Source organism: Cupressus sempervirens, chromosome 2 (assembly GCF_028749045.1).
Source record: "Cupressus sempervirens isolate cs-2001-9-10 chromosome 2, ASM2874904v1, whole genome shotgun sequence".
Classification (NCBI taxonomy): domain Eukaryota; kingdom Viridiplantae; phylum Streptophyta; class Pinopsida; order Cupressales; family Cupressaceae; genus Cupressus; species Cupressus sempervirens.
In genome coordinates this window covers 533,073,969-533,146,057 of record NC_143119.1, presented here as the reverse complement: position 1 = coordinate 533,146,057, position 72,089 = coordinate 533,073,969, and the positions used below count along the sequence as shown (strand labels likewise).

The 72,089-nt window shown below is 33.6% G+C and overlaps 2 pseudogenes; both read right to left on the bottom strand.

Moving 5' to 3' along the window:
- Positions 1-28,924: 28,924 nt before the first annotated feature.
- LOC149573304 (chaperone protein dnaJ 15 pseudogene) lies at positions 28,925-29,594 on the bottom strand (annotated as a pseudogene).
- An 8,334-nt stretch (positions 29,595-37,928) lies between these two features.
- Positions 37,929-42,347, bottom strand: LOC149573303 (chaperone protein dnaJ 15 pseudogene; annotated as a pseudogene).
- Positions 42,348-72,089: the final 29,742 nt, after the last annotated feature.

Genomic DNA, 72,089 nt, shown 5'->3' with positions numbered 1-72,089 from the left:
GTTAGAAAAATTACAAGTATTTTTACATATATGTTAGTAGAAGAATAAGATGTGAAATTCTATGAAGTCTTAAAAATAATATAGTTTTCCTAATTGCATTAGGAATAATAAGGGTTAGTTCCATTTGATGATCCCATTCAAGAAGGATGGTGAACATTCTATACATCTTCATTTTCATTAGCATCAGACACTCTATGTTGTATGGGTAAACCATTGAAAAGGACAGTCAACATGATATCTTCAAACTATTCATCATGTAAACTATAAAGCAATAACCATCACAAGATTATCCATGATCAAATGCCGAAGGATCCTCAACATGATAGCTAGTATTGATCAATCATTCCTAGATGAAGGAAAGTACTCATATTAGAGAATCACAACTATGGATAAATTGTCATTTAGAACTATTTTCACTAGTATCTAAGCTATCAATATGCATCATACATGGAAGAAGTTGAAGAACAGTCAATTAGGAAACTCCAATATAAAAGTAGGTATATTTGCACCAATTAGGAACTAGAAAAATGGTAGATAATTTTGTTCATGGTCTTAGGGAAAAAAAAGACTACTTGACAATAGCAAGAAACAACACAGATGACTTAGAAATAGTCTATCACAATGAAAAACATATTTTGCCCATCATAACACTAGCAATGCTCTACTATCTCATTTTTGGTAATAGAGACCATTATAGACATCAATATGAACTTGAAGTTTATACTGAACAAATGGAAGGTATGTAGTGAACTCTAGTAGTCCATAGATGAAGAGGCAAGGAAAGAGCTCACACCCTTGAAACTAAGAAACAAAGTTGCTCAGTTTGCCAAGAAAACTATTGATGCTCAAAGGAAATCATTTACGAGATACGAAATATGGGGAAAATGGGACAATACCTATTTGACACTTGCTCCAGAGTATGAAGCTATACAGATTGAAGTATTTGGGAAAATGTTTTTTTAGGGAAAATTTTGACCAACACAATAAATTTTGATGGCACTCAAAGCACCAAGGAGGTATATCAAGCCCATGTGCATTTCTCCAACTTATCATATCAATAAGTGCATGCTTTTAAGGTTCAACTTGCCTCACATTTTAGATAGTGCCCAACAGAACCCTCATTTATAACAATAAAAGGGGAGATAATAAACTTTCACATTCAAATCAAGAGCAATTTCTTGAAACAATTGGTATATTCATCTATTATGCGTTCTTTATTCTAATTCAAAAAATAGTATTTTCAAATTTTTGAACCCCCTACTCAAAATGTTAAATAGGTAGATGTGATAAACTAGCTTCCTAGTAGATTAAAGGTACATTTTCTAAGGTCTTGTAGGTGAAGGTGAAGCTTTCCTAAGTTTTTTCAACATTTCCCAGAATTGCCAATTATTAAGCTAGAATTTTGAAAAAATCATAGTTTTGAATGCAATCCCCATTCCATACCCATTTTCTATACCCAATATCTCCCATATCAGGTAACTATGATAATTACCAAGTAGAAGGCTCAAAATAAATTGATAGACATCTCTAAAGGCATATATGTAGATACAAGATGTTGACATTTAAAAGGTGCCTATCCACATTGTAGAGCTGATCTCTCAGCATAGCTCCTCTCTATAAGGATACTCTAAAAATTGATAGAAACTGGTAGCAATTGAATAAGAAAATATCCAATTAGAATAAAAAATAAAAAAGAGAAGTATAGACTAAATGAGTAGTGCTTTAAGATTTAAGTGGTACTATGTAAAAATTATACCTAACCCACCAGTCACCAAGACAAAATAAGCTTCACATTTAGAGAGATATTCCTATTCTAAGGTACACAATCCTAGTGAGTTAACATCATTATTTCTTGTTAGAGATTTCAAAAAGGTAACCAAAGTATCAGTTTTATCAAAATTATAAAAAGATTAATAATGTCATCAATTCTCAGTCATTTCATCTAATGTTCTCCACAACTTACAAAGGCCTCAATAACTAACAACATAAAATTAGAGATAGTGTCAAGAGACATTTCTCAGTAAATAGTATGTCTGTCTTTAAAATGACACAATTGGAAGTCAAACTATAATGCACAAGACAATCAACAAACCTTTAATAGGATACCATCTCAAAAAAATTTATAGCATTACAAAACATCCTAGCTACATATTTCATTAACTACTTGCCTTAAATGTCAAGCATCCCCTGATCCTTTAGTCACATTCCCAGTCTAACATAGCAACTTGATGAAGGCATTGAACACATCCATATGTAGCAATATTAACAAGAGGTTGAAATTGTAAAGTGCAAAATAATGGTATCATTCACCTAAACAAAAATGAAATAAAAATGTTAATACTTTAACATTTTTTTCTCGCTCTTTGAACCTCCCTATCAGCCTTGGGCAAGCCTATAAAATAGATTCCATGCAACCTTAGAACTCATTCGTATGCCAAATGAGACTATTAATCTCTCTGAGAAATAAATGAATGAAAAAGATTCATCTCAATACTATTAACATATTCACAGGGATATCATAGAATTGTTGTGTTCAATAATTGAAGCAAAGTAAAATTTGGTATATTGTGCAAGTCTAAATAATGCTATCATTTTATATTTATAAAAAACACTTACTGGGAAAAATAACAAAGTGTTCTCCGCTTAGATTACTTCCCATTTAAAAAACCAAGGAAAATGCAATAGATATATTTATAAACAAAGAAATAACATCAACAAGAGTAACCATGCCATCTCTTAGCATTCTTAGTATTGCCATTGGCACATAAAGAACTGGCTTACACTTCACAATGCCAAAACCTTGAGTAGAACTCACTGTGGAAAGAAGCAAGTTATGTTTCCTTGGTAGGTGTTAGCTAGAAATCATTTCATATAACATCTTATAAAATAATTCCTAAAGCTAACCACATTTTGAAATGAGGTAACAACTGATATATATCATTTCAAACTCAATTTATTCCTATTTGTGCATAACATTAGTAGGTTAGTGTTATGCCAAGAGAATGGAATTTATGTATCCTCTTGACTCTAACAAGGACAAAGAGCCATTCTTGTCACTCTTTGGAGGTAAACCATAAACTCTGAAGAGTGACAAGAATGGCAAATGTATAGGACAAATAGAGTTGACTTTTATGAAAATGATAAATATCTCCTAACAACAATTGAGAAAGGTTCAAAGCACATGTCTCCTCATACAACTTTAATAGCATTTTTGGATGAGATGTTATCACAACACACAAACACTTAGTTGCTGCCTTCCAAACCTTCCAACTCATATTATCATCATTGCTATATTCATTAGCACTCCCTCTACATCAACTAAATAGTATTCACATGTTGGTAATAAAATTCATAATTACATGAAAATAAAGACACCATTGTGCAAAAATTAAATTTTCTCAAGAAAATAATTCTCTTAAGAAATTTTAACATACTCATCCTCCTCCTCTCCTAAGAAATCATTTAACATAAGGAAAAATGGTGTAGACCTAAAGAGATTTCCATAAAAATCCATATAGACAATATTTCATATAAAATATTCAATCTATATTAAAGTTCAATTAGTGTATTCCCAATGAATCACATACCTGAAGTCCACACATATATAAACCAGCTTTCTCAAACAACTATGCTATACAAGGATGATCATAGTGACTAAAAATTCCATTTGCTAAGATAACATCAGCAACATTAGGGAAAGTGACCAAATTAATCTCAAGAACTTGCAAATAAAAATAAAATTAGAAAAAAAAAAACCACAGTAATTTCTACAATAAAAAATGTATAAATAGTTACATTTTCACTCTTTCCAAACTTTGCACATTAGTGTACTTTCAAACTAGGTTTAAAAGCTAGTTGATTCATGATCATATTAAAAAATTGCCTTAGTTTGAAGGTAAGCACATTTTGGCAAATAATGAAAGAGGATATACATGTAACAAAGATTATTTATTAATGATTGCAACCCATCAGCTATAAATTTGTTCTCATCTGTGAGGCCTTGCCCTGACCCATCGTAGCATAGTTGATACTTTATTATTTTGATACTTATGACTCGATATGTCTAGAAACTATTGGATACATGAACATATTATGTTATGTTATTTCATGTTGTGTGATGTTTTTCTTTTAGATATTTGATTTTTTCATTTAATTCTTTATGAACATGTATATTGATGAAGTAAGTGAATGCAGAATTAACACTTTGATTATGTAATTTTAATAACTGAGAATATGAGTAGAATGAGATAACCAACTAATTATTTGAAAGATGGATGTTTTAATTTATGTGATTTCCCTAATACATTATATACATATATGCATGTGATTTTCTTGAGCTATTGATGTATGCAACGAGTGTGCAGGATATTTTAGCCGAGAAATCTAATAGAGAAATGAAACTAAACCCTATGTAGCATTTGTGGAAGCCTTGTTATTCATATTTTATTTGTATCATGAGATGTATGAATGTAATCCTGTAATCAATAAATGTTAATATTTTGTAACAGTGTTTTTCTAGTGTCGCTTGACACTCGTGAATTGCATATGCATTCCAACATGATAGTTAGGGTTAACCAAGTAACCTTAAGATCTAAGTCAAAAAAAGTTAGTGACCTTTTTTCTAATCAGCTTATAATCGAGATTAATTACCCCTAATTTGAATTAGTGTTTAATCTGCATTTTGAAGGTTGTTAGATAGTCCTAAATTTTCCTAGCATTTGTTGGGTCCCTACTTAATCCCTAAGGCCTAAAATCATGAAATATAAGTACCCAAGGGGTATGGGTATAGGTTGGTGGCATTTTTGACCCCCCTAACACCTTTTGTTGACTTTTATGGTCACTCAAAAACCTAATTTTTTCTTTGTTACGAAAATTGATTGATTCTATCATGAGTTGGATGACCTTAACTCCACCTTAAGGTTAGCCTTAGGTCTAGTTGTGTTAGAAGCCTCTAGAACTTTTGGGCCAGTGGGGAAGTTATTTCTTTTAGAGGTGGTTGAGTTTAGGATCTTATTTAGGGGCAATTTTGAGAGGGTTTTGGGTGTTCATCCAACCTCTAGTTTTAGAGTGGATTTCAAAATTGAAGGAGGAGGGGAAAAAAAGCTCATCTCAAACTTGTTCAATTATCATAACCTGATTTTTGAAGGTAGGAATACTTCACCTCATTTTGTTCATGTTGTGCTTCATGTTTCAGTTTTATTGCTTATGTATGTTTGTGTGTGTGTGTGTTGAGTATGTTGGGAGGGACTGAAACAAGTTTTCTTAAAATTTTTTCCTTTGTGTTTTGCTTTGAATTTTGAAGGGTTCTTATGGGTTTATTGGCATTACTCACCCTCAGATAGGGTAGAAGTGGCCATGTACGGGGGAAGGTCTTTAATTGGACTCCAACAGTGTAGAGTCTATTCTCAGGATGAGAAGAGAGAGATAGGGTAGGGTGTTATGGGCCCCTACTCATCAACACAAACCACATATGAGTTTTGGAATGTAAGAATGCAAGAATGAAATTTTTTGAGTTTATAGCCCCAAAAGGGCACCTATTTTGGTGTTGTGTCTGACATCTCTTGTTGGAAAAATCCACCTTCTCCCTAGTGTCAAACCTGTTGTGTAAACCCAGGATGGGAGTGAATGCCTAATTTTGTCTTCATGTTATGATTGGTTCTCTCCTGGTTAGTTTTCATTCTCTCCACAATCACCATGATGTTTTGCAAAAATTTGAAATGGATCCCTTGTTAAGGGCCAAGAAGGAAATTCAACTTGTTATTGAAATTTAGTTATGTTGAGGAGATTTCTCCTCGAGATTGAAATTTTTTGTGAAATGTATTTAAACTTATTGATGAAGTGGCAATGATGTCAAGTTTTCTTCCTAGTTCTTTCCTAGTAGAGCCTTTGAATTAGGCAGTCAATAAAATAATGCTTGAGTAATATCCTTTCTTATCAGATTTTCGTATTTTCAGTTTTATGTATGTGTATTGAAAATGAGATAAAATGATGATGTTCAATTATATAAATTTCAAGTTCAAATATGTTAAGGAAAAAATTATGTTATGTTTGGAACATTGATTCATTTTTGTGATTATTGGGAAATAAAACCAATCTTGTATTGTTGTTGAAACGAATTATTCAACCCCCTAGTTAACTATGCATTATGGTAGATCCAATTAGATAAGTAAAATATACATATCTAGTTATGAATTTGTTTGCATTAAAAAAAAAGATACTTAGCAAATAAAAATGACCTAAAAATAAAATACCCCTTGTGTAATAAATAAACTTGAAAATTCACACTTAAAAAAGGATTTCAAAAAAAAAAAGTTCCAAGAGTAAAAAAAACTCTTTGGAAAATGTATTAGAGTAAAAAGAAATTGATTTGGTTGCAAAAGAGAATATTCTCTGATTCTTTATTTTAAAATTAAATTAAATTAAAAGTTAATTAAGAAAGTAAATATATAAAAATGTTTTTTTTAAAAAATATCCTAAAATATCCTAATAACAATCCTAACTACTTATCTTTCTACCATAACTCTACCACCCCACTTTCTTAATTGCATTCACCCTAGGCATAACAATGAGGAAGAAAGCCACCAATGATGTGGGTGACATTACCCACCTATCCCTTCATCCGGAATGCAGTATGCAAGTGGACGGGGGAAAAGTTTAAAAGATTTTCAAACATTTTGACTTCACATGGCATGCTATCCTATCCTACCACTTTACTTTTTGGATAACTCCTCCAAACCTAGCGAAATCAATTTGGTTCCTTGGCCAATGCACCTTATGTCATGCCTGACATAACTTCCTAGTAAGTCAACTTTGGAGTGGGCAAACTATTTTAACTTTCAACCTTTTTAATTAACTTGCATTTTTCCTAGGCCTACATACATTATCCTTGGAAATTTTTTGGGCAGCGAACCCCAAATCTTGGGCAATGTGAGTAGGGCTAGTTGGGGCTTTTACCCATGCAGGGGAAAGCCTTGGTGTGGAATAAGGGGAGTACCTAGGCGTAGGGAATCGGGTAGGTTAGGAATTATATTAGTTTAGTTTGTTTTATGTTTTAAAAGTTTTAAATTAAGTTAGTTCTAATTTAGGTTAGTGTTAATTTAAGTTAGTTTAGATTTAATTTAGTTTAAGTTTTAATTAATATTAGTATCATTAAAAAATATTAGTATTTATTTTGTTGTTAGTTAAGTTTTACGTATAATAAAATAAAATTATATGTTTTATTATAATTTAAATTCGTTAAATTAGTATTCTTTTTAAAATGTTAAACAATTGTAATCTTTTAAAAATTGTAGTTAGTGTAAATGTAGATTAATAAGTGTTAAGTGTAGTGATTATTACTTTTAATGTCAAATTAGTAGAAAATGATATTTTATTTTATTTTATTATCTAGTCGTATTTAATTATATATATAGTTATTATCTTTAGAAATGCTTTATTTCTAATAGATTTATAGATTTAAATAAAATTTAGATTTGAATAAATTTTAATTAAAGTTTAATGGTGGCTGTAAGGTTACATTAATTAGTAAGTTCTTTTGAATTCAAATGATTTGAAGGAGTTCAAATTATCTTTATTTCTTTCATTTGTTATCTGAATAATTTTTAACATATTATTTTTAAAATTAATTAATCGATTAAACAATGAAAGTTTTAATTTGGTGATCTATTTATACTCATTGATTATAAACTTAAATGGAAATTTTAGGACACTATTAGGGGAGACATGTTGTTATCTTAACTAATTTAAGCTTATCAAACTTAGTGAACTTAATTATTATCATCCAAAAAAAAATTTACATATGTTTTTGCCCCCATATATTGGGGATGATATTTTGGTATCAAAGCCTGTGTTTCAACACTAGGAACCTAAAACCATTATGCTTTTGAAACTTAATTTAAACTTTAAAACTTGTGTAGGATGCCTCCTGTTATGTGAAGCAACTGATGAGGCAGAGGTCATAGGGTGAGGGGTGGTAAAGTGAAACCGCTACCACCTCCACCACCACTGAACTCAAATTAGGATATTTTGGATGCCCTTTAGACATTGATTGGCCTAGTCTAGTAGAGGATAGCACCTATATTAAAACCAAGGCAATAGATTCCCAAAGGGGAAGTAGAGGGACCTAGAGGAGGCAGGGCTAATGGCAGAGAGAGGAGTAGGAGTCCCCCACCAAGGCAAGTAGAGGGATAGGGCAAGCATGAGGTTGAGTCCATACATCAGAGAGGACCACCACTAGATAGACCTCCTAGACATATAGGAGATGATATCAGGGAGTTGATATGACTCGGGCCACCATTCTTTATTGATTCCATAGAGGGAACAGTAGCAGAGGCCTAGTTATAGAGCCTACATCGGTGTTTTGGATTACATCCTTATGGGAGTAATCTGAAGGCATGTCTAGTAGTCCATCAGCTAAGAGGAGATGCCTCAAATTGGTGGCATTAGGAGGAGACTATAGGAGGAGTGAGGATGGATACCCTTACATGGGAGTCATTCTTGGAGAGATTCTAGGAGTGGTGCCTATTCGAGCACTTTAGATAGAAATAGATAGAGAAATTTCATTCTCTATATTAGAGGGGTCTTATAGTAGCTCAATATGAGAGTAGGTTTCTTAATCTCCTTCCTTATGTTGAATACATGAAGGATGAGAAATTGCGAGTACATTACTTCATTATGGGGACTAAATTTTTCACTCTAGGGTCTAGTCTGTTTGGCCTTCCCTACCACCTTTAGATAGGTACTTGAGATAGCACTAGTTGCTGAGGATACTCAGGGTAGATAGGAGTCACAAGATCGGTCTCAAAACTGAAACTCTACCCAGCAAAACCCCCTTGGAAAGGGAATCAAAACTATACAGCGAGGTCCTCTAAGGGCCAATAGACTCAACAATAGAAACCATAAGAGAAATAGTAGCAGAAACCCTCACAGGGTTATTAGGGCTCCAAGCCCAAGTAATGGCAATCTCAAGGTCACAATCAGGATCAAAAGGTATAGGCCCAACAGTCATAGTCAGTGAAGACTCAACAGTCTTCTAGGGGTGGATACAGTGGATCTAACAAGTCAAGAGGCCCATAACAATCTGGATCATAGGGTGCATGATCTTATACCCAAGGACCATGCTACACTTATGGTGGCATGGGTCATATAGCTAGAGAGTTTTTGCAAGGATAGTCATCCAGTGGTCAGAGAAGAGTTTTTTTAGAGCCAATAGTTAGAGACATGGGCAGATCCCACAGAGTTTTTGCAACAGTTGACAACCACTAGGTCGAGCATCAAGCCACAATTAACAAGGCTATAGGTATTATACAGGGCCATATGGTTGTAGTTTTATTTGATTCTAGAGCTACTGAATCTTTTATATCTCCATATGTAGTGGAGCGTTGTGGGCTAGTGACAGTTGGGAAGTAGAGTTAGTCTCAAGAGCTAGAGTGTTAGCTAGTTCCATGGTGCATAATTTCTAGATGTAGATAGGAGACATGTCCATGATGTTTGATCTATGCATCACCCTTCTAGGTTCTTATGATGTTGCTCTTTGCTTGGATTGTCTTTATGCCCATAGTGCCAAGATGGATTATCGACATAAGAGGGTGGAATGAGTGGATGGAGATGGTATCTCTAGAGAGATCTTCAAATTGAAGAGACCAATATCCCTTCATATGATTTTTACTATGCAGCTTAGATGGTGCATGCGAAAGGGGTGTTAGTTGTTCACTAATTCAAAGGGGGAGTCATCCCTCGGTGATTTTCCAATCCTATAGGAGTTTGCAAATGTGTTTTCTTTACAGCTCCCTAGCATGCCTCCACCTAGAGTAGTGGATTTTCATATTGATCTTGTGCCAAGAGCTGAGCCAGTATCAAGAGCACCATATAGGATGACTACTTGTGAGCTTAGTGAACTAAAGGCTCAATTCGAGGAACTCTTGTAGAAGGGGCATATTCAACCTAGTGTGTCACCTTGGGGTGCACCAGTGATCTTCATAAAGAAGAAGGATAGATCACTTAGGTTGTGTATTAATTATCGATAGTTGAACAAAGTAACCATCAAGAACCAATATCCTCCTCCCAGAATTGATGATCTTTTTGATCAGTTGTAGGGTGCTCGAGTATTTTCAAAGATTGATCTAAAGTCAGGTTACCATCAATTGAGGATTGTAGATAGTGATATCCCCAAGACTACATTCTATATAAGGTATGGTCACTACGATTTCAGTATGGTACCATTTGGCTTCACAAATGCTCTAGCTATATTCATGAGCCTCATGAATGGAGTATTTCATACCTTTTTGGATAAGTTTGTGGTTGCTTTCCTTGATAACATTCTGATTTATTGTATGATGAGAAAGAGCATGAGGAGCAACTAAGACAAGTATTATAGAATTTGAGAGAGAATCATTTGTATGGAAGCTTATCGAAGTGTGCATTCTATAGACCTGAGATACATTATTTGGGTCATGTCATATTAGGAAATGGTATCTCTGTAGACCCATCAAAGATTAAGGCCATCATGGAGTGGCCATTACCCACCAATGTCACTGAAGTGAGGAGCTTTATGGGACTAGGAAGATATTACCAACGCTTCATTCCGGGATTCTCTAGATTAGCACACCCAATCACATATCTTTAGAAGAAGGGAAAGAAGTATGAGTGGATAGAGAAGTGTGATAGAGCTTTTCAAGAGCTCAAGAGAGCCCTCATGAGTGCATGGATTCTTGCAGTGCCAGATACTTTTGTGGATTTTGTGGTGTGCATTGATGCATCTTTGGATGGTATAGGGATAGTCCTTATGTAGGAAGGATGAACTATGTCCTTTGAGTCTAGGAAGTTGAAGACTCATGAACTCAATTACCCTACTCATAACCTAGAGCTTGCAGTAGTGGTTCATGCTTTAGTGAGATAGTGACACTTCCTTCTAGATCATAGATTCGAACTTCATTCTGACCACAAAAGCTTGCAGTACATATTTATGTAGCCAAACCTTAATGCTAGGAAAAGAAGGTGGATGGAGTTCCTTTGTGAGTATGATTTTGATGTTCATTACATCAAGGGAAAGGAGAATTTGGTTGCAGATGCCTTAAGTAGAAGTTTCCATGAGCTTTCATCTGTGACTACTTGCACTGACTTGAGAGAGAAGATCCTACAACACTTGCCTATAGATGAGCTTTATGTGGAAGTTAGTTAGATAGTGTATCCTCAAAGACCCTTAGAAGGGAAGTTTTCAAAGTATTCTTTGGATTTTGATGGACTTTTTTGTCATAGAGGATGTATGTATGTACCTTCCAGTAGGGGTTTGCACAAGCTCATTGTAGTTGAGGGTCATAGAGCACCTTATGAAATGCACCCCAGTGTTTAGAAGTTACATGCAGATCTGAAATAGTTATATCATTGGCTAAGAATGAGAGTGTAGATTGCTAGCATTTTTGTGAGATGCCTTGAGTGTTAAAGTGTGAAGGCAGAGCACATCATCCCAGTGGGCTTCTTTAGCCTCATGATATTGCAAAGTGGAAGTGGGATGCTATATCTATGGATTTTATTATTGGTCTTCCCATGTCATCTCACTGCCATGATGCCATTTTGGTGATAGTTGACATGTTGACCACGGTCGCCCATTTCTCACCCATGCATACTACATACATAGCACAAGACATAGCTTAGGTGTTCCTGTAGGACATTGTCAGACTTCATGGCATTCTCCATAAGATCATCTCTGATAGAGATTCATTATTCACTTCATCCTTTTGGAGAGAGTTGCAAGTAGCTTTGGACACTAGGCTTAATTTCAGTACAATGTACCATCCTTAGACTTTTCGTCAGACCGAGTGAGTGAATTAGGTTTTGGAGGACATGTTACATATGTACATGATTGACCATCAAGGAAAATGGGAGGAATACTTACATCTTGTCGAGTTTTTCTATAACAATGGGCACCATTCCTCCATAGGTATGTCACCTTATGAGGCCTTGTATGGAAGACCATGTAGAATTTCCTTGAGTTGGGATAGGAAAAAGGATTGAGTATCTATTGGTTCTTAGTTAGTAAAGGAGATGGATCAGCAGGTGACCCTAATTAGACAATGCCTAAGAGAGGCACAGGATGGGTAGAAGAAGTATGCTGATGCAAAGAGGATAGATTGAGAGTATCAAGTTAGAGATAGATTTTTCTTGAAGGTACAAGTGCACGAGTCTGATTCAATTTGAAAAGGTCTCTAAGTTGGCACCTCAATTCATTGGACCATTCAAGATCCTAGAGAGGATATGACCTATTGCATACCATTTAGCTTTGCCACCTAGCCTGTTATGCATCCACGATGTGTTTCACATTTTAGTACTTAGAGGATAAATTTATGATGAGTTTAATATTATAGATTGGGATGCCTTGCAGGTGGTGTGGGACAGGTAGCTAGCACTGGAGCCTATCCCTATTATTGCCTAACAAACCCTAGCTCTTTGAGGTCAAGAGCTGGAGCAGGTTAGGGTCTAGTGGGATTGTTATAATGAGGTCATAGCTTCATGGGAGGATGCAACATAGATGCAATCTCAGTACGCTTATCTTTCTTATGAACTCCAAAAGGAAGTTCATGGCTATTGGGGGAGGATGTGAGGCCTCACCCTGACCCATCGTGGCATAGTTGATACTTTATTATTTTGATACTTATGACTCGATATGTCAAGACACTATTGGATACACTGAACATATTATGTTATGTTTTTTCATGTTGTGTGATGCTTTACTTTTAGATATTTTATTTTTTCATTTAATGCTTTATGAGCATGTATATTGATGAAGTAAGTGAATGCCAAATTAACACTTTGATTATAGAATTTTAATAATTGAGAATATGAGTTGAACAAGATAACCAATTGATTATTTGAAAGATGGATGTTTTAATTTATGTGATTTCCCTAATATGTTATATACATATATGCATGTGATTTTCTTGAGCTATTGATGTATGCAATGAGTGTGAAGGATATTTTAGCCGAGAAATCTAACAGAGAAACAAAACTAAACCCTATGTACCATTTGTGGAAGCCTCGTTGTTCATATTTTATTTGTATCATGAGATGTATGAATGTATCATCCTATAATTAGTAAATGTTAAAATTTTGTAATAGTGTTTTTATAGTGTTGCTTGACACTCGTGAATTGTTTATGCATTCCAACATGATAGTTAGGGTTAATCAAGTAACCTTAAGATCTAAGTCAGACTAAGTTAGTGACCTTTTTGATAATCAGCTTATAATCGAGATTAATTACCCTTAATTTGGATTAGTGTTTAATCTGCATTTTGAAGGTTGTTAGATAGTCCTAAATTTTACTAACCTTTGTTAGGTCCCTAATTAATCCCTAAGTCCTAAGATCATAAAATCTAAGTACCCAAGGGGTATGGGTATAGGATGGGGGCATTTTCCACCCCCTAGGCCCTTTTGTTGACTTTTATGGTCACCCAAAAACCTAATTTTTGCTTTGTTGCGAAAATTGATTAATTCCATCATGAGTTGGATGACCTTAAATCCACATTGACATTAGCCTTAGGTCTAATTGTGTTAGAAGCCTCTAGAACTTTTGGGCAAGTGGGGAAGTTATTGCTTTTAGAGGTGGTTGAGTTTAGGATCCTATTTCGGTGAAATTTTGAGAGGGTTTTGGTTGTTCACCCACCCTCTAGCTTTAGAGTGGATTTCAAAATTGAAGGAGAAGGAGAGGAAAGCAAGCTCATCTCAAACTTATTCAATTTCCATAACCTAATTTTTGAAGGTAGGAATACTTCACCTCATTTTGTTCATGTTGTGCTTCATGTTTCAGTTTTGTTGCTTATGTATGTTTGTGTGTGTTGAGTATGCTAGGAGGGATTGAAACAGGTTTTCTTAAAAAAAAATTCTTTGTGTTTTACTTTGAATTTTGAAGGGTTTTTATGGGTGTATTGGCATTACTCACCCTTAGATAGGGAAAAAGTGGCCATGTACGAGGGAAGGTCTTTAGTTGGACTCCAACAATGTAGAGTCTCTTCTCAGGACAAGAAGAGGGAGAGAGGGTAGGGTGTTATGGGCCCCTACTCATTAGCACAAAGCACATATGAGTTTTGGAATATAAGAATGGAAGAATGAAAGTTCTTGAGTTTATAGCTCCAAAAGGGCACTTGTTTTGGTGTTGTGTCTAACATCTCTTGTTGGAAAAATCCACCTTCTCCCTAGTGTTGAACCTATTGTGTAAATCTAGGATGGGAGTGAATGCCTAATTTTGTCTTCATGTTATGATTGGTTGTCTCCTAGTCAATTTTTGTTCTCTCCATGATCATCATGATGTTTTTCTGAAATTCAAAATGGATCCCTTGTTAAGGGCCAAGAAGGAAATTCAACTTGTTATTGAAATTTAGTTATGTTGAAGAGATTTCTCCTCAGGATTGAAATCCTATGTGAAATGTATTTAAACTTATTGATGAAGTGGCAATGATGTTAGGTTTTCTTCCTGGTTCTTTCCTAGTGAAGCCTTTGAATCAAGTGGCCAACAAAATAATGTTTGAGTAATATCCTTGCTTATGAGATTTTTCGTATTTTCAGTTTTATGTATGTGTATCGAAAATGAGATAAAATGATGATGTTCAATTATGCAAATTTCAAGTTCAAATATGTTAAAGAAAAAATTATATTATGTTTGAAACGTTGATTCAATTTTGTGATTATTGGGAAATAAAATCAATCTTGCATTGTTTTTGAAACAAATTATTCAATCCCCTAGTTAACTATGCATTATGGTAGATCCAATTAGATAAGCAAAATATACATCTCTAGTTATGAATTTGTTTGCATTAAAAAAAAAGACACTTAGAAAAGAAAAATGAACTAAAAAAAATACCCTTTGTCTAATAAATAAATTTGAAAATTCACACTTAGAAGAAAAAAGGATTTTAAAAAAAAAAGTTTCAAGACTAAAAAAACTCACTAGAAAATGTATGAGAGTAAAAAGAAATTGATTTGGTTGCAACAGAAAATATTCTCTAATTCTTTATTTTAAAATTAAATAAAAAAACAAGTTAATTAAGAAAGTAAATATATAAAAATGTTTTTAAAAAAAAATATATCCTAAAATATCCTAATAACAATCCTAACTACTTATCTTTCTACCTTAACTCTACCACCACACTTGCTTAATTGCATTCACCCTAGGCATAGTAGTGAGGAAGAAAGCCACTAATGATGTGGCTAACATCACCCACATGTCCCTTCATCCATAATGTAGTATGCAAGTGGACGAGGGAAAAGTTTACCTTTTTGCATAACTCCTCCAAACCTAGCAAAATCCATTTAGCTCCTTGGCCAACACACCCTATGTCATGCTTGACATAACTTCCTAGTAAGTTGACTTTGGAGTGGGCAGACTATTTTAACTTTCAACCTTTCTAATTATGTTGCCTTTTTCCTAGACCTACGTACATTATCCTTGGAAACTTTTTGGGCAGCGAACCCCAAATCTTGGGCAGCGTGAGCAGGGCTAGTTGGGGCTTGTGCCCACATAGGGGAAAGCCTTGGCATGGAATAAGAGGAGTAGTTAGGCATAGGGAATGGGGTAGGTTAGGAATTATATGAGTTTAGTTTGTTTTATTTTTTAAATTTTTTTAAATTAAGTTAGTTTTAATTTAAGTTAGTGTTAATTTAAGTTAGTTTAGATTTAATTTAGTTTAAGTTTTAATTAATATGAATATCATTAAAAAATGTTAGTATTTATTTTGTTGTTAGTTAATTTTTACGTATAATTAAATTAAATTATACATTTTATTATCATTATTATCACTTAACACTTAATAAGTGTTAAGTGTAGTGATTATTACTTTTAATGTCAAATTAGTAGAAAATGATATTTTGTTTAATGTTATTATCTAGTCATATTTAATTTAATCAATAACCAATCCCTTCAACAATTGAGGCCTGCTTGCTGAAGGTATTAGTTTTGGATCTCATTGTTAAGGCCTTATTGATCAACTCTCCAATGCAAATGTGGAAATCATGAGCCTAAGACTTTAAAATGAAAGAATAAGGAATGATCTAAATTTTGAAAGACAAATCAATGAAAGAACAGAAAATGAGCTGAGATCTATTAAAAAAATCAGTGAAAGATTGAGAAATGACCTAAACACTAAGAACAAAATCAATGAAAGAATAATGAAATTTCAAGTAGACATGGATCAACTAAATGAGCAAAACCTCTATATGAAAAAATAAAAAGTAGGAATTGGATACAAAGAAGAAGGTGAATCCTCCAAAGAAGGTGCTCAAAAGAATCAAAGACCTACTTGTAATCACTATGGTAAGATAGGTCATACATCAAACAAATGTTGGAGCAATGAAAAAACAAAATTCAATGGAAAATGTTACAATCATAATCAGCATGGTCAAAAGGCTAATGAATGCAAAAGGAATCCAAAATTTGAAGGAAACTATCATAAATGTAAGAAAAATGTACACAAGGCATCAAAATGAAAAACAAAGACATTGAATCATGTAAAGAAAATTGTGAAAGCAATATTTGGTTGGGATTACAATACTTGGTGTAGATGTCTTTACTATGGAGAATTTGAACATATTGGTATGAATTGTGTTAAACATCATATAAGGAAAAGAGATACCACTAAAAGATGTTTGATTTGTACAAAACTTGGTCATCTTGCTAAGAATTGTATGAATACTAGTAAAATTGAAGATGAGAAGAAGGCAAAGACTAAAAACATTTGAAAGCAGATGAGATAGCAATGGATTCCTAAGTCTACCAAGGATACTAGTCTGAGTAATGATGGTCAAGCACTTGAGAATTGGGTGACTCTACTATTTGTAATTAAGTTTTCAAGGAAGAACTGGAACTAGGCTATTAAAGAAGACATCTAAATCAATTCTAGTTGAAAGGTAACAAAGATCCAAATCTATATGTAAGATGCAAAGGGATCATTGAGCAAGATTTGTAAAAGTTATTATTGAGTTACCTTCTCTACCGAGTAAGGTTAGGTCATAGACACTACTGAGCAAGGTTAGGAGTAACTAAGGCACTTATAGTTACCAAATCATGGAGACGTCACTGAGTGATCAATACAAAATAGTGGATGATAGTCTGTCAAACATAATCTCAACTCATCTACCACCGTACTGAGCATTAATGGAAAACTTTTAACAAAAGGCATGGAATCAAATTCATTTCTTACTGTGAATTTTTGAGTGCTATTACAAAGAGCTATTTTATGTGCAATCAAGAAAATTGAGAAAATTTCCTACAAAAATTTTCAAAGTTCTCTCAAGCTATTGAGTGAAAATGGTATCTAGCAGCAGCAAGGTCAAGAAAGGTTCTGACATGTTGGTTCAAGGTGTTGAATGGAAAACACTAGATTTCAAGCTTGTGCCCACAGCTTCCAAAGCCCTAGACTAAGTAGAGCTTCATCTCAAATCCCTCCCAAGGTACTTCTTGTTAATGACATTCAAACTCATTTTAAATGTGCAATTCAAGAAATTGGTACTCTAGAGATGGATGATGCCCTAGGTTAGTTATGTGTTAATAGAACCTTGAAACCTGAGAATCAACATTTGGAAGCAAAAGGATTAACACACATTCCCCATATGACCCAAGAGTTTCAAATTAAATGGATTAGGTATTATCCTTCAATAGGTGCATAATGAACAACTGTGGTTAGAGAAGCCAATATTGATAACCAAGAAGATGATTCATTGCATCACTAGCCTTCCCATGCTCGCCAAAGCCAAAACAACTAAAATCCTAGGTCAAGCAGAGGTGGAAAAGAAAACCCTAGTTGAGTGGGATGGCAAAGGTATGAAAGTAAGTGGTGTTACTGATGCAAAGTTGAAGTTTGGAATTCATGTTATAGCTCATAAGATATATAGTTCAAGCCATCTTAATAATGTATCATGTGAAGTGATAGATTTGGCATATAAAGTGGTGAAGAAAAACTTATTTTATGACCTTTCAAAGTTATTATTGATGCAATTCAACAAGAATATGGAAAGTATTAGAATTTCAAAAATAACCCATGAAAGTTTGGTTCTCCATTAACCTATTTATTCTTTTATGTCCAAAAGTTGTTCCCCTCCAAAGGCATTGTAGTCTGGAGAAAAGATGTGCTTGTACTATTCCAAATAAATGAATATATTGCAAAAATGTGTGAGAACTATAGAAACTTCATGGACAACTACTTTGATGTGTTCAAAGATAAAATGAACAATATGTTCAGAATTCCAAAGAAGTTAGTTGAAGACTTCAAGGATGATGTGTGCTTCATGGTGGACTATGATAAGGTATATATCTAGGAAATTAAGCCTAGAGTTCTATGGGTCAAACCTCTTAGCTATGAGGTGAACATTAATGAGACTAAGGATGTTATTGAAGCCCTTGTCAATAAAATTGTTGATCCCAAGGCCCCTTACTTTGGTACTTATGATGAAGCTAGGGCAAGAAATGAGCTAGAAATAAAGCTCCCACAAGTGGTTAACAAAGGGAAGAGGAGGATAGCCAAACTAAAATCTAGTGCACCTCTCATGTTAATCGAAGGTAAAGGTGAAGAAGAGGAATAGGTAGACGATGAAGAAGAATCAAAGAAAGAAGAAGAAAATTTGAAGAAAAAGGGAAAGTTGATCATCACCAACCCTGCAAAATCATCCACTATATTGTTCATAAGGAAGTCAAAGAAGAAAGGAAGTGACATTGTTTTTAGCAAACATTCACCCACCTTTCTAGAAAAATTGAAGAAAATGGAAGAAGGAGCTGGAATAACAAATTTTAAATCTTTGAAATAGGAGACTAGGATAGAGGTAGAGTAGAAACAAGTTGAAGAATTGGTGCTAAGAAAAATGGGTAAATGGAAGTACTCACTAGACCAGATTGCCTCTCAAGTCTCTAGTGAATTGTTGGAGAAGTTAAAGACAAGATGGGATTTTTCCATGCAAACAATAAAAGACATTTATGCACAAACACTAAGGTAGTTACTATCAGGCATATTAGATGTTGAGGTTAAAGAGTCTTTAAAGAAAAATGAAGAAAAATTGACTCTAAGGTTTAATACTTGTTTAGTTTTGATCAAGGATATAGAGTATGTTGTTAAGAATGCTACAAAAACTTGGAAGAACATTTACCAAGTGAATTTCCAATTGAAGTAAAGGATATTGATGAAGAATAAGATAAGGAGAATGATGAGGAGGAAAATGTTGAAGAAGTGACTCATTTTGATAATGAGGAAGATGAAGAGAATCAAGGTGAAGAAGCTCCCAAGGTGTACACTCGAAAGTGTCCCACTCTAAACCCTTCTATTCAAAAGATTCCATGGGTTTGAAATGTTTGAATGCCAGCTTAGAGCTCCCTATACATAGAGTGCAAGAAGGTATGTTTCAAGTTTGAAGGCTCTCAACCAAGCCTTAGAGATACGTTGCTTGCTAGTAAACCATGCAATGGGAGGTTCCAAAGACAAGATGTAAGAATGCAAATGTCCCAAGGAGTTCCTCAAGAATGCAATGCAAATGAAGATTAAGCTAGAATGAGATGCAAAGTGTAGCTATGCTAAAATATGTATGAGAGTGTTACAATCCAACTATTAGACTATATGATTTAAGCTACATGTAAAAATGAAAGCTAAGCTAAGCTAGAATGCCATGGATGAGAGAATGTAGACAAGAAAGAGAAGTTCTCCACAAAGCTCCAAAGAAACCTATTAGAAAATCTATAGCATAACAATACTCAAAATATGGATGCTTTGAGGGGGAAAGCTCTCTCCCTTTTAAAGTCATACGGATGGTAGAGATCAAGATGAAGATGGTGGATGATCAATGGTGTAATTTGAAAAGAGGAGTGATCCATGTGCACACACAAGTCAACCAATAGAATAAAAGTCACAAAGCTTTTTCTTTTAATTGCAAAATAGAAAAAAGACTTTATGTCTGCACTTTAAGTGGGTTAGAAGAATGGGGTCTTTTATTTAATTAAAAGGGGACATGTTATTTTAATCAAATAATGAACTAAGGATATCATAGTCAAACTATAGGTTATAATCAAATAAATTGATTATTAGCAATTTGGTCTAGGTAAATGATTAAATTAATTTAGCCAAAATGTTGAAAAGGGGGATAATAGTTTAGATGACCATTTTTAGATGATTACACAAGGAAGATAAGCAACATGATGAGGAGACTAACCTAGTCAAGATAGTAGCTGCAATCATTGCCTCACTTCCTCACTCCCTGAGCAAACCTTTGATTACATCATGTATGGAGATAGTTTCAACAAATTTGGTTGTGATTACTATTGATACATCAAATGTCCAATCACTCTTTACCCCAACTTAGCTCAACATATTATTGAAAAAACTAACTTCCACTTCATCCACTCAGCTATAGACTCTTCTTCATATACAAAGTTGAGTTCTTCAGTCTTCACTCTTCCAATTTTGACTTCTTCAATTTTGAGTGCATCCATGGTAAGCTCTCCATTTTTTTCTACTATAGCTTTGGATACTAAAATTTTGACTTCATAAATTTTGGATTCTTCTAGCATCTCTGTAAGTATTCCATCAATCTGTACTATAATAGTTTTTACTACAAGTTTGAGTCTGTCTACTATTGTTTCCATTTTAGGTACAAAATTAATTAGTGCAAGGATAGTTGAGCCTAAGACTCAACTAAGTATATAATTTTTGAAAGGAAAGGAGATAGAAGAAGATATAGATTTGGATGAGGAAATAAAAATTCCCAAATGGGATATCTACAATCATTTTGCAGACCAAATGCATATATTTGGTGAACTCTAGAAAAGGCAAAACAAAAAAGATTGAGAGAGGAAAGAGATAGAGAGTACAAGATAATAGATGATGCCAATAGTATCTTGACTGAGGCTATTAGAATTGAGGTTGATTCTTCTCAACCTTTTTTGTTTTAGCTTGGAGAGGCAATCCAAAAGTTCAAAGAGGACACTAAAGGTGAAAAAAAACTAGTTGAAAAGGCTGAAAAGAAATTCAATAATAAAGTGTTGGAACACATTGCTCAGAAAATAACCATTCATCAAGTTGAGATTTTAACAAATTTGGCCAATCTCAAAGCATCTTGTTCAAATGTGTCATCACTTTTTGCAAAACTATGTGATGTTACTGAGTATACAAAGGAAGTTAAGGATAAATTTTTCAAAATTGATATAGATCATAAAGAAAGTGCTTAGTAGCTACAACTTGATCCTAGTTCAAGCTTTGCACATTTTAAGAAGATCAAAATTTTTGATAGACATGCAAGCTGAATTGTTAAGAGAAGAAGCAAGGATCTATTCAACATTGGTTGATATACAAAATATGATTCTTCCAGTCATGGATGCTATGCAAAAACACATTGTATATTCAAAGACTCTGATTAATTATAACAACTTCTCTGTTGCTGACCACGTGATTGAATTATTAGCAGAAGTGCAAATTACCATTCATACATGCAAGGTATTGCAAGAAAACTGGAATAAAACTTTGGCAATTACCCTCAAGGCACACTCTAAATTCTTATCTGATTTTTGTGTCTCCATATAAATATGTTAAAATAATCTTTGGAATTACTTTCAAAAAGGGGGAGATGAGATATGGGAGAAAAGTTACAGGGGGGGATATTTTATTATATGAGAGAAAAGTTATATGTACATAGTGGAACACATAGTATGGGAGAGAAATACACTATGGTGTAGAACTACTCTGTATATACCTTACAAAGATCAATTTTGAAAAATCTCCAAAATAGACTAAGCTAGTATCACATGGTGATGAATAAAAAGTATTTAGCTTTGGGTTGATAAGTGTTTTTATCCCTAATGCCAAAGAGGAAGATTATTGACATATCAATCAAGTTTCTTATTACTGACACACACTTATTCAAATTTTGTATAGCTACCAAGCTCATTGAAAAAATTACAATTTTTCCCATGTAATTCAGTAGCCAATGAGTTCTATAGTTGCTACCGAGTCTTTTGGACTAATCTCAGTGGTTACCAAGTAGATTTAGTTAGTGTGAAGTCTAGTAGTTCAAACTAAGCATTTTATTATACACCACGTTTATCAGTGGTTATCGAGTTCACAATTTATGTGATGCAAAGCCTATGTTTATCAAGCATTGCAATATCTACTGAGCTAGCAATTCAGGTGATGCAAAGCTAGTGTTAACTAAGCTACTTTATGGTAACCAAGTGATTCATTGTTTATCGAGTTGCACAATATCTACCAAGTCACTAGTGCAAAATAAGTTCAAGACTACTTGATAGTGATTAGTATGGACTGAGCTTCTACATCTACAAAGGGCATGATGATTCCAAGTACTGATAGTGGATGTCGAGTATCAGAACCTCATCGAGTCAATCTTTAGAACCTAAGTGTCTTCATGTGGGCTGACTTTGTAATATTTGTGTTAACTTGTGCCATGGCCAACTTTGTAATTTTGTACATTTGATTGGTATATATATGTAATGTATTGTATTATATCCAATGTGTGTGTAGGCAAGAATGAAAATGTGAATGTAAGCATATGTATTGTGAATGTGAAAAGTTCAAGTTACGATAGCAACAAATAATGAATTATAAAGGTCATATCAATACAAGGAGTAATAGTGACAAATCTATCATAGAAAGGTGATCAGTACACTAAGGAATCTCTATCAAAAAAATTAGTTGCAAATTAGAGATCTATTGCTTCATCCTAATAGGTAAACTAGTCAATATCCTCTAACAAGGTAGATCTAATAGTCTTTTCAAAATCTCTTTACCGAGCACATATTTCATTTTATGTTTGGAAATCTTCTTACAAGGTAGATCATCAGAAGTGATCAATGTAGACCTTAACAGGCCAACTTTATGCTGCAATATTAAAGTTTGTGGGTATCATCCCCACCCTAGTTTTACTTTCTATTTGGAAGGTTTTTGGGTCACCAAATTTTTGTGTTCAAGTGTTATGGATGCTTTCATGTTTTTAGTTTCTCATTTATGCAATTAGATCAGATGTGATGAATTAAGTGCTAATTAATTTATTGGATTAAGAATTGAAAATTATTTAAGTTTTAGAAGTTATCAATGCACCCCTCCCCTTTCAGTAACTTAGCATAGTCTTGATTATTTCCAACAAAACTATGAAACATAATCCATTTAATTTGCCGAATGTTTCAACCTATGGTAAGTGTCATTTTTCCAAAAGTAGAGAGCTTAACCTATGTCTTCACATCCAAAAATTTATAAATTTATATTTCAATTTCTCTCTTTTGAATAGCATTTGTGACCTTGCTGTTAACTATTTGGGGGATTTTAGTTAATTAAAATTGTTAGTATTGGCAACCAAACACTCGCTAAAAAATGTCTAGCCCTTTTAGAAATAAGAAGAAGTTCTTAGATAGAGAAAATGAAGATGTTTAGCTTGTGAAAGATGAGATTTCATTGAGGATCAAGAAGCTGACTTGGTTTCCTCCCTCTTTGTTTAGACTTGTATGATTGAATGCTAGATACTTTTGTTGAGGTCTTTTTATTTAATATATCATCTAATTATTTATAATTGAGAATTTTTGTTTCATATATTTAGGTGTATAAGAAGCAACTCGACATTTTTGAATGAGCCTAGACTACCAAAAATGGAAGGAGCTAGATAGAAATATACTACTCAACATCATGTTGCTATGATTTGGGGTCAAAAGCAAAGCTTAACACCCATAGATGTAATAATTGTCACATAGACAAGATGAAAACTTTGTATTACAAACTACATAAAGGATGTATAAATGTAATTATCAGATTTGTTTCTACATGACAATCAATGATAGATATTGTGAAGTAGGGAGAGCATTATAAGAGAATTAATGTTTGAACTGTATTAGGCTACAATTTTGTGTGCTTGCATGGCTAAAGATGAAGAAAATGGTATTTGAGGTGACAACATGGATATAGATGATGAAAAGGATGTTTATGGGTGTTGGTGAGAAGGGATTTAAGTTCAACTTTATTCAGAATAAAATTGTATGGTATAAATTAGAATAGAATTGTAGATAATAGAATAGAATAATAGAATTCGGCTCACCAAAGGTTCACTTTGATCCTAGAAACAATATGCTCATCCTCTTTTGTATTCTAATAAAATTATTAATTGTATTTTGTGACTTGAAATCTCTTAATTAACACTAACCAACATATTATTTTTAAGTTCACACCCATCCACAAAACTAATATGTAAATCAAACATTGACTCACAATTTGAAAGTCTAAAAGATAGTGTATGTATTACTGCATCTCCTTTGACTTGTGTTCTTCACATCCAACAAGTGTTTCTTTTTCCTCTTTGACTTTATTATTAACATCTAATATGGAAATGTGATGAATCTATCAAAAATCCACCTATAGTAGTGAAAAAGTGGATGAGGACACAACTTCACAAATGCTGATGACAATACTATTTATCAAGATAGTGATATGTGTTATTAAAAGAGAGTGGTATATGTCAAATTTGAAAACAAATGATCAAGGAATATATGGAAGGCACTGTCATTAGATGTCAATAGCCAAACAACATAAGGTATTCTTTAATACAAAATTGTATAGATAATGAATATAATTTTTGAGTGCCTTGGGGTATCCTCCCTACAAATAACGAGTTTGAATTATAAATGCAACAAGATATCCTTATTTTTCACAAAGTTCAACAATACTTGGTGATGTCTCAAATGGCTTTTATTATAATAGTTCATTTTTAGAAATTTTTTAATACAATGAAAGTTATGCATTTTTGTGGAATTGTGCAGATGAATTTGTTGCATGAGTATTTACCATGTTATTATACGCATGAGTGACACGATGGTACAATGGAAAAGTTCCTTGATTTTGAGATATGGATTTTGATTTTAAACCTAAAGATGATATATGTTTAGTACAAACATTAAATAGATGGACTCATGGGGTCTGATTCAAACATGACATCAGTCAAAGGGTCAAAACTAGATAGAAAGCTCATGTCGAGCTTCCATAAATTAGACATCAAATTGGAACATTGGCTATAGCAAAATATGTGACAATCACCATCCTTGCCTTTGTGTCATCATCAAAGGCAAGAACATACTTATCAACAAAAATACATGATTTTTTGATTCAAAATTATTTATGTGGTTAATGTAGATATGTGGGCACTATAGCTAGCATTTGTACAGACTTAGATCTTATTCACTGACCACGTAAAGTGGCATTCTATAAGGGAGGATAACTAGTGGAGTGCAATAAGGAATATATATAGTAATAATTACCTTATCGAATTAAATAGTTTATCAATTTAATTATAGATAAATAATTTAAACAAATAATAGATTCAAAATATGCTATTATTTTTTTAGGTGATTCATCTAAAATCACATTAAATTCTTCAATAGAATAGTGCAGAAGTGTTCTTTCAAATGAACAACCTAAAAACACCAAAACTAGAAGTATACAATTTGTATGAAATCACATTACCTTCATCAAACAATTATGTATTGGTATGATTTCATGTGTACCACCTAAAAAAATCAAAACTTAAAACCTACTCTTTTCAAATAAAAAATTATGAGAGAAATTCATAGTTTCTAAAGGATTGAGTGGAGATGGACTTCATGATAAAACCCATCATTTTCCCATGATCACCATCATGATAGATGAAATAAGCATAGCCATGCATCACCAAATCCATTCTAGACACTTCATTCATGGGTTGCACTTACTACAAAATTTACATAATGTATTTGATGAAAAAGCTTTAGAATCATTCAAGAAATTGTAATTAATAGGTGTAAAATTAGCCTCATGCCTGTGCTAGTAGGGAACATTTGGAATAGGGTATTGGCATTGATCAAAGCATCCTAGATAAAGTAAATTTTTCATATATTAGTTATAACTTCCATTCTAGACACGAATGCAAAATGTGGAAACATAGACAATGCACATAAACTATTTTAAAAAGTTTCTCAAATAAATATGGTCTCATGGACAACAATGACAAAAGGGAATTGTTAAAAAAGCTTCACAAATATGGTCTCATGGACAACAATGACAAAAGGGAATTTTTAAAAAAGCTTTATAATTTAAAGGTGTAAAATTAAACTACTCAACATATTCTACATCATCCTTGTTAGTACAAAATTGGGAGCTTTGGAAAATGGTATGGACATCCTTCGAAGCATAAAATATATATGAATTTTGTTGGATGTTGTGGTTACAATGACCTTGGTAAACATGTAATATAAATATATAAGATCTGAGTTAAAAAAGAACAAATGTGCAACTAAATATCACCTTAACCAATTAAGATCTGAGTTAAAAAAGAACAAATGTGCAACTAAATATCACCTTAACCAATGCCTTAACTTGTGGAGGCCCATAGATAATCAGTCAGTAGGTCGAGGTAGGGCTCCTTGTATTCTTTTTCAATCTATCTCCCAGGTAGGGCTCCCTGCATTCATTGTCAATCTATCTCCTAGCATTCTCTATCAACTAAATAAATAATCAATTCCCAACAAAATTGATTGAAATTGATCATTGTTGCCTCGACCCCTTTTTTTGTGAATATGTAACTTTATTATATTTTTTTAATATAAGGAAGGGACTATTCATCAAAAAATAGTGAAATAGTGGGACAAATGCAATGGGTTTTCACATGATGTGGCGGGGGTTTTTGGGTTTGTGCTTTTTTTTAATCTAATTTGTATATTAATTTTATATACATTTGTCCATTTTGAATTACAATGATAGTAAAAAATTATTGGGTTTTGAATTTTTATTAAAATTATTTTCATATGAATTCTATTTATATATATTATTTTAAACAATTGTCCATTTTGAATTATTATCATAAAGTTGAAAATTACATCATAGATCTTGCAATATCATGTAGTTGCTTCAATGTGAAAAAAATTTCATATCAACATCAAATTTATGAGTAAGTAATCAAGTACAACATAAATGAACGAAAAAAGAAAATAATTATTGTAAATTTATATAGTTAGTGTTTTTTTTTTTTCAGTTTGCTTATTTTAATTTATAAAGTATTCTAAGTACAAAAATCATAGATGTTTTATTACATCAAAAATCATATAATTAATTTATTCATTAGAGAGAGACTATAAGGTTGAATTTACATCACCTTATTGTCTTTAAAAAAATCAAAGAAGTATTTCTTTATTATAATACAAATTTTTTATAAAAGCAACCAATGATGTCAAGATTTTGCAAGCTCTCTCATATTCTAGTATAAGGAGAGTTTTTTATATCAAGTTCCAACCATAAATTAACAAATGCTTAATGGATTTTGGCAATTTTTTCAAACCAAATAGACTAGAACTTATTGAAAATTTATTGGTGGTAGAATATGGTCAACATATCATGTTGCAATTTTTCATAGACTAAAGATTTATATATGGATTTAAGTGTTGTCTCATTCTCATAATGAAGATATTGATGAGGACAAACCCATCATTTCTTAGGTTTTTCAATAATATTAAACAAATGAGCTAAATGTAAAATACAACCATAGAGAACTCACAATTTGCAATCAAATTCTTCCACCTCAAATTAACACTTCTAGGTATAGGTTGACATGTGGTGACCTATACTAGTTATATATAGGTCACACAGGGTTGATCTATATAGGGGGTGGTTAAGCAACAACATGGCAGACAAGGAAAGAAGAAAAGAAAAAGATGGATACATGGGTTGATATGTTTATCTCCAACTAATTGTTGAAAGAGGAAATAAAGGGATGGCTCATGTGATCAATGTGGTATTCTTTCAATTTTTTTGATGGTCTTATTCTCTTCAAATTTAGTCTAATCTAGCCCAATTTTGTCTTTTTGGCTAGTATCCTATGTAGCTAGATGGTATAAGTGTAGGGAGAGGAATTAAGGGTGGTAATTATTTGTGTTTTCTTCAAACTTGCTTTTAAATTTCAATAGGTTGTAGGTTGGTATGGGTTACTTGTAATTTGATTGATGATGAAACATTGTACAATAAAATACATATATTATAGATTAAAAAATAAATTTGGTTTTCAATTTTTTCTTTGTATTAACAAATTCTTTTTATTAATAATATTATCATCATCATCATCACACAGACATATACATTCACACATACATACATACATAGATACATACATACACACACACACACACACATACATATGATGTTTGTTAATATGTGATTTTAAAATCACTTGAAATCTAGATTTTTGGTACAAGTCAAGTGCTGATGAATTTCTCATGCAATAATCATATTAGCAAACAAGCATTTCTAGTGAAATGGAACTTCTAATTTATATATAAGGCTATGACTATTTTATCAAATCTAAATAAATGAGCAATAATATTTAATTCATTCATTTTTGCTTGAGGGACTCATTTTTATTAACTAACTATTAGTATTTTATTTAGTAGTTTATTTAATAGCTTATTCAATACTTTATTTAATCATTCTTGTTTTAGTGACTAATTTTATATTTGGTTGATCCTATGATTTTACCCAATGACTAAATTGGTCACTTATTTAGTCACCTATAGTTGTAGATTATAAAAAATAGAATGTGATAAGTTTTTGTCACATGACTAACATTTTTAGTGGTGTGACTAAAAAATTTAGACATGTAGTCACATATTTTCCAAAATGTACTAGTGTGTCATAGACAATGGGGAATATTCCTCAAAGTGCACCATGGACTCAATTTCAAGGTGAGGGAAGATTATGGGTATCAATTGCCATCAAAGGGTTGTCAATCTTTCCTCAACACCATTCATGACTACTCCTATATTCATTTTTATCTCCATTTCAAAGCTTGTGGCTTCCACTACATCACGTCTTCTTCTTACCATTCCTTCAATGTGTGGGGAATGAACTACATAACTCTGTATTTTATTCCATCCCCCTACTTTGAAATTTCATTGAAACCACTTCTTTTTATTTGATTTACCCTTTTTGTCAGATAGGCTATCTCCTCTTGGACTTCCAATTTTATAATCTTTAAAAGACTTTGCACAAATAGCCTCAATGGTATAGCTTTCACTCTAAAAAAAATGTAGCCATATGCTGCAAATATGTGTGTGCGTACTTTGAACCCAGAGACTTCATAGGGCTAAAGGCCTTCTAATTTCTTGAAAAAATTGCAGCATCAAGATCCTCAGTCATAATCGATGCATGGATTGATGAATCAAGATGATATATTTGAAAATGTAAGAAATATGTTCCATTTGAAATAACTTTACCCTTCTTTTCTCTATCTTCCTATATATCTAGCCCATAACCACTATTTTCCTCCTACTCAAAATAAAGAAGCTTAAGTTTTCTTTGTGCAGGTGAAGTGACTCTAACAACTATCCCAGCTTCAACTTGTTCTTATGTGATAATTATCCCAAAGAAATGAGATCCTTACTTTTCCACCTTGCCACTGGTAGGCCTTCCAATTGGCAAAGGCCTAATGGTCACTATTCCATTGAAAGCATCCTTAAGAACATTATCAAAATTTATTTTTTCAATAGGCACACCAAGCTTGCTAAAAAATGGTGCAAAAATGGTATTTTCAATGCCCAAATTTCCATTATTGATTGCCAAAATTGTTCACTACTAGATATACTCCAACAAAGAAAATTATTTCTTGTACCTTTACATCAAGAAACCAATGATCCAAGGCAGTTAATGCATAGGGAATAATGAGCCTACTTGATGATCCAAGATATGGCACCAAGAATAATTTATAATCATTATTAGACCATGACATTTTAATAAAAAAAATTCATTCTAATCCCCTTCCAATCATCTTGAAAATCCCACAATGCCCTATCATTCTGACAAAATTAATTAGGCCCCTAAGTGGGTTTGGCTAAAACAAAAAAAATTGTTTCCAAACAATTAAACTGCCGAAGTGATCCATTGAGCCCATCATACTAATTATAATCAAATTCAACCACCAAATCATCAATTAAAACTCATTTTACCATTGATTTGCAAACTGTCAATTTCATGCCAGGATGTCCTTTGACTGGCCTTAAAAACTGACACAAACATCTAACCAAGTTCTAAAACCATACAAATTGATTCTTTGTTCCACAATCTCTTACCTTGTCAAATCTCATCTCATGACGAGTTCTCAATCAAAAGATATTGATTTTCAAAGTTGCCCTTTTAGAACTGCCTATAAGAAAATAAGTCAAAAAACAATAAATCATGTTTGGATTTGGCTTTGAAAACTAGGCAAACTGACACTTGGGAAAATGAAAATTGGAGTGTTGGTTCATTGTCACAAGAAAAATATAAATCTATGATTAGAGCTAATGATGAATAATATGACACATTTGGTGAGTGGTCAAAGTAGGCTACTCAAATTTGCAAACTAGATACACTAATAGAAAAGTATTTTTTGCAAATAGAATGGACCTAGGAAAATGTGTAGACGGATTTGTTAGAACTTTAAAATTGACACACTTGAAGTATTTTTAGAGGAAAACATAGTGGTGCAATCTATTTGATCTCACCTATCATGGGTTTTGAGTTATAACATCCCAAATAGGTGTACTAACAACTCAAATTGAAAATTGTATTTGGAATCACATTCAAAAATTGATCAAATGGATTTGTTATAAGCTCAAAATTCAAACATAGCAAGTCTCTAACTCTAAAATGTAATGAAAAGGAATTTTAGCATTTTAGTCGATTGTGTCAAAATTATAGCAAGTCAAATAGGGCTTCCCAGAATTCAAAATATTTTGCATTAGCATGACAACAATAAATGTCCAAATTTGAGGGGTTCAAAACCTAGTCAAATGGATTCAAAAAAACTCAAATTCTAAAACATAGGTTCTCTAGTAGAGACACTAAACACTCACAAAATGGCTAGTCATGACACATTACTGAGTGCGAGATATTAAATTGCAAACAAGGCCTCTTGTCACTGTTTGACACAAGTGAAAATGTAGATTTGACAATTGCTCAAAACAATACTTCACAAAATAACTCATAATGGTAGTTTATCTTCATGAAACACATAGGCACATTGAATGCTAGGTGTTAGAAATATTAAACACCTCATAGGCTTCAAATGGATAGTCAGGTAGATACACATCAAAAAGTGTTTATAAGGCTCAATTTCTCAATGGTACTCAAAATTAGGGCTTCAATTTTGAGTCCCAATAGTGGATCTATCTAGGGATGCATGTCCCTTATGGTCATGCTAAGGATTCAAATCTCTAGAAGAAGCAGTCCATTCCCAAAACAACAAAAACTTCTCTCAAACAACTTTATTGAAAGAATGAAAGAACTACTCCTACTATGTACAAGTGATAAACCTGAGCCATCGAACTTCAACAAAAATTCTTACCTCTATCATAGATCTGATTTTCATTTGAACTTAAATGAGGTAAAATTCATTTTAGTCTCACTAATTAGATTAGCAACTCACTTGGTAGAATTGAATCTACATCCTCACTTTCATAATGCATATAAAAACTAGCTTCAATTTCTACAACTTGCTCATTATGAAAGTTCTAATCAACATGCTCAAAAGTATCAGACTAAAATTAGAATCTCCTTCATTAAATGAATCATGCATGCTATCAATCTTGAATATGAAGGCTTCATACTCAACTTAAGGAAAAGGATCACACATACCTTCAAATTGTATATCCTTGTGCATAACCAACTGATATTTGAATGAGCAATCAGATTTGTACTCACACATGTCATCAAGGTCATAATCTAAAACTAATCTAAAATCTTCAAATGGTCCTTTGAAATTAGAAAATAAATTAGTCATCATGTTAGAGTATTCATTATAAAACTTAGTACAAGGTGCATGCTGATTTTCAATAACACCTTCATCAAACACCTTGTTATGCACATCATGAGATGCAACATCATCATCATAATCTCTATCACATCCAAAAGAAAAAAAATCTAATCTCTTACAACAGTAACACAATGTATCATCATTAACCTTATTTTTAACTACATCTAAATATTCTGTCTTCTTCAAACAATGGATTGATAACTCCATGCAAAGATCCTTTATCGACATTATGACAAGTGATGTGTTGAACAACATCAAACTCTTCACCATATAACAGGTTCATAAAAACATTGAAACCACTTATAACATCACTATCATGGACACTTTTAGCATATGAAGAAGAAAAATTAGAATCATCACAAGAAGACACATCTTTCACTCCACCAATGAAGCATGTAGAATATGAGTCAATATTACTTGCATTGTTTTCGTTAAGATGCTTCAAATGTCTTGCAAAAAAATCATCATTAGGTGTTGATGCATTAACCTCAAAATCATTTGCATATTGCCGATTACCACTACTTGCATCTTCAAGACATTCATCTACACAATTAGGTAATCCATCCTTATAGATAATCTCTTTGTCTTCATATTGTGTAGACAACTCCTTTTCACCACTTTCAACCTCAAGCTAACTTACATAACTCTAAACTAGAAATTCACTTTTAGATTTAAGAAAAGAACTCATATATATACTACCATAAGAATGTTCACTTCCATCATTGCTTTCTTCTTCCCAATTTACATCAGATTCATGTGAAGGCAAACATGTAGTATTATTGTCCTCTTCTTGACTCAAGAAACAACTCTCATCATTGTATTCACATGATGCTTCTTCACAATATGTCAAATCAAAAACTTCACCTTCATCACTTGACACATTACTTCTAGCTTCTTCTTCCTCACACTATGATGAACACCTTTCAACTTCTTGATCAGTTATGTTTTCAACATAAAGAAAATCATCAACAGGAGAAGAAACCACTGAATTTATATCATGCATATCTAACTGATCAAGTGAACTAACTCTGTCATTTGTTGTTATGATACCAAAAACATGTGTCCTATATTCAACAAGAATAGACTTAGCTCCTTTTTGCAATAAAGAGACTTCACATTTACATATTTTTACCTCTGAATTTTCAACAAGATTACTTACAACAGCAAGGGCACCTATTTGCTAATATGAAATTAAACACTCCTTTTGACATTGATTTTTCCTTTGCACTTCATCTTGCTAGCAAAAACTCCTAGAGAAGTGATTCCTATTTATCCCATACTTTATATTGTTTTTAATCTCTATTGCCATCATTGATGCTTGATGCAAAGTTTTAGGTTCTTTATCTCTTAATAGATAACTCATCTTCTTATCAAATGTGTCAAAATAAACCACTAAACACACTTGATCATTTGTCTTATAACTTTCAAGAATCTCATTCAAAATCTTTGCAAATCTGATATTAAACTCAGGAATTAATTTATCATTCCTAATTTGAATCTTCAAGAACTTATCAAAATAGTTAGAGATGTCTATTCTTTCCCTGAATTGCATCATGGAGGCTGAAAGTAATTCATCCCAAGATGAAATTGAACATGCTACTAGAAAGGAAATCCAATCCCTAACATCACCTTCTAAATTCTGAACAAACAACTTCATATGAACATCTCCATGAGCAATCTCAAAATCACCAATCAAGTCACTGAACATCTAAACATGGTGACTGGTTGAATTTTCATGATTCACACTAAAATTAGGCAAATATTTTCTAATATTATATAGCATAGGGTTTGGACAACCATGATTACCATTGAAATTTAATGGCATATATCTCTTGGTAGAGATAGATCTATAACTATCATTAACTAGTTGCATACTAGATGAAAGAAAACTTGCCATTCTTCAAAGATTTGAAACTCATTCACCAATAATAAATCTCAGATTCACAACTTACAACAAACCTAGAGTTCTTTCAACCAATTCAAAACTTTGAACATAATTCCAAATGTAAAAATATTTTGCTGAATCTACTTTCCACAAAGTATGTTGAGATGTACTAAACCATGCTCCTATTTAATGCTAAAAACCATTTGATAGAGAATATTTTGTAAAGTTTTCTTTCATGTAAATAAAGTCATATGAAAGTGGAAAATACCTTTCAATACTGATGCCTACAACTACTTCAATGTTGCAAATAATAGCAAATTCAGATTTTATCTAGATTTAGTAACATTTGCACAGCATCTCACGTAATTCTTTCACCTATTGTCAAGAACTTGAAATGAATTCTTCAAATATGCTTTTTGACTATTGCATCCTTCATAATACCTTCACATTCACAAAGCACTAGTGCAAAGATATAACTTTGAGTCACTACTCACTTAGTGAGAAATGGTTTACCAAACTTACAAAACATAACAAGCTGGTCCAGAATTTAAAACAGGTATTTGAAAACTTTATAGAACACTTGGGAATTTCATACTCTTGACAAAGTGAAAGAACTTGACATTGATTTTGAATTATGATAGCAACTTATCAAAAAGCCAAGTGACTTTCATACTATAATTTATTCAATTTAGTCAAACTACTATTGTCAATGAATAAGGATACTAGGGGACATGAAACTTCAACAAGGAAATAAGAAACACAACTTGCTATATATATTCTATATCCAATCCTTTTCATGCCAAGGATTTTGACTTCTTCTATACACAACTCCCTAACAGAGTCGCTATTTTGTTGGTGTTTTGAAATGCTACAGGTTTCAAATTACCCCAATGAGAACAAGACACATCTAGGGGTAGTTAATTCCCATCCTTAAAATGCCCTTTCAAATACCAAGCCAACCATAAGGTAAGACCCTTCTTCTACTTCAAGCTCTGCAAAACCTTGCTGGGTGGACCTTTGATTCATTTATATGGTACCAATGCAAAAGCATATTCCTAAATCTAATAAGTAGTTTTAACCCTTATATCTCCTAATACTTATTCAATAACATATATTTTCATTAGGTAAGTGCAAGATAATGCAATTCATAAGCTGAGTGAGGGCATCCTTTTTAGCTCTTTAACATGAAAGGGAAAAACATTTGATTATTTATGTTGAATTCAAAAAAAACCCAAATATGCAATAGTAAGAACAAATGATCCTATAGCTGATCAGTGCCTTATCTATTGGGAAATTCCATGAATTAAACACATGCATATGGATACCTAAGACATATTCATATATTCAGATATCTAATCTATCCATTCACCTTGTAAATAGACATCTATGTTCATAAAGGTCTCACTACTTAATGAATATCCTCCTAATGAAACATAAAACTTTGTCAAGTTAAATAAGCATTTACTTGGCTATTTTTTCCAATAAAAAACTTATCTAGACATACAACCTTAAGGGATTGCAAATGAATTTAAACTCTTTGTTCTTAAACAAAAAACATTGCAAATAACAAAGGAAGGAGACAAGAATAAAAAAGAAACTAAAGAGATTTCTGCTCAACTGTATTCATTTCCTTAAAATTATACATTCATATACATGAAATCAAACATAAAAAATACCTAATAGATCTAAACTAGTTGTATTATCTTCACTAATATTGTTCATACAAAAGAAATTGCTAAAGAAAATGTGGTGTCACAGTAATGAAAACACATCAAAATTGGAACCATTGGTCTCACAAATCTAAGAAAACTCAAGATTAGAACCTCTAAGGTATCATAGTAGTGAGGCCTTTTTTCTTCCAAATTGGAACCTCTACAATGAGAAAGAAAGAGAATGATATAGAGGAAAGAATTCCCAGATCTATTCTGCATTTGACATGTGTCCACTTGATAAACCTCCTCAAGAAGTCAAAAGAATCTCTCTAATCTCTCTCTACAACTGGTGAATCAAATTCTCCATTATCACTAAAAATTGGAGCCAAATTATACCAAAAAGGAATAATGTTCTCAAAAATAACCCAACAAACCTTTTACCATGTGTTTTTACCATGTCTATAACTTCATCTTCAATTTCCACCCATTTCACTAAGAAGGCCCAAAATTTACATTTCTACTTATTACTTGAACTAGTGAGCACCTATGCAAAAAAAAACTCCATAATCAAAAAGTTCATCTTCTCCTAGTTTTGATGATATATAATAAGCCTATATCTGCTTATCGAGAATTCCCTGAATCTTGATTTGAAAATCAAGCTCCTGCTATGCTTCAAGATTCCATTTGCACAAATATTTGATTTTTTCAAAGGTTTGAACTATATTATAAATTAAAATCTGATTTAAAATTTTGACCTACACGTAGATTTGAGGAAGTTTTAATAAAATATTAAAATTTTAAAACTTTTCAAAATTTCCCACCATTCTCCTCTGGGTCAAACCTGTTGACCAACCCTTGCCATGTGCCAAGATGTGATTAGCTGACTACTACTTTTTCATCTGATCCCTACCACTTGGATGCCATGTGGCATCATTTCATTCATCCTCTATTTTTCCATGTCAACATGCCATGTTGTCAGTCACTATGTCGCTATCCTAGTCAGCATTCTGCCATGTCATCAATGACATAGCAACCTTGAGACACATGTCATTCTCTACCACATCAGCACCTTGGGAAGCATGCCACATCAAAAACCTCTACCACATGTCACTGTCAAACTCATCCACCTCACCTAGCTACTACATCACCAGTACATCTCAACTGCCATACTAGCCAAATGGGACCCATGACTGTCTTGCCAGATTTTTGATTTTCTGGGCATCATTTTTTATTTTTTGGCAAGTTGCCATGTCACTTGCCAAAAAACCTCATTGTTTTCTTGTGGTGACATGGCACCTACCTAGATTTTGCAACTTTTTTGATGCCTTTCTTTTGATCACATTTTCTAGAAACACTTTCTGCTAGCTCTCCTTCATCAATGCAACTATTCAAAATTTTGGTTTTGGCGCCCCAATTGGCTGTCCATGGTGGGCCCCTCTACATACTTGTGGCTTACAAAAGGTAGATGTCTTAAAGACATCTTATTTACTAAGTGCTCTAGTATTTAAAAACAAAAAAATTCCTCCCCTTTGGTAATGTGGGATAATTTATTACGGTTTTGCCACACATGTTCCCAGTCTTTCTTCCATCATTGTAAATGGTGCTTCCCTCAGCCAATTTCCTTCCATTTGAAGGTTGTGAGTTTGACCTTGAGCATAGTATCTTTTCTAGCACAAACCACACTTGGTAGCACCGAACTTCAAATGGGCATGGAAGATAAGAAGGAGCTCCTATTCTACCTTATGCATTTGAGACTTGTAGATTCCTTCACTCATGAAGCTCCTTCTTTCATTTGCATGGTAGTAACCCATAACATAGATCCCATTTCCTTTAGAAATAAAGTACTCCTCTACCTATATGATGGAAATATCTCTTAATGGAGATAATAAAACCCAACAAACTATATAGATGATGCATTTTGTGGGTAGAATCTAGCCTCTTCCAAGCCAGACAAAATTTCCAATATTGCAGCCAATTTCTTAGTTAGATTGAATTGGAGAGGAAAAAAAAAGTTTACATTTTTAAAGTGTCATGTCCATTGTAGGTTCTTGCTATTCCTCTATCCCATGTGAAACTGCTACACTTTTCCTTGTGCAATTTTCTTCAAGCATAACATCCCTTCCAAAATAGGAAGTTTTTTTTCTGAAATGACGTATGGTGGTAAGAATGGTGGAAGGAATTTGCAAGTAGACACATAGTGGCTTCCTCTTTGTGGATTTTTGCTTACTTTAAAAAATTTTTTAAAACCTTAAACTCCCACTAATATGGTTAATTTAGGGCTTTTACATTGTAGAGCAAGCTACTCAATGAGTTAGAGCTAGGGTTGTTGTTGTAGACAGTGGGGAATATTCCTCAAAGTGCATTGTGGACTGAATTTCAAGGTGAGGGAAGGTTATGGGCATCAATTTCCACCAAAGGTCTATCAATCTTTCCTACACACCATTCATGGCTGCTCCTATATTCATTTTTCTCTCCATTTCAAAGCTTGTGGCTTCCATTGCCTCACATAGTCTTCTTGCCATTTCTTCAACATGTGGGGAATGAACTGGGTAGCTTTGTCTTTTATGTCATCTCCCTACTTTGAAATTTAATTTAAACCACTTCTTTTTATTTGATTTATCCTTTCCATCCAATAGGCTATCTTCATCTTCAAAAGACTTTGCACAAATAGCCTCAATGGTATAGCTTGCACTCTAAAAAAAAATGCCGCCATATATTGCAAATATGTGTGTGATTGCTTTGAACTTGGAGACTTCATAGGGCTGAAGGCCTTCTAATTTTGTGAAAAAATTGTAGCATTAGGATCCTCAGCCATAACCAACACATTGATTGATGAAATAAGATGATATATTTGAAAATGTAAGAAATACATTCCATCTAAAATAACTTTACTTCTCTTTTCACTATCTTCCTATATATCTAGCCCATAACCACTATTTTCCTCTTTCTCAAAATAAAGAAGCTTAAATTTTTTTTGTGTAGGTGAAGTGACTCTAACAACTATCCTAGTTTTAGCTTGTTCTTGTGTGATAATTACCCCAAAGAAATGAGCTCCTTACTTTTCCACCTAGCCACTAGTAGGCCTTCCAAGTGACAAAGGCCTAATGGTCACTCTTAAATTGAGAGCATCCTCAAGAACATTATCAAAATTTATTCGTTTCAATAGGCACACCAAGCTTGCTAAACAATGCCACAAACATAGTATTTTCAATGCCCAAATTTCTATTATCAATTGCCAAAGTTGTTCACTACCAAATATACTCTGACAAGAAGCAGCAAGAATTGCATCATTATACCATCTAAGTTTGGTTAAATTTAGATTCTTTGCTAGATTTACAAAGGAAATCATTGCTTGTACCTTCACATTAGGAAACCAATGATCCAAGGTGGTTAATGGATAGGGAATAATGAGCCTGCTTGATGATCCAAGATATGGTACCAAGTATCATTTACAATCATTATTAGACCATGAAATTTTAATGAAAAAAATTCATTCTAATCCCCTTTTAATCATCTTGAAAATCCCACAATGCCCTATCATTCTGACAAAATTAATCAGGCTCCTAAGTGGGTCCAGCTAATGGCTTTTTTTTTTTTTTTCCAAACAACTAAACTACTAAAGTGATCCATTGAGCCCATCATATTGATTAGAATCAAATTTGACCACCAAACCATCAATTAAAACTCATTTTACCATTGATTTGTAAAATGTCAATTTCATGCCAAGAGGTCCTTTGACTGTCCTTAAAAACTGACACAAACACCTAACTAGGTTCTAAAACATACAAATTGATACTTTGTTCTGCAATCTCTTACCTTATCAAATCTCATCTCATGATGAATTCTCAGTCAAAACATATTGACTATCAAAGTTGCCCTTTTAGAACTGCCTATAAGAAAACAAGTTAGAAAACAATAAATCATGTTCAGATTTGGCTTTGAAAACTAGGCAAACTGAAACTTGGGAAAACAAAAATAGGGACGTTGATTCATTGTTATGAGGACAATATAAATTTTTGATTAGAGCTCATGATGAATAATAGGACACATTTGGTGAGTGGTCAAAGTAGGCTACTTAAATTTGTAGATTGGATACACTGATAGAAAAGCATTTTTTGCAAATGGAATGGACCTAGGAAAATGTGTAGACAAATTTGTCAAAACTTGAAAATTGCACACTTGAAGTATTTTCAAAGGAGAACATAGTGGTACAATTCATTCAATCTCATCTATCATGATTTTTGAGTTATAACATCCCAAACAGGGAAACTAACAACTCTACACTTCTTGACACTAGTAAAAAATTGCAAATTATATTTGGAATCGTGTTCAAAAATTGATCAAACGGATTCATCATAAGATCAAAATTGAACATAGAAAGTATTTGACCTCTAAAATGTAACACAAAAGGAATTTTAGCATTTTAGTTAACTGGGTCAAAATCATAGCAAGACAAATAGGGCTTCCCAAAATTCAAAATATTTTGCATCAACATGACAACAATAAATGACCAACTTTGAGGGGTTTGAATCCTAGTCAAACAGATTCAAAATGACTCAAAATTTGAAACATAGGTTCTCTAGTAGAGACACTAAAGACTCCCAAAGTAGAGAGTCATGATACATTACTGGGTGTGAGATATTAAATTGCAAACAAGGCCTCTTGTCGCTATTTGACATAGGTGAAAATGCAGATTTGACAAATGCTTAAAATATGACTTCAAGAAATAACTAGGAATGGTAGTTTATCTTCATGAAACACATAGGCACACTGAATGCAAGGTTTTAGAAACATTAAACACCTCATAGGCTTCAAATGGACAGTTGGGTCAATATGCATCAAAAATCATTTATAAGGCTCAATTTCTCAATGGTACTCAAAATCAGGGCTTCGATTTTGGGTCCCAACAATAGGGCCTAGCACATCAACCTTCTTTCTCTTTATCTATGCTACAGGTTGTGTGCTTGATTTCCTCTTCTTGTGTTCTAGCTTAGTTGGTGCTTCCTCAACTTGTTCCTCCTTAGAAACTTCTTCTATAGAAGTTGATGAAATCTACTTCACAATGTGCCAAGATCAGTTGCATGCAAATAGCTTGCTAAAGAGAAACAGAAGGAGCAAGAGCTTGAAGCAAAAAAAGCAAGAGAAAATATTTCACAATAGGAAAATGAAATTTCTATGTGAATGATGTAAATTTACAATGAGAGAGACCAAATATAAAGGCCTCAAGGAAGTTTGTAGAGCAAGCTAGAAAGTGGTAAAAGATAAGGTTGACAATAAAGCATAAGTCCATAAAAAGGTGGAGGGAACAAAATCTCATGTTGTCAAAAAGTCATCCACTACAACTATTAAATAAATACATTAACCTAAGTAAACATAAGCAATAAAATAAATAATTAATAAATAATTATTTACTCTAACACCCCCCTTAAGTGCAACTTAGGGGAATGCCTTAAGCTCACAAAAACTAAGATGTAATGTTGAATGGATCCTGGCAACAAAGCCATGTTAGGTACCCATGAACAATGCAAAGAAATGCAACCTCTAAAAATGGGGAAAGAGGGAAAACCTCATGGGAAAAACCCTCCCCCAAAAAGAGGTAAAACATGCTGAAAAAAAAACATGAAGTGAAGCAAGGAAGGCCTCAACAAGTCCCCCCAAGGATAACTTCTGTAACCCCAAGCATAGACTACAACTAAAGAGAGTGTGGTGATGCAACAAGTTTAATGAAGATGTCAACAACCTATGCATCAGTGGGAATGTACTCTAATGTGATAACACCATCATAGATCATCTGATGGATGAAATGCATATGTAGCTCAATGTGCTTGGTACACTGATGCTCCACTGGGTTGCAAGAAATGTGGATGGAACTTTGATTATTGCATTACAAAATAGTGGGATGATTGAGAGGAAAATCAAAGTCATTCATCAACCATCAAAGCCTTAAAGCCTCCTAACTAGCAAGTACTATGGCTTGGTACTCATCCTCTATAGATGAAAGTGTTCAAGCATGCTACTTCTTGCACGGCCATGTGATAGGACCAAAGCCAAGACAAAACACAAAGCCTAAAATATACTTTCAATCATTGATATCACCGGCCTAATTTGAGTCAATGTAGCTAATAATGTGTGGAGTCCCCATGGTGTAATGAATGCCATAAATGAGTGTTCCTTGAATGTATCTCAAAATATGTTTGGCAACTTGCTAGTGACTCTCATGAGGTTTCTGAGAGAACTAAGAGACAAAGCCAACTACAAAGGAGAGATTAGGATGAGTGTGTGTCGGGTACAAAAATCTACCAACCAACTATTGATACAAAGTAGCATCCATGTAAGGTGAAGAGAAGGAGGTAAAAAAGGTGACACTTGACTAAAAAGGTGTGGGATTAGGCTTGCAATCAAGCATGTCAAAGCGAGGAAGCATGTCAAGAGCATACTTATTTTGATACAAAAAAATCTTAGTAGAGGACTGAACAATCTAGAGACCAAGAAATAGTGTAGCAAATCAAGATCAATCATCTCAAACTAGTCTATCAATGCATGCTTAGCATCTTGAAGCATATATGATGAGACATTGAATATACAATATGGGATTGGAATGGTAGTGAGTAAATCCTATAAAAAGTAGAAAAGAGTCCATCTTCTCATACCACACCCTAGGGGCTTGCTTGAGACCATACAATGAGTGTCAAAGTCTACAAACTAAGGAGGAATCTTGCACAAATCCAAGAGGTTGCTCCATATAAATCTCCTTAGTGATGTCACCATGCAAGAAGGCACTCTTCAAATCCATCTAAAAAATAGGCCACCCCTATGAAGCTACAAGGGATAAGACAAGGTAGATAGAATTCATCTTGGCAATAGGGAAAAATGTCTTAGTTTAGTTAATACCCTCAACCTGTGAAAAACTCTTCATAACAAGATGAGCCTTATGCTTATCAATTGAACCATTAGTAGCATACTTAGTACGATAGATCCATTTGCATCACACTAGCTTTCTCCCCTTAGGAAGAGGACAAAGATCCCATGTATGATTCTTCATCAAAGAAGAATATTCCTCCTCCATTACATTGTCCCATTCAAAAATGTCCTGTCGCATCTTCAAATGTCTGAAGATCATCACAAATAGCATGAATAAGAAGACTGGAATGCATAGTATGAGAACAGGTGTGATAGGAAGTGGAAGGGTCACCAACTAAGATCCTATAGCCTCAACTATAGCTCGAGCCCATTTAGGCATTTGGGGAGGATCTTGTGGTAGAGGTAAATGGGGATCACCATGATCATCATCTATTGAAAAAATTGGAAAAAAGGAGGAAGTAGTGGGAGGTGAAGTAGATTTTGGAGGTGAGGTGTGAGTTACAGGAGGGCTCTCATCAAACTGGACATCCCACTGAAATAGGACCTCTCTGGAATCAGGATCAAACAACTTGTAAGCCTTAATATCCTTGCAGTAGCCAACAAAAATGAGTGGTTAGCTCTTTTGTTCCATTACTTTTCTCTGAGCATTAGGTACCAATGCCCATGTTGCACTCCCAAAAACTTGGAATGATGATACATTAGGCTTGACATGAGACCAAGACTCCTCAAGAGTCATATATTGAACTACCTTGTGAGGCATTTGATTCTAAATATAGTTGGCACAATTAATTGCCTCTACCCAAAAACACAAATACATGGACCTAGACTGAATCATATAATTAGCCATCTCTAGAAGCGTTTTGTTCTTTCTCTCAGCCACACCATTCTGCCGAGGAGTATAGGGCAATAAAAATTGATTCTAAAGACCATGTTTAGAACAAAAATATTTGAAAGCTTGCTTTACATACTCCCCACATTGTCCATACATAACTGTTGAATAGAAAGAATAGACTACTTCTCTACAAATGTCTTAAAGACTCAAAATGAATCAAAGACATCAAACTTGTACTTAAGAAAGTACACCCATGTGCATTTGGAGAAGTCATCAATGAATGTAAGCACATATCTAGAACTAGAAAAAGGAGTAGGAAATGACATGAGGTCACTATGAATCACCTCCAAAGGTGCCAAAGCACGAGTGGCTCGTCCATGTGGAAAAAAATCCCTTTGTTGCTTGCCAAGTGCACAACCCTAAAAAACACCATAGGTACAGGAAATCTAGGGAAGCCCAAGAACAAGTATCTGTGTGCTCATTTGTTGAAGATATCTGTAATTGATATGCCCAAAAAATTCATGCCAAAGTCTACTTACTGAATCTACATGTGCAACTAAACATGAACATGTGTCATCAAAAGACTCAAATCCATCAAATATGTAGAGGTGAGATGCAGAGTCAACACTCCTAGTAGCAAAAATCATCTTAGAATCATACTAATCCTAAATAACCACATCATGTGGTGAGAACTCAATTGTCTTACCAGAGCCAGAGTGGTAAATCTGATAGATAGACAATAGGTTCATCAAAATGTCAAGGACACAAAGAACATCTTGAAGAGAGCCCCTAGCCAGTGCAATAGAACTAGAACCCATAATTGAATGTTGTGATGAGTTCCCAATAAAAATCTATGTGGTAGCACATGGAGCAAGTGAAGTAAGAAACTTAGGAGTGTTTTTCATATGGTGAGAGGCGTCAAAATCAAGAATCTAGGTAGGCCCTAAAGTTGTAGCTAGAGTAGAAAGAGAATGACCTTTCCATACAGGGGGGATGAAGACTAAGGAGCTGAAATATGATGCTCCTTCATGGCTTCCTCTAAAGCATCCAAACACTTCCAACACCTAGAAATGGGATGTCCATCCTTGCCACAAAAATTGTAGGTCTCACTTGATTTCTTCTTGGTCTTGGAGGTAGACTCAATAGACTTCAAAGAATCTTTACCCTTTGGAGGGTTAGTTGAAGGCTTAGGATTAGATTTTGATGTATCTTTCTTCGATTTTCCTTTCTTCTTGGATTTCTCCTTAGAATTTTGAGCAACCAATGCTTGGTTGGAAGAGCCAGAGGTATCCACCTATTGGATCTTTTCCTATTCCCATGCCAACTGATCACAAAATGTCTCAAATGAAGGCATCCTATGTATATCACCCAAGGCATCCATAGTCGAGTAGAAAGTGGAAGAGAAGATCCAATACTATTCTCGCAACTTTGAGAGTATCAAAAAACTACACTCGTCATCTATTTGGTTTTCCCACATCCCTGTAAAATTGCACACAGAGATTTGAACTTCATCAAGAAGTCTTCAATGGTGGGAAAGCTAGGTAGTGATAAAGAAGTCAACTCTACATCAAGCTAAAGTGCCCAGAACTCATTTACTATGCCAAATAAAGTTTGAAATTTGAGCCAATAAGCCTATAGAGTAGTCAAACCATCCAAGTGAAACAAAAGACTATCTGAGATGTTCAGTGCAATTAATCCCATGACCTCATCCATTTTATTCCTATCCTAAAGAACCTCAAAAGGGCACATTAGAGTAGGTTGGTTATCATCCAAACATGACCATAAGCCTCTTGACATAAGAAGCCTAGTCATTTGTGCCTTCTAGTGTGATAGTTGTGTGGCATGAGATGAGTGATAGATGGATCCAACATTGAGAGAAGAAGATAGAAGTAGAAGGGTCTTATTCTAAATTAAATTACAGAAAAGAAAATACCCTCCCACCATGTATAAAGATATCCCTCAAGTACCACAAAAAAAAAAACTATGAAAAGAAATTTTTTTTGAAAAAGAACCTATATTCCAAATGCAAAGAAGGAGGAAATAGAAGCCTCTACTTTGACACCAAAAATAGGAGCTCAAACAAACTCAGAATGTGATAAAAATAGCACCATTAACTCCATCTCTGAGTCAGCTTTTTGGTGCTTCTTTCAAATTAGAAAAATACCTTAGTATGCTAAAGTTATAGCCAAAAAACCAACTACTGCTCCAAAAAACAACCTTGCTAAAAAATATAGTCACTAGAAAAAAATTGACAATCATACGACCATCAACTAAACATTGCCTTAAAAAAATCTAATTGTCGATGTATGCCTAAAATGTGTGCACACTTCTATGAGTCATTATATCCAAGATTGCTCAAGAATGAGGTCCCAAATGGTAGCTTATAGCTCTCCATTCATAGAGTGCAAGGGTTTTTAATGGAGGCCCTTAGTTTGACCTAGTTTTTGTCCATTCAAGTACACCATGAAACAAGAGATTCAAGGATTCAATATGCATGCAAATGGAGATGAAAACTAATCTAAATGATAACAATGCAAAACAATGCAAGAAAGGAAATGTAATAACAATGCAATACCAGTCTATGAAAATAAATATAGACCTAGGATAATATGCAAATGCAAGGATGAAAACTCATGATGGAAGCCATGGATGCATGAGAGAAGAAGACAAGAAGATAGAACTTCTCCATAAAAAGCTTTAGTATTCAAAATCCTTCAAAAATCACTCTCCAAACCTGCAGCACAACAATAGCATAATAATGGATGTCCAAAATGAGGAGAGGGCTCTCTCTTATAAAGAAAAATATGGAGGTGAGAGGTTTCTCACAACCAATATGGGATAATAGAGTTTGATTCATGAGAGACAAAATTCCACCAATAAGAAAAGAGGAGTATTGGAGAAGAAAGTGGAAAGAGGAAAAAGATAAATCCCACATTAAGTGTACATAAAACAAAAAATAGATTTATTTAATTTTTTATTTATTTTTATTTCTTTTTTCATCAAAAAGAGATATTTAAGTGAGATTTTTATTTAATTAAAAGGGAGCAAGTTCTTTTAATTAAATAAGAAATATTTAATTAAATTAAAAGAGGGATTTTTCTCTTAATTAATTAAATGTGGATGAATTATTTAATTAAAAGTGACGTTTTCTTTTAATTAAATGGGGACTTATTTTATTTAATTAAAAGGGATATTTTCTTTTAATTAAGTAAGACTTAGGATAAAATGATCAACCTTAAAAATAAAAACAATTGAATTTGATCAAAGAAATTGATTTAATAAAATATTACAAATCATTGATTAAAAAAATTTGATAAATTGAATAATGGGGGCCCATAGTCTAGGTGATCATTTTAGGGTGCATACATTTTCCCCTCTTTGACTAATGTGTAATCGATCTGGGAACACATGTAGTCAAAGAAAGAAAGTGAAGTGTGAGATTGATTTGGGATCACAAAACAACAAACGTGTGGTCAATTTGGGAACACATCAGGACAAAGAATACAAATAAATTTTGACTTTAAAAAAGTTGAGGATAAAATTGATAAAACTGAATCAAGGATTGAAGTTGATAAGTATTGCCCCCTCATGATCAAAATCAAAATGAGAGAGAGGAGAAAAAACAAATCGATAATTTTGATCAAATCAAACAAAAGATAAAGCTCTTGATGTAAGATGAAAGATATAAGAATCAAAGAACCAAGGTAGATCGTCAAGCATTAAATATTATGCCCGAAAGGTGAACTAGAACAAAAGAAGTGGTGAAAAAGAAAATAGAATATAGAAGTTTGCAAGATATGGAAAGAAACCAAAGAAGAAAAGAAAATGCTCAAAAATCAATCAACTATTTAAGATAGAAATTTTGATTGAGATCACAAAAGAAGATAAGGAAATGAAGATCAAAACATGACCACAATTAAGTAAAGGTCCACAATGAAGATGAAGGGAGAACCCTCTCAAACTCATAATGTATACTAACATGAAATCTAATAATGCAAGCTACATGAAAATGCAAAGGTGTACTTGCAAAAGAGCACCTATAACATAGGATTTTTTATTCATCTTTCATTAGAGAATGTAAAAGAACTTATTTTCACCATTAGGCCATTATTAATAGACATCAAAAATTCACACAATCATCACTAGTCACAAATGCAACTATAAAGATATGAATGTGATTGATATCAGATTGGAATGTGGAAAGATTCTAACATAAGCATCAAAGACATAAAGGTCAAGATGAATTTAATGTTAGCTTACCCAATTTAATGTAGCAAAACCATGCTCACATCAAGACATAGATGCCAAGATGACTAGAAGAATGGTTGTGCAAAAATAGTCAAGGATGATGCCTCAAATCTCCTAAGTGTTTATGGGGATAGCAAGAGACATTCTAGAGTTTCAAGATCACACCCACAAGTAGAAAAAAAATGAAAATATTCCCCCATGCCAAAAGTCCTCTAGCTATGCATCCTAGAGAAATTTATCAGACAAGGATGCTCAATGAAAATCAATAATAGTCAGCACACAAAGAATAGATCATGACATAAGTCAAGCATTAAGTGTTGCATTTAAAATTTAAGTGTGTTAACTGTTATTGAGTTTTGAGGATAAGGATCAAATTCTTGTGAGAAGGGAAGATCACATGACAAAACTGGATAAGACCAAACTAATAAGTGTTGAAAAACACTCGATGTCAGGGGTTGTATTAAAAAAATACCATTAGGATGGTGTTGAAAAACACCATTTGTGAGGTGTTCTAAAGACTAACACAACCAAGAGACTAAAGCTAACATAGTAATGCCCCCTAAACAAAGACCAATTCCAAACCAAGGTAACAAGGATAAGGCATGATGGAGAAAGGCCAAGTGTCAAGGACACATGCTAAGAAACAAGGGTGCAAAGGCCTCAAGTAGTGCCCATTTTTAGGTTTTCACCACTTGGGTTTTTAAAAAAAATTCATGACTTTTTAAATTTTTTTAATATTTTTGCTACCAAGGCATCTGTTTCCAGGTTTTCACCAAGGCACTTTTTCTATTTTTTTTTGAATTTTTGAATTTTTTGATATTTTTTTGTATTTTTGTAAATTTTTTTTTTTGGAGATACATCAAAGCACTTATTACTAAGATGATCATTTTTTCAAGACATTTTTCAATTTTTAGAATTTTCACAATATATCATTTTTTTAGATTTTTGAAATATATCATTTTTTTGTTTTTTTTTAGGATCAATAGATATGTACAAAGATGTACAATGCCCTTAGACAAAAACAAGGACCAAACTCTCAAGAAAGATCGCATCGTACAGTCTCAATGTCTAGCAAGGTGGAGGGCAAGAGTGATTAGCAAGATGGTGGAAGAAATGAAAGACAAGAGAATGAAGAAGAATAAAAATCCTCAACAGTACCCAAGCTAGGGAAAAAATTGTCATGTAAAACACATTTGAAAATGAAATGAAAGGCCAGCATAGGATAATTCATGAAAGCATAATGTAAAAGTGGGAAAGATGCAATCCAAAGGAGTAGACATGTTAAGAGGTTTCATAGCATTGTATTTTACTCTTTTTTATTAGATCAAGACCAAAGGATTAAATGGGAAAATGATAGAGAAAGACTAGAATAAATGGAGGAAAATAGATATGAAGGCTAAACATGAAAGGAATGAAAACATGATCATCATAAGATAGCTCACAAGATAGCCAAATGTTTGTTTATAGGTCAACATTGTCAAGATCAAATAGAGAAGATGAAATGGATGAAAGATGTAGAAGAACTACACACGATGTTTGATTGTTAGGTTTTCATCATGGTACTTATCCAAGGTGCCACAAGGGAGTGGTTTTCATCAAAGTATGAATTTATTTCTCTTTACTTTTGCTACTAAGGTGCCTGATTACCAAGTTTTCACCAAGGCACATTTTCTTCCTTTTTTTTTCAATTCTTTTTAATATAATTTTTTTTGAATTTTTTTTGGAAGAAGTCAAACTTTTTAGGTAATGCTCCTTGAAATTTTAATCCATAACATGCAAATGAGTTGAAAATGATATGCTCAAAGATGTTGATAGGGAAAGGAAGATGGAAGATAAAAATGGAGGATATGACTTTATGCAAAGTGAGTGAGATGGGAAAATGGAAATGAAGGCAAGATTAATGTCAACACACACCTTGAAGGGTGGTGAGAGGATTAAGAAAATGTGAATGAAGGAATACGTGAAGGAATATGGTGAATGGATAGAAGAGGTTGTGGTTTAGCCACATGGAATGGAAGAATTCTTTTGGAGGGAGATGAAGTGAAATTCTTTGGAAGCTTGAATGTCAACTTCAATTGTTGTTCAACATTAGAGTCTCTCAAGAGAGACTTTGGAATCCATATAGCCATAGGCCTCTTTTTATTTCTTTTTGATTATTTAGAGATAATATCTTCAATTATGGATTTTGGAACCCATACTTGTCTTATAATTTTTTTCTTAGGTATCTTTTTTGACTTTATGCCTCCATGTCGATTAGAGGAGACATGGTGGTTTTCTTTTTTTATGTGGATTCTTGAATTGCTTATTTTTCTTATATTGAACATTCAAGTTAATTCCAAAAGACTTGGGACTTGTGGAAGAAGAAGGATTATATGACTAGTTTAGGTAAGTGGGTGGATGAAAAGGATTCAAGAATATGTGTCTACATTAATCTTGAGGAAAGATAGGAGAGGGAGGGACATAAGGACCCAAGATGGATGATGAATTAAGAGAGTTGGGAGGGGAACATGAAGGGATATAAGGACCCAGTATGGAAGAAAGACATGAAGCATTTAGTATTGGTGGGGGAGGTCCAAGGATGGGTGTGGAAGATGCAAAAGGGTAATCAATAAGTTTATCAACATCTATATGACAATTAAGGACATCAACATCTTTAGAATGATCATTAGGATTTCTGATAGGAACATGAACATATTTAATAGGAGAAACTTCTTTGATAGGAGTACTTGAAGCTTGAGAAGACTTAAGAAGAGTAGAAAGTGGAAGGGAACATGGAGTGGTAGAACAAGAAGGTGGAAGACTTTGATCTTGACAAAGATCTTTGGATAACATAAGTGTATATTTTTTCTCTTGATTTTCAATAGGCTCATCATTGGAAGTAACAACACTATTTTTAATAACCTTAATGGAAGTATTATCTTTGGAAGTTAAGGTCATTTTTATTGTCAATAAGCTCTGTGGTGTAAGCAGTAGCTTGCTCTTTCTTAGGAGAAGACTTAAGACATGGTAGAATGAATGAAAAAGGCCACAGAGTATCAAAAGTACCATGAAATAGATCAAAGACATCATGAAAATAATTGGACAACATGGAGGATTCTTGATCTTGATCTTTCTTTATATTCTTTTCTTTATAATTTTTAGAGTCCTCTTGAAATGAAGCCACTCCTAAGGAGAAGGAAGCATGTTGGAATTGTATGGAAGACTTTGGAATAGATGATGAAGACTAGCTGAAGTAGGCATTATAGTGCATGAAGGCTTAGGCTCTTTAGGTTTAGCATTAGCAAAAGCATTTGCATCCAAGTGAAGGTTAGCTTGAGTTTCTTTAAGAGGTAGCATTTGAGGATAACTATAGGGAAGCACATGAAAAGCATTACGATCTTTGTTGGATGATGGATTGGTAGAAGATTTGAGACTCAAAATCTTTAGGGGATGTATGGATAGTGGAGGAAGTAGAAGATGGAAGGGGAGCATCAAAGGACAAAGGTTCAACATTAACATGATCTTACTCAAGAGTGTAATCTTTATTTTCAGCATGAGGGTTCTTAGAAGAGGAACTCTTATGCCATTAATGTTTTATTTCAGCACAAAAAATGCTTTTTCTTCCTCAAAAAATGCATATCTATCATTTAGGTATTTTTTGCAAAATTTATCAATGTTTTTTTCAAGATTCACGTCATATGGATTATCATGAATATCTATTTGTGACTCATCCCCTTTAAGCACAAGCATAGGACTCGGAGGACTTTTAGGAATCATAGGAATATAATAGTCATCATCATCATAATCATTGTCACTATAGGCATTATAGATAGGCATATCACAAGACTTTTCATGTTGTTCATTATGGTATGCATCAATAAGAAGAATAAGACTCTTAGTACAAGTAGAAGAAGAATGATATCATGAAGAAGAGGTAGGTGATGACCTACATGAATGATATTTAGAAGAATCATAGTAATACTTGGAATATGAAGAATGTGAATGATATTTAGAAGAATCATCATAAGACTTAGAAGATTAAGAATGTGAATGATATTTAGAAGAATCATCATAAGACTTGGAAGATAAGGAATCTAAATGATATTTAGAAGAATCATGATAAGAATTGGAAGACAAGGAATATTGGGAAGAAGGATATTGTGATCTGATCTTGCATATGATCCTAGCAAGAACGTCTAATTTCTTCCCTTTTTCAATCATTTTTGCCAAAAGGTTAGCATCCATATATCTATTTTAGTAACAACACTTTTTAAATTTAAGAAGGAGATCGAGTTCATCTAAGCTCAAACAAGGGTCCCTAACAAAATATTTAAGATCCATGGTTCTAGAAGAAGAAGAATCAAGCATGGAAGAAGAGAAAGGATGAATAGAAGAAGCTAGACTATATGATAATAGGAGGAAAAGAATCAAGAAGACATGAAGAAGAGGAAGAATGGAAATGAGAGACTAGAAAGATATGGAAGACGAAGAAAAAAGAAGACCAAGAGTCATTTTATGAAATTTGATATCATTTGAGTTTATTTAAATGTTGACCAACATGTAATATCACTTGTAACCAACATGAAAGAAAAGGTACTAGTTGATAGGATAACCCTAAGAAATGTTGGTACCAAACTAGGACAGTAAAAGCACTCACTTGTCCAAAAGAGATGTGATAAGATAGAATTTTACAAAAGGCATAAACCAACACTATCATAGAGGTACCCACAAATTTGGGTGAATACCCTAGTACATATGGACTAGGAGGATGATTTACTCAAATTATAAATAATAAAAAAAATATTTTTTTATGAAAGTGGATGGATGAGATTACTAAGACTCTCCAAGCATAATATTAAAGAATCCAAGGTATATCTTTCTCAACAAGGATGGTCTCTAACTCACCAACTCTAAACAAGGTCACTTGTGAAATCAATAATTACTAATTCAAGAGGTCAAAGCACAATAACCCAAGGTGAAAATAGGATTCTAACAATGGGGTAAGTAGCTTAATCCAAACTAGATCAACCTAGGCAGATTGAAAATAATAGGACAACAAAGCAGTTTGATCGTAAAGTCTTGACTTATGAACATAGATTTTGTTCATTTTAAATATCCAACTAGGTGTATCAATAGATTTTTAATCATGAACCAGGCACACAAGATAGCAATTAGGGATTTCAAGAAAATATCTCCAAACAATGAGCAAGGGACAAAGCAACCTTGCACATGAACAAGAATAGTGTCATAGTATCAATCTAATCCATAGAACTACTACTGTGTATGTTCTTAAAATATTTTCCAATCATGCACATAGTCCTAGCAAAAGAAAATTGGCAGCACTATGGTTCTTAGTAATGTTCAACTCTATAGCTTTTGCAATCTAAAGTGGGTAAAATTGTATCCTAGTGCTCCAGGGTTTTGACATATTCTAAGAATTTAATCAATCAGAGATACTAAGGAGATCTAATAGCCCAACAAAAGATAACACCCATGTGGATTTCCCCCACAAGGACATTTATATAGTGGTTTCTACTACAATATCAAAAAATGGCTATTACCGCTTGAGGTTCCATCCACATGATTGATGTTAGGAATAAGGTGTCTCAACCTTGTATAATTCCTATTCTTATTATTTGTTTTGTAAAATGTATTTCTTGCAAATAATGTTGATGTGTCGACATCTTGAATTTTGTGTAAGGAGATCATGACTAAAATGGTTATGACGAATTCCTATGACACGTAAGAGCTATGTTAGGAAGATTCAATGATAGGTGAAGACATGTGGGGTTTGGGAGAAAGGCAAAACCCTAATACAGTTTACCTTTTGGGAGTAGCCCTAAAGTGAAGCGCATGATATAAGCATTTTTTAGGGTTGCGAAGAGATGTGATGTGAAAAAGGTGTATTGTTGGTACTACGAGTAGCTACTGAAGTCTTCTGTTGTTGATGTTGAACTTGCATTGCAAGTGTATTGTAACCTCATGTTGAAGATAATACATTGTGCAGGTTCTGAAGGGGTGGGGTTGTTTTACCGAAAGGTTTTTCCTCATCGACAAATCTTTGTGTTATATGTTCCTTTCTCTATCTATTTTCTGTATGCATGGTTGGTTGCAATATTGTTGTTTACATGATATTGAATCTGTAAGTGTAGAAGATTTTAATAGGATTTGCATCATACTTTCCTTATGAGATTAGTGTAGGAAGTTGTTTCCGCACCTGAGTTTCCTTACAATTGACACAATAAAGGGAATATTCACTATGGTTAACCCTCTCTAATTGAGGAAGACTCATAAAGTTGTACCACATGGAGATTTGGTTTGGATTGAAGGGTTCTAAGTTTCTAATATGCCCAAAAAGGAACAAAGCATACTCCTCTAGCCTCTTCACCTTACCCAAACATAGAAAACAAGATTCTTTGACACACTAATTTGAAATCACCTCACCAACTATTTGAAAAATCCAATAACAAATACCACCAATCTCAAAAGAGAAAGGACTAATGAATGTTGAGGACAAATTCAAGCAGAATAGCTTCACGTGTAAAGAAAGAGAATGAATCTCAGTCTCTCAAGATCTCCCAAATAGTGTTTATAGGGCCTAATTACTATGTGAAACATAGATGTGTGAAAGCAAATCTAGATCCAATTTTAGAGCACCAATTGAAGTGTGAATCTATGAAAGTATGTAAAAGCACTCAAGCCAAACACATGAGATGTTCATTTTAGTTCCAAATCCAAATGTTATAGAGATCAAACAAAATACTTGGTAATCCTTGCAACATGTCTTTTCTTTGTTGTACCTTTCATATACGCTTGAACACTTGCTTGCAACAAACAAAGCAACAAGCAAAATAAATAAACACAAGATATGCAATATATATCCAACTTATTTAAAACTAAGGTTAGATCTAAAAATCTAATTTTTAAGAGTGATAATAATTAGAAAATAACCCAAATGAAATATCACATCATGAATTGATCCATTGTAAAAATTAAATGGAAGCTATTTATTAAATGACTTTTTTTATTGATTTTTAACCTTGTCATAAAGATTGGACCTATATGATATGAATTCAGATCCAAAAATCAAAATGCAAAAAATGGACCCCTATCAAAAATTAGAGAGCTTTCCAAAAATGTCTCAATTTTGAAAAGATCTTTTAATTTGTCTTATGGGGCTATTTTATCAAAACAGACCAATTTTTGAAAATTGAATTATTGAGCCCTATTGTGATATCTAAATTTTTTTTTAAAAGAACAAAATCTATTTAGAATTTAGAGATATTTTCAAAAATGCAAGTGTTTCTGAAAATGTGCTAATTTTCTCCCCAAAATGATTTTTCATGAACAATCAAGGAAAAATCATAAAAAATAAAAAAATATCTTTAAAAAATCTAAAAATTGACACGAAGCATCTTTGATATGTAAACACCTTGGGAAAAAAAATTCAGATCAAAATACCTAGTCGTTTGGGAGATATGATCAAATCTTTCAGATGCAAAGTTTTTTTTGTCTCCAAACAAATTCATACAAGGGGGTTAGATCTAAAAATGTCCAAAACTAGCAAGTAAAGGTGGGTTTCCCCATGGTGGGCACCAAAAATGTATGCCTAAAATGTGTGCACACTTCTATGAGTCATTATATCCAAGATTGCTCAAGAATGAGGTCTCAAATGGCAGCTCATATCTCTCTATTCATGGAGTGCAAGGGTTTGTAATGGAGGCCCTCACTTTGACCTAGTTTTTGCCCATGCAAGTACACTATAAAACAAGAGATTCAAGGATTCAATATGCATGCAAATGGAGATGAAAACTAATCTAAATGATAACAATGCAAGAAAGGAAATGTAATAACAATGCAATACTAATCTATGAAAACAAATATGGACCTAGGCTAATATGCAAATGCAAGGATGAAAAATCATGATGGAAACCATGGATACATGAGAGAAGAAGACAAAAAAATAAAAATTCTCCACAAAAAGCTTTAGTATTCAAATTCCTTCTTCAAAATCTGCTCTTCAAACCTACAGCACAACAATAGCATAATAATGGATGTCCAAAATGAGGAGAGGGCTCTCCCTTATAAAGAAAAATACGAAGGTGAGAGGCTTCTCACAACCAATATGGGATAAGAGAGTTTGATTCAAGTGAGACAAAATTCCACCAATGAGAAAAGAGGAGTATTGAAGAAGAAAGTGGAGAGAGGAAAAAGATAACTCCCATATTAAGTGTAGAGAAAATAAAAAATAGATTTATTTGATTTTTTATTTGTTTTATTTCCTTTTTCATGTGGTAGAAAAGAGGAGGAAAATTAAATGGAATCCCACTTAGAAAAAAAAATAAATTATTTTTTATTTATTTTATTTCCTTTTTCATCAAAAAGAGATATTTAAGTGGGATTTTTATTTAATTAAAAGAGAGCAAGTTCTTTTAATTAAATAGGAAATATTTAATTAAATTAAAAGAGGGGTTTTTCTCTTAATTAATTAAATGTCGATGTTTTATTTAATTAAAAGAGAGGTTCTCTTTTAATTAAATGGGGACTTATTTTATTTAATTAAAAGGGATATTTTCTTTTAATTAAGACTTAGGATAAAATGATCAACTTTAAAAATAAAAACAATTGAATTTGATCAAGGAAATTGATTTAATAAAATATTACAAACCATTGATTAAGGAAATTTGATAAATTGAATAATGGGGGCCCATAGTCTAGGTGACCATTTTAGGGTGCATACAGTTGGTTTACTAACATCAGCAGCCAGAAAGATGACATCACCCGACCAAAAAATGACATCAACATGGGGCCAACGGTGATGACATCAATAGCCAAAAAAGGGTGGTGTGGCACTGAAAAGTGACATCAGTGTAAGAATGCTAATGTAAGGTAGTCGTAGATAGCAGAGCATCGATGGTAGTGGTGCCCAAGAGGAAAACCTGGCTACATAGTTGCCTTTTTGTCGATAGAGGTAGAGATGTGGTAGCCCACTGGTGACAGCTAGGGCCGAGCGTCGTGGTGGCAGCACGACCTGCTTTGACTAAACTTAGGTGGCACATGAGTGGCATCATGGTGGTGTGGGAGCACTACTGTAGTGGCTGATTAAATTTTAAAATTTTTTTTGTATGCCGAGTCCATATAGTCTGTAAGGCCACCTATAGAGGGCTAAAAAAACTTTCCCAGACACCCAAAAGCCAAAAATGAATTTTTTTATATAAATCTTGACTATAACTAGCCTCTTGGACTCAATGGCGACATCCGTTTGGGCCCTAAATGCTCCAAAAAATTGCTCTACCCCTAGATTGAAGAAAAATGCACAAACAATGGTTTGTGTCTTTGAATTGCAGCTTCAAAAATCTGTCAACCAAGAAGCAGCAGAGAGGCTCTGATACCATGTTGAAGTTGATGAAATCTAACTTCAAAGTGCACCAAGATCACTTACATGCAAATATCTTGCTAAAGAGAAATCAAAGGAGCAAGAGCTTGAAGCAAACAAAGCAAGAGAAAATATTTCACAACAGGAAATTAAAATTGCTATGTGAATGATGTAAATTTACAATGAGAGAGAGACTGAATATAAAGGCCTCGAGGAAGCTTGTAGAACAAGATGGAATGTGCTAGAAGATAAGGTTGACAACAAAGAATACATCCACAAAAAGGTGGAGGGAACAAACTCCTGTGTTGTCAACAACTCATCCACTACAACTATTAAATAAATGCATTAACCTAAGTAAACTTAAGTAATAGAATAAATAATTAATCAATAATTATTTACTCTAACATCTTCCTCTTCATCTTTACACATGCCTTGTGTCAAGGAAAGTGGTTCCTAGCCCTATTCTTCTTCTTCTTCTTCTTCTTCCTCTTCTCCTTTTGCAGTTCATTCTCCAAATTTGGCCTTAATTTTCTAGACCAACTTATCCTTCTTTTTCAATATAGATGTCATATTTAGATCCATGTCAACTTTTGATCTAACAACATCATAAGTGCCAAAATGTTTTGCACTTTTATTAATTTTCTCTACAAGTAATGCTATGATTGTTGTTGATGCCTCATCAATGTTTATCTCACATCCTAATAGCCTTAGCCATCTAACTCTTGGTACTATTACTTGAATATAAGTATAATCAATATCAACTAAGAAGTAGATATCATTTATGTGCTACTCTAGTACTGAAACTAGAATTCTTAGTCTTTGCTTCATGGACTTCTTAAAATCCTCAAAATAGCTTGTCATGATGGTTTCAAAATTAGCTCCCATCTGCTCAATGTACTCATTTATTTGTATAGCTAGACCTATTGATCATCCATCCTATCTTACCAAATGAGGGAAATTCATTCTGAATATAGAAAAAGATACATCTCAAAATTAAGCTAAACTTATAGTAAGTACTTTTGGATCTTCTTATTGCTCCCAAATTCTTCATAATTTGCTATAGTTGCAGTTCTATTACATCATATGTATGATCTTTCTTAACAATTTTGTAGCCTATATCCACTGCAATGCATGGCACACTATTCAGTTAGCTTGACTAGTAGAATTTATGTGATATGACCCTCACTGCAAATTCTAGAATTGGATCTTTGATTGTATCAAAGAACATGCCCCTTTTGTTCCATTTTTCCCTTGTGTTCTTCTCAATGACTTCCTTGGAGTCACTTCTTAGGGTCTTTGGCCAATCCAAGGTTGGATATGTAGGATTTGAGCAAATAAGCCAATCAAATCCACAAAGCCTTCGAATCCTTGCATGCAAAAACCTGTCACAGAAGAAAAAGACAAGAGGAGGCAAGGGTTTTACTAAAAAATGAAGATAGAAAAAAAGTTGCTCTCAAATGAAAAATGCATAAGAGATAATGAACAAAGTACAATGCTCATCCTTATAAAGGTGAGATAGAAATCCTAAACTAAAAAGCTAGGTTGCACAATATAATTAATAAAATATTATTTATATGCACCTACAAGATAGCTTAAGCAAACTAGAGTAATAGGCAAATTAATTAATTAAATCAAAGTGATTTAATTAATAAGTGCAAACAAATAATTACTCTAACACCCCCCCTTAAGCGAAGCTCAGGAGGTAAGCTAACCTAGCACAACTATGAAAGTAGAATTGGGTCCCGGCAACAAGGCCTGATCAAGTACCCAATTACAACAAAATCTCTATAAAGAGAAGAAATAGAGAAAACCACATGGGAAAAACCCTACTCCAAAAAGAGATAGCAAAGAATGTTCCAGAAGAAGGAACAAAGAGATCAGAAGAGAATCATTGAAGCATGAAGAACTGCAAAACTCTGTCAAAATGCTGATCTATATAACCTCCATGGAAATAGAAGGCACGAACCAAGCGTGTCTATATGGTAGATGATCCATCTCACCGAAATGCATAGGTAGCCAGCCACTGCAATCGCCTAGTATGTAGGATCAGGTACTAAATACATAGCTCACACCAACGAACCATCAACCAAAGAAGCATAGAACAACAATATAACCCCCCCATTAATACAGGTGAGGTGACAAGCAGCTGAAAAGGTGGGCCAAAAAAATCTCCTACAAAACAGGAACCAGACACATCGAGCGTGAGGTACAGACACCAATAAAGGCACGTATCATCGACACTGCATGAGAAAAAAGAGAAAGAGGGCCTATAAGCGGCAAACAACTATCCCCCCCATGGCACTTTATATAATAGTGCGAGTACAACGAATCACAATGATGAAAAGGATCCCGAAACGCAAGAGTGGCACTTTATCTCAGTGCATTGCATAAAAATGCTTACAATGAATATCAAAAATAATCAAAAAAGACATATGGCTGAAACAATAGAAGGTAGAGCCCAAAATGAAGCAACTGAAGCAAGAAAATCGATCCCCGAACCTAAAACAAATAGGATATCCACCAGAATGCTAAAAATAAAAAGACTGAATAGGATGTGCCTAAAATAGAATCTAGAACAACAACCAGCATCACTGGAAAGAGCATAGAAAGAGCTTTCCAGCGATATAAAGAAGTCCAAAAACGGAGATCGGATGCTCAAGATACGCCTCCCGGAGTCCAAAAAAAAAATCCAGCTTTGACTGCCAAAATAGGCAACCAAACTACATCAAAACTCAAAAAAACCTATACCAACATCTCCGTCTCTGAACCAGATTTCTGGCACATTTTTCAGATTGAAAAAATACATCCGTATGCTCAAGTTACGGAAGAAAAACCTCCAGGGCCTCTGAAAAAGCATGAAAATTTATTTTTTTAAATAAAAATAATAATAAAAAAACTTTTAAAAAATCCGCCACCCTTGCTGGCTAAGGCAGAGCGGAGGAGGTGGCAGAGCCGCTGGTGACAGAGGAGGGCAGGAGGCGCCGCTCCAGCGGAGCTAAGGTGGTGCCACCGGCGGAGCCGCTGCGAGCCGCTGGGCGGTAACCGCCAGCGGTGACCGCGGCGGTAATCGCCAGCGGTTCTGCTACGGTTAGTAAACTGTCGTAGATTTAAAATGTTACTGTAAAAAAAATGTTTGCAATTTTTTTAATTTTTTGCCTCAATCTGTGTGCCAGGGGCCGTACGACCCTGTTCAACAAAAAAAAATTGCCTCCCAGATCAAAGTTGTCCAAATCGAACAAATTTTATATCAAAACGAGGGTTTTGATGCCTTCTGATTCCATCCGTGAGGTCTGTTTGGCCTCAAGCTACTCTAAAAATTAGTGACCCCCCTATTTTATCAAAAAAAGCCCAAAAAAACACCAGATCTGATCCGCCAAACCCTTGTTCTCCCTTTTTCTTGAAACACTGAACAAGCTACAAAAGATCTGGCTCTGATACCATGTAGGATTTGAGAAAATAAGCCAATCAAATCCACAAAGCCTTCGAATCCCTACATGCAAAAACCTGTCACAGAAGAAAAAGACAAGAGGAGGCAAGGGTTTTGCTAAAAATTGAAGATAGAAGAAAAGTTGCTCTCAAATGAAAAATGCATAAGAGATAATGAAGAAAGTACAATGCTCATCCTTATAAAGGTGAGATAGAAACCCTAAACTAAAAAGCTAGGTTGCACAATATAATTAATAAAATATTAATTATATGCACCTACAAGATAGCTTAAGCAAACTAGAGTAATAGGAAAATTAATTAATTAAATCAAAGTGATTTAATTAATAAGTGCAAACAAATAATTACTCTAACAGGATATCCTATAACCCTATTCACAATTTTCTTTGACAATTTAATAGGCCCTCCTTCCAACCATAAGCATACATTATGAATCCTGCTCAAAAGTATTCTAATCCATTCTATTTTTAAAACTATGGGGAAATCTAGGGCACGTGTTAGTCCCTTTCTCTCAACAATGTTGAATTCTTCTTTCAATACCCCATTCTCACAAAGTTTGTCATAGCCATGGTGAATCTCCATATCACCAATCCCTCCAACCTTGCAATTGTAGCATTTCCTAACATCTTGAACCATTACAACTTTTGTTGGGATAATAGATAAAGTGCTAGTAGTGTTGTTCTTATATGCAACTTCTAGAATTTCCCTAAAATTTGGTTGCTTTACCTCATTGCTAACCAGCTAAACCTCAAAAGCTTCCTTATCCTTAGGGTTTTTCAAGCTAGAAGCCATTTTGCAACCTAGGGTTTCAACAAACTTTGAAACAGTGGAGCTCAACACTTGAGAAATACCTTAGATCAATGAGGTGATGCTAAATCTTTGTTGGAATCTTTGCATATACTTTGTCTTTTCTTGGAAATCACTTTTTAGCTCTACTCGATCTTTGCTCTATGTTTGAATGATGAAAAATGATCAAAAAATTGACCTTATACCCTTCAATACATAGCATTTAATGCTTAGTACATATATAGTTGTACACTCAGCTCCTTATGCAATTTCTTCTTTACTCGGCATCAATTCAAATTCCACTTCACTTGATAACTATAGGAATTACCCTTACTCAGCTTCAATAGAAATTCTCTTTACTTGGTAGTAGTTATCATTTCTTTTATTCAACAACTACAACTCATTCGGCTCCAACTAGTCTTGGCTAAAAACTCGACACACACTAGGATTTTACTCAGGTTTAGAAGAAAACTTTTCACACTTGGCAGTAGGATAAAAACTTGAAGATTCAATCTTGCATCTTTATTCATGCTAATTTATTCTTTTTAGTACTAATTTGTTTTGGAATTGATGTATGATAAAGCTTTTAAGTATCAGCCCCACATACCTTCTCTTTCTTAGTTGGATGAAGTATGACCACTTGACCTTTTAGGTGAAGTGATCCCTCCATTTGATGATTTGCTTCCATCTTTTCTCTTCCATGTGTTATTCATCTCTCCTCAAATGTGTTCAACATCTACTTTTCTTTTTCCCTTATTGAACTTAGAGTTGGGTTCTTTTGACCTTGTTGGGCAATACTTGTTGATGTGACCTATCTTTAGGCAACTAAGATAGGTGATTTGACTTAGCCATCTATTGTAGTTACCACTAAAATGTGTTCTTATGCAGTTCTCAAGGATGTATCCATACTCTTGATAGTAGTGGTAGCTCTGCCTAGTGTTGTAGTCCCAACTATAGTGGTGTCCATGACTTCCGATATTTTTTTCATTTATTTTTTGATTACATAGGCTTAGATCTACATTCAAAGGCTCTATGTTCATACTCTTGATAGTTGTAATAGTTACCTTCAAATCTTTGTGTCCTAATGGTTCTGGTCTTGCAGTCATATGCTTGATGACCTTCCTTATTGTAGTTATGATAGTCACCCATGTTTTTAGGTTTGTCATGCTAATTTGTAGTCTTGCTCCTACAAACATTAGCAATATGTCCTTTCTTACTACAAAAATGACAAGTGGGTTTGGAATTCTTACCTTCGTCATTCCTTTGTTCAACAGTCTTGAATGACTCTCCTTCTTTAGTGCTGGTATAGCCTAGTCTTGAAGTGTCATTGCTGGATCTAGGGGATTTCAGTAGTTTCTTAAAGTACTTGATAGCTTCATTTGGTTTTTTGAAGCTTTCTGCTATCTCTCTCTCTTCTTAGATCATTTTGTAGCTCTTTATTCTACAACTTTAGTGTGTTAATCTTGATTTCTTTGACATTTAGCTCATGATGAGCATTCATCATCTAACTTAGGGTATCCAATTACATGTTGGATATTCTAGCAAGCTTATTTGACTTCTCCTCTAGTTGATTGGCTAGGATCCTCTTGTCATCTTCTATCATGACCTTGTTCTCAATGGCTCTCTTCTTTTATTTAGTTACTTCACATAGCATCATGGCTTGTGATTCTTGCTCAACCCTGAGATTTTTGATCTCTTCTTTTTGAGCTTTATTCTTCTCCATTAGATCTTCTATTGCTAAATCAAACTCCTTTGGGTTTCCATTAGGAAATACTTTAGTGGTTTCAATATCCTTGTCTTTTGTACCATTCTTAGCTATGGCTATTTCTTTTCTTCTCTTTAGGGATTTCCTTAGTTCCTCCTTAGCTTCTTCTGGAGAATGTAGAATGAGATCTATTTCAATCTCCTAGTTTTCTATAATCTTTCCAAGCTTGTAGACCTTCATCTATAGATCTTTTCTCCAATTTGTAAGGCTCCTCCTAGTGAGAACTCAACTCTAATACCAATTGTTGGAATTTACAAGTGGGAAGTATACTTCTGAGAGGGGGGTAAATTTGAAGTAATAAACTTTAACCTTTAAAACTTTTAATTTAAATCAATACATGCATGAAAACATATTGAAATAACATCAAAGTAAACGCATGCATGAAAATAAATTTGACACCAGATTTGATCACCTACAAACCCTCCAAAATGAAAAGGTAAAATTGGGGTGGGGATGACACCCATAACTTACTACTATAGCAATAATGTAACTTTTCAAGGTTAGAATGTTTGACCATTAGCAATGGTTTGCCCTGTGAGAGGCCTACCCTATTAAAGGCTTTTACACCTTGTTAGAAGTGCACCTGTCTAAAGGATTTACAAGATATTCACTTGGAATACACCCTGTTAAAGGATTTATATAATGGCTATTAAACCAACCTAAGTCCATAGGATTTCATTCTACTGCTATAATTGTTAGAGAGTACAGTAGAATGTTTGACCTGATCACTTACAATCTGATATTGCTGATTTTAAATCCTTGTATAGTTTGATTTGATCCTCATTGGTTTGATATGAAGCTCTTATAATGTTGATTCTTTGTTCTACTAACTAATCTTGCAATATTCATGCTCTGCTAAGTCACCTTGAATGTCCTCTGATCACTTTGCCCCTTTTACTCCTTCTGTTCTTTACTCACATGCATCATAGTCTCATCATTCAATGCACAAATTATGGGGCTTTAATTTTCTTAAAAATATTTCATGACATAGGGTTAGGTATGAATCTATGGCTAAGATTCATCCATTTTTCCTCTTTAGGATTCCAATTATTTGATTGGTTGCATGTTGATTACATAGGGAATCAAATAGATTCGATCTTATCTCTAAGCTTTGAGATCTATCCATTAGTTGGTGTGCAAGATGGTTTACATCTTAGTTTCTAAAGGCACAAACTCTTATGTTGATTATGTGTTTCTTGGCACTTGCTGATTACTGATGCTCGACACTTACTAAAATTTTGTCTTGCTTAGCACCTAAACATGCTTGGTATCTATTATTCACTTGACACATATACTTTTTTTGCACTGTCTATTTTCTTGGCACCTAAGTGACTCAACACTTACTATATTTTTAGTTCAGCATATATTACAACTCAGCACTTGTATATATTACACTCAGCATATGTTGCTAGACATGAACTTAACAAATAGCTTAAGTGTCTTGACACTCAATTGTCAAAACCATTTTGAAATGAACATTGGTGACCTAGAAACCTTCCAAATAGAATGTAAAACTTGGGTGGGGATGATACCCACAACTTTAGCACTATAGTATAAAGTTAGCCTGTTAAAGCTTACATTGATCACTTCTGATGATCTACCATGTTAGGAGCAATAAGGACTGCTAGGTCCACCTTCTGAAAGGATTTAACTAATCCATTTGTTAGGATGAAATAGTATTAGATCTCTAATTTGCAACTTGGTTTGTTGAATGAGATTCCTTTATGTACCGATCACCTTTCTATGATAGATATGTCTCTGTTGCTCCTTATGTTGTTATGGCCTTTACAATTCACTCTTGTATTTCTCTAATTTAATTCACATTCACATCTTCATATTTTCACATATATACATACACATATATTAGATATGATACAATACATTACATATATCAATCCCATTACATAATTACAAAGTTGACCATAATACAAGTTACCACAAATATTACAAAGTAAGCCCACATGAATATACTCAATTTTTGAACACTGACTTGGTGAGGTTTTGATACACAACATCCACTATCATTGCTTAGCATCATCATGCACTCAGTAGATCTAGAAGCTTAATCCATATTGATCACTTCTATGTAGTCTTGAACTTGGACTACACTGGTGACTTGATAGATATTGTGCAACTTGGCTTAAGTTGAATCACTTGTTTACCATGTCAATACTCGATAAACACTATCACCTTGAGCTCAATATAAACTAAATCATTTGGTTAACATAGAATGGCTTGGTTAAAACTACATTCACATAACTTGAACTACGAGCTCAGTAAGCACTATATTGCTTGATAACCACTAATAAACTTAGCATCAATTGAAATGCATAGTTTGCACTACTAGTCTTTACATTAACTGAATCTACTTGGTAACCACTAATAAACTTGGCATCAATTGAAATGCACAGTTTACACTTTTGGTCTTCATAGTAACTGAATCTATTCGATAACCACTAGTATTTTTCCAAAGGACTCGGTAACAATTGAAATTCTTTGCAACAACTGAAAATGGTATAATGAGCTCGATAACCATATACAATCTGAATAAGTGTTTGTCACTAATAACAAACTTGACTAATATGTCAAAAACTTTATGGAGGGAGTGCTCTTCTTCTTTAATTTTCTTCTTTTTAAACCTACCACCATTTTTCTATTTGGGCTCTCTTAAGAATTGATGAGGAGGCTTCTTCTTTTGAGGTTGTAAGTGGTGGAACCCCTTGCTCTTCTTGTGGTTCTACTTGTTGTTGCTCCTATTATTTCTCTTGTCATTACTCTTGTTGATCTTTCTCAGACTTTTGCTAGGATTTTTCTTATTAGGCCTCAACCATTCTCTTTATTTCCTTAGGGGCTTCCCTTTTCCTCTTACCCTTTCCTTTTTTGGTCTCAAACTAATCCACTTCCTGCTCATGTTGATATACTATTTTTGGCCTCACTAGTGATTTGGTAGGGTAGTTTGGTATTGTGAATTTGGTTCCTCTTTTTTCTTGGGTCTTCTAGTAGCCTAAAGAAGTATGGCCCAGGGAACTAGATCCATTTAAAATGGTTTCTTGATCCATTCCCTTGTGATTTTGACTACATATTAACCCCATTGATCCATGTCGTCATTCTCCTCATGCCCTCTTGATGTATTCATGATGGGTCAATCATAGATCTTATCCCTATTGTATAAGGGATCCATTATCTCATGGACATATTTTTCCCATGCCTTTATGGGTATCTCCATGTTGAATACCTTTTTTGCTAGATGTAGAGTCATTATTTAATAATCCCTAATACAAACATTATATTCATCTACCTCATTCATCCAATGTTCTTCCAATGTTTCCTCATGTACAGGTTTCTTGCCCACTAGATGTTGCACCATCCCAATGTTATCAAAATATGGGTGTTAAGCTAGAAAATCCTCTAGGGGACATTGATCCCATTCAGAGTCAAATGTATCAATACCCATTTTTATCTCCTTGGTATTTGAATGCTACTGGTTTTGGTGCCCTCTTTGCTACCATGGAAGATGATGATGATATCATTGTATCTACAAAAAAAGGGGGAAACCATTAGTAACTTGATATAAGAAGACCCTAATGATCCTTAGTCAAGATGTAGACTAATGAAAAACTAAGAAAAAATCAATTAAGACTGACAAAACCCCCCTTAAATGCCTGAAATATGCAATAGCACACCTAGCCCACCTAATGCACCTATACACGTGTGCTAGTGCACTTGTGCACAATACACATATGCAAATGTATGGATTTTCTTATATGGGTTATTCATTTTTTGTTTTCTTTTGTGCAAAACTTCATACCTTTTGAGGGTGTGCATGTGCACACCTCAAAAGTGGTATCTACCTTGGAGAGTTTAGAGAGATTAAAGATGGTGGATCAATGAACTTATATAGTTGGAGTGGGTTCAAAGGTGTGGGAATAGAGAGTGAGTGAAGACTAAGTGAGGAGAAGAGGGGGAGGTGGGGTTTATATAAGCCCAACTTCCTTAGTGCACACATCCGCAAGTGTGCATGTGTGCATCCTCAGAGAGAGGCAAGTGTGCTTCTGTGCACTTAGTGCACATGTAAAAGTCCTAGGGATGATTCATGTGAGGATGTGATTATTTCCTCTAACCTTTTCTCAAGTTGAGAGTATGTTCTTATCATATCCTTAGTAAGACCAAGGTAAGTGAGCTCATTGGTCTCTTATAAATTTTTTCACCAAGTGTATAGGCATTGCAATTCCCTAGCAAGAGAAAGAAACACAAGATCATCTATACTTGATTGAGGTTTGAAAGAAAAAGACTCAAAACCCATAGTGGTAGATAGAAAATCAAGAATGAAGGAGACTAGAAAAAACTAATAAGGTGGTACAAGATAACTTGATGTCCAAACTATAGAGGTAGAGTGTTCACTTTCTAAAGAGAGGTTGAAACGAAAGAGTAACTTGTCAAGAAAAGTGTCCAAGCAATTTATGACACCAATGACTCAATTCAAGAGCTAAGCAAGAAGCCAAATAGCCAAGAAGATAGAATAAGTGAGATGACTAATGAAAAACCTTCCCAATGAAGTTATTCAAGAGATTAATGTAACCATTTCAATAAAAACAAGGTCCTAGTATGCTTCCATAGACCAAAAAGGTGGAAAAAACCAAGAGTGCTAAGACCAAAGATCCATTTTAAGAAAGTTCTAGCACTAGAGACATAGAAAATAAAAGTCAAATGATGAAACTCCCCCTAGCAAGAAACACAAGAAAAATATTTAGAATTGATATTTGGACTTGCATGAAAATGTTTTGGACTTTTTTTAAAAAACTTTTTTACGGTTTCAAAGTTTTATGGTTTTTTGGGGATTTTTGAATTAGAATACACAATAAAAGAATGCAAAACAAAAAAATTCCTAAGGCTCAATTTGATGGATGCAATGGGGAAGGTTTTAACATTCAAGTGCATCAATCACACCAAGAACCTTTTGAAGTTTCTATAAGGATGCACAAGGTCAACTAGGGGATCTCCTTGATATATGCAAGGTACATGATGCCCAAGTTTGTAGATGAAAGAAAATACTACCAAACACTTAGAAGGATATGTTAATCCAATATCCACTTTCAATTCCAAAATTTATAAAGCTATTTGGGGTTTACCCAAGGTTGACAATATCATACTTCCAAGGGGTCTATCTTTAGATTCAAGCTACACTATTTATACCCTACTTCAATATGGGAGTCGAGATCATACCCTAGAGTGGTCACTTCTCTATGCAAGACCCCTTAAAATAAAAAGTCAAGATCCCTTATTTATGTTCCCCTCAAACTCCTTAAAAAGGATGAAAGAAGAAAACATAAATAAGAAAACCTTGGGTATTAAAAGACAAAGGGTCTTATTTTTAAGCCCAAATCCAAATGTGAATGATTGATTTTATGCCCTTTCTTTCAATGTTGAGAAAAAAAGAACTTTGAAAAAGAAATTAAGTACTTAAATCAACAAGTTATAGAGTTGAAATTACAAGTTGAGGAACAAAAGAGAATTGTCTTTGTCACTAAGGAAGAGTTAAGTTCTAAAGATTGGGAATGCACAAGGTTAATGAATGAAGTACTATGATATAGAAGAAAGTTAGAAAAATATGAGAACACTACTTTGTATGATATGTTAAGGAAAAAAAGAAGAATTGGTGATCTAGTAGGAATTGGTTTTGAACTTGGACAATGTTCTAGTCACAAGAAAGATAAATCTTTATTCGAGATATTTAAATCTAAAAGTAAGGATAAAAATCAGAATGATACCACTTAAAATGAAGGTAAAAATACATATTTTAATAAAATTTCTAATGGTAAAAATCAATTTATATCAGGCATTTCATTCATGGGAAAAAGATACTCAAAGAGGTTCACTTCTTCGTTTGATGGGTATTTCTTCATGTGTCATCAATATGGACATAGAGTACATAATTGTAGATACATATCAAGGAGTTATTCAAAGTTTCATTTTGGTTATTCCTTTCCTAAAATGAATGGTTGAAGATGTTATAAATATAATCTCTTTGGTCATGTTATGAGTAACTGCAAAACTAAGTTAATTTAGAATGATCAATCTTATGCTAGTCTACAAGTTGATAAAGAATTTGATACTAACATGACTAAGATATGGAGGCCTAGGATTAATAAGTCTATGTATGTTCAAATGGCTCTACCTTGTAAAGAAAAGGACTTTTGGATAATTGATAGTGGTTGTTCTAGACAAATGACATGAAATAGAACAAAGTTTGACAAATTGATTAACTACAAAGGTGGAAATATTAGTTTTGGGGATGATTCTCCAAGGAAAATTAAAGGTTTGGGTTCTTTGATGCTTAGTGAAAAAATGTCCATTCATGATGTATATTATATTGATGGATTAAAGTACAATCTTCTAAGTGTTAGTCAAATTTGTGATCATGGATATGAAGTTGTTTTTGATGACCATGGTTGCCAAATCAAATTAAAATCTAAACATGTTGTTGAATCAAGTAAGAGATCTAAAGGGAATGTGTACAATTTAAAAGATATCACAAATAATAACAATTGTGAAGATGTTTGTCTTATGGGATAGGTGAATGAAATTTGGTTATGACACATAAGGCTTGGGCACTTAAATTTTGATAACTTGGTAAAAGTTAGTAAGCATCAAAAAGAAAGAGGTATGCAATTTATAAGTAGGCTAGAGAATGTTATTTGTGAAGGGTGTCAACATGGTAAACAAACAAAGGAATCTTTTCCTTCAAAAGAATATTTTTCTTTGAAACCATTGCAATTGGTATGTACTGATTTATGTGGCCCTACAAGGATAATGCCATTAAATGGTGAAAATTATTTCATGCTTTTTATAGATGATTATACAAGAATGACATGGGTAACATTCTTAAAGCATAAATTAGATGGATTTAACAAGTTTAATTTTTTTAGAAAAATGGTTACAAATGAGTCAAACATGAAGATTAAATGCTTACAATTAGATAAAGGTGGTGAGTTTATTGTAGATGAATTTGTTGATTATTGTGAAAATATGGCATCAAAAGATAATATGCAACATCCAAGACACCTCAACAAAATGGAGTTATTGAGAGAAAGAACTAAACAGTGAAAGAAATGGCAACGACTATGTTGATGAATCTTAACTACCAAAAAGGTATTAGAAAGAAGCAGTTCAAACAACAATATATATTTTAAACAGTGCACAATTAAGGGTAAAAACTAAGTACACTCATTATGAGTTATGGTATGGACATCTTGCATCTGTTAAGCATTTTAGAGTTTTTGGAAGTAGATGCTTCATTAAGAATTCTGATGATAAAATAAGAAGATTTGATTCAAAATGTGATGAAAGAATATTTTTATGATATTCTTCTCAAAGTAAAGCTTACAAATGTTTTAATAAAAATATTGAATAAACTTGTTGAAACTACACATATAAAAGTGAACAAAGTTGTGCAGGATAGAAAGGAATTATGAATGGATAATACTTTCCTACAAGACAATGATAAAGACTTGAAAGAAGTAGATAATAAAGTTGTTGAAGGTGAAGAAGAGATAAAAGATCAAATAGAAACACTAGAACCCACAAGTACAAAGGCCATATAGGAACAGGATTGAAGAAGTATCATCCTCAAGGATAGATTACAGGGGATAAACATGTAGGTATTCAAATAAGAACAAGAACTACATCTAGTGAATGTTCTAATCTCTATTTGTAATCTCAAATTGAACCTAAATCATATAAAGAAGCTAGTATGGATGAGTTTTGGGTTAATGTTATGAAAGAGTAACTAAGTCAAATTAAAAAAAAATAAAACTTGGGAATTAGTGCCTAGACCTAAAGATAAAAATGTAATAGGTGCTAAATGGGTCTTTAGAAATAAAATTGATGAAAATGGAATGATATCAAGAAACAAGGCTAGATTGGTTTGTAAGGGTTGTGCACAAATAGAAGGAGTGGACTTTGAAAAAACTTTTGCACTGGTGGCTAGAATTGAAGTAATTAGAATCTTTCTTATATATTCATCTTTCAAGAGCTTTAAAATGTACCAAATGGATGTTAAAATGGCATTTCTTAATGGTTATCTTGATGAAGAGGTTTATAAGGATCAACCTAAAGGATTTGAAAATAAAGACTATCCTAATTATGTCTACAAGTTAAAAAAGGATCTTTATGGTTTGAAACAAGCTTCGAGGGCTTGGTATTCTAGGTTGGATTAGTATCTTATCAAAAATGGTTTCAGAAGAGGTGTTTTTAATAACAATTTGTACATATATGGTACATGTGATTATTTTCTCATTGTTCTTGTTTATGTTGATGATATAGTATTTGGATCCAACGATGATGCTTTAAGTAAAGGTTTTTCAAAGCTTGTGCAATCTAAATTTGAAATGTCCATGCTTGGGGAACTATCCTATTTCCTTGGGTTGTGAATTTCTTAGTTGGAAAATGGTATATTCTTATACCAAACAAAGTATGCAAAAGAAATGTTAAAGAAATTTTGTATGGAATATTGTAAGCCTATGGGAACACCAATGATAATAGGATGTAAACTTACTAAAAATGATGATTCTCCTAATGTTGATCAAACTACTTATAGATCCATGATTGGTAGTTTATTATATCTCATAGCTTTAAGGCCTGATATCATGCATGTTGTATGTTTGGTTACAAGATTTCAATCTTCACCTAAAGAATCTCATGTTATGGTAGTTAAAAGAATTTTTAGATATATTTAGGGTACTTTGGATTATGGTATTTGGTATCCTAAACATGATGATTTTAGATTTTTTTTCTTATACCAACTCAAATTGGGCAAGTTGTCTAGATGAAAGAAAAAATACTTAAGGAGCAACAATTTTCTTAGGTACTAGGCTAGTTTATTGGCATAGCAAGAATCTACTACACTTTCTACTATAGAGGCTGAATATATTGCTGCATGTTCTCGTTGCCAACAGGTTCTTTGGATGGTTCAAACTTTATTAGATATGAAAGTAATATTTTCTAAACTAGTTCTATCTATTGTGATAATCAGAGTGCAATCAGTATTTCTAAGAATCTAGTTATGCATTTACACACCAAGCACATTGATTTTTGTTATCATCTCATAAGGGAACATGTCTTGAATGGTAATGTTGAATTAGAATTTGTTCCTTTTTCAGATCACCTTGCTGACATATTTGCAAAACCTCTCTCAAGAGCCATGATTGAAGGGTTAAGAACAATATTGGGGGTTTTATCCCTTTCTTCTCTTGCTTAAGTTCATAAATGAGTGATAGGTTTCAGGGGGAGTATATTTTTCTTATCCTTTTGTTACACTACAACCTCGGTATATCTACTTTGTCATTGATGTCAAAGGGGGAGAAAAATAAAGATGAAGATGTCTACATGATGGGTATATAGGTATAGGTATACATGGATAGATAGATAGGTATAGATAC